This window comes from Bos grunniens, chromosome 16 (genome assembly GCF_055505025.1).
Source record: "Bos grunniens cultivar Pamir isolate PY7600 chromosome 16, Bosgru_T2T1.0, whole genome shotgun sequence".
Classification (NCBI taxonomy): Eukaryota; Metazoa; Chordata; class Mammalia; order Artiodactyla; family Bovidae; genus Bos; species Bos grunniens.
In genome coordinates, this window is record NC_141180.1 from 41917058 (window position 1) to 41978005 (window position 60948).

General features: G+C 43.4%; 2 protein-coding genes and 2 long non-coding RNA genes across 30 annotated transcripts in view; 2 read left to right on the top strand and 2 right to left on the bottom strand.

Moving 5' to 3' along the window:
• VAMP4 (vesicle associated membrane protein 4) overlaps positions 1-1100 on the top strand; it is a 25695-nt gene extending 24595 nt beyond the window's left edge. For 18 of the 23 annotated variants that reach the window (XR_015143478.1, XR_015143482.1, XR_015143481.1 and 15 more), the window contains exon 8: positions 486-1100. Coding sequence is in view for 8 of the 23 variants with exons in the window: in XM_086344670.1 (XP_086200796.1) it covers positions 486-514 (29 nt within the window). In the remaining 15 variants the exon portion in view is untranslated. Of the gene's footprint in view, positions 225-485 lie in introns of those variants that run through there. The other 5 variants (XR_015143480.1, XM_086344679.1, XM_086344680.1 and 2 more) reach the window with 1 other exon arrangement.
• A 7915-nt stretch (positions 1101-9015) lies between these two features.
• Positions 9016-13764, bottom strand: LOC147356698 (uncharacterized). Its single transcript, XR_015142796.1, has 2 exons — positions 13216-13764; positions 9016-12214 (listed from the first exon to the last, which is right to left on the bottom strand). It is a non-coding gene; the product is annotated as an uncharacterized LOC147356698 (long non-coding RNA).
• Positions 13765-35254: 21490 nt separating this feature from the next.
• MYOC (myocilin) lies at positions 35255-49478 on the top strand. Of its 5 annotated transcripts, none has more exons than XM_086344721.1 (4): positions 35255-35933; positions 42423-42552; positions 45885-46010; positions 48096-49478. In XM_086344721.1, the coding sequence occupies exons 2-4, from the start codon at positions 42546-42548 to the stop codon at positions 48878-48880; spliced, it is 918 nt and encodes a 305-aa protein (XP_086200847.1). In that variant the 5' UTR covers positions 35255-35933; positions 42423-42545; the 3' UTR covers positions 48881-49478. The 5 variants fall into 5 exon arrangements, with proteins under 5 accessions (XP_086200847.1, XP_086200846.1, XP_086200844.1 ...); XM_086344723.1 differs by lacking the exon at positions 35255-35933 and adding an exon at positions 36292-36621; XM_086344720.1 differs by lacking the exon at positions 42423-42552 and having other exon boundaries at positions 45841-46010.
• On the bottom strand, positions 45553-60364 carry LOC147356700 (uncharacterized). Its single transcript, XR_015143489.1, has 3 exons — positions 60215-60364; positions 46234-46314; positions 45553-46111 (listed from the first exon to the last, which is right to left on the bottom strand). It is a non-coding gene; the product is annotated as an uncharacterized LOC147356700 (long non-coding RNA).
• Positions 60365-60948: the final 584 nt, after the last annotated feature.

Below are 60948 nucleotides of genomic sequence, written 5' to 3' on the forward strand. Positions count from 1 at the left end.
ACTTTATAGAAAATAACTACTGCCATTACCAAGAATCAACCAGTGGTATGTTGAATGGCATAAAGAAGAAAATAAAATCCAGCTATTCGCTTAGCACACAGAGATAGCTACTATTAATATAACTATTGTATATACTTCAAGTCTTTTCCTATTAATAATATATAAACATGTTTTTCAAAAACTAAGATTATATGTATACTTTCTAATAAATATTTTCTAAATTTTCCCGTGTTATTAAATATTTAAAAAATATTTTAGCCTCTTTATACTATGATTTTGTGTTAATCTATTTGATCAAAATGCTAATATTAGACATTTAGGTTGTCTCATTTTTGCTCCTCCATTCCCATGTGTTATCTATCATTTCAGATTAAAATTGTCCCCGTTACCTCTTTTCACAATGAAAACTACGTTTAGGAATATTGTTTATCACGTAATGTATGAATCTGATTTTGATGTTTCTTTTCCATTTTTGTCTCTTGCAGTTCTTATAGTTGTGAAATACCGTACTTGATTTGATGACAGATCTTCATTAAACAAAATCTGGGACAATAATAATAAAAGGTTGCTGCATAATTTAAATGAAACCCATGTATATAACTTTCACAGCTTCTTTTTCAAGAAATTATGAGGCAAGTATCACTTCAAATTGGAGCATTGAGAATGTCCAATTATCTTCCTCCCTTCCAACAAAATGTTGCTTTTAATAATTATGTTTGAGGCAAAGATAACCAGCCTTGATTTTGCCATATTCCAAGGGTCTAATTTGAAACTAGATACTTGCCAATTCACTATTGTATATATAGTTAAACACTGATAAGGATATTTCATACTGTTATTTTAATGGCATAAGGACTTGAATTTGGTGCATTGAGGTAGAGATCAAGCTGGTGGTCAGGGAGCCTCTGCAGAGTACCAAATTATCATGCTGAAAGATGTGTATAACCATTCCATCGATATTTGCAAGATTCCTCTCATATTAACAATTGCTTTGTAAGCAATGTTCACATGTTTATAGGTGTAACAAAAGCTAAATGTTGTAAATGTTGCTGCCTTCAGCTATAACTAAAAACATTCCAGTAAACCTATTTTTGATTGTATAAGGGAATGTGTAGTGATTTTTTGACATTTGGATTATGGAAATGGGAAATTTAAAGTGTGAAAAGCATAGTATGGCGTCATAAACTGGAGGTAATAAAATTATTGGAGAGCGTCATTGGAGTATTTGAAAATGCCGAACATACAGCTAAAAGTCATGGTCCAGTCTGTTTTCAGTTAGCCTCCAATAAGGAGGACCAGTCCTAATGTGAGTAAATGAAATCCACAGGTAACTTGTCCCTATAATTTTCTGTTTATTAGTAGCTTTCTTCTTTAACTTCAACTAGCTATTTTACCAGAAATGCTAAAAGTAGCAAAATCACCTGCTTAGGATTTTTGATTTTTGCATTCCCTGATTATCTCCTGGGAAATGCATATTATACATACAATCAAATGTGAAATTAGTAAATAATAATGAGTATAAGAAGTCAGGAGCCTAGCTCATCAGTCGGTAACCAAATGCTAGGGTCACCATTAATCTCAGTCTGTTTTAATAATGATAAAGAGTGTTAACTTTAAAGTGTGCCAACTTTCTTGGGTTGTTTAAACATGTGAAAATGAAAATACAGTTTGCTAGTGTGTGTGTGAGGAAGTTTTATAATAAAATTGGAGGTTCTGTAGAGACTTGTGTACATGGACGTCTTCAGAATGTATATATAACTCTAAATTTGAAATAGGGTTAATAGAAAGTAGCAGTATTTAAATAGGAAAAAAAAATAGTCCATATAGGGTTTATTTCTTTGGTCGTTTTCATTCAAAATGTATGAAACATAGGATCTTTTTTTTTTTTTTTTCAATTCTACAGGATTAGTACTAAGATACAAAAATGTTCTCTTTAGAATGAAAAGACATTTGAAGGGAGAAAGCAGATTAAGAGATATTCAATACACCCGCAAGTTAAGAAGGTCTAAATATATTTGCTTAGCATTATAGTCCACTAAGAACGTTTAAAAAGAGGTAAAGGTCTTACATACTATGGAGTGTGTTCTCTGGTTTCTCCGTCCTTTGTAAATGTCAGTTACTGTAAATAACATAATAAATACTAAACCCTTTGACAGAGGATACCCAGGAGAATGAGCATTTTTAGAATTTCAGTAGCTAATGTAGTTCAGGAATGGAAATGTTTTAACTGAGTGTACAGAATCAGTCCTAACATGTTTATTTTGTGTGTCCTTCATTCAGGATTGAAACTAGACTCACCAATGGTTAATTTTCTATTGGTTAGTATAGAAATTTGGCTTCTTCATATCATCTATCAGTGAAGATGATTATTTCTCAAAAAGAATCCACATTTCCAGTGTTTCTTTAATAAAGTATGCTTTTAAAGAAATAAAAACAATTTTTAAAACTTTTAAAAATGAAAAAATAAAAGGAAATATTTATATGATAATATCATATATATGTAGTTCTCTTTGTATTTAAATATATTGCTGCTGAGAATACTGGTGGTGGATATGTTACTCTGTTAGGGATCTGTTAGTGGTAGCCTGTTTAGTGGTAGGTCAGTTTATCATTTCATCCTCAGTCTTCATTAGTACTAAGACCCTTAAAGTGACTGACATGTTTATGATTTTATTATCATAACCTTGGAGACACGCACCTTAGGAACAAGAAAAATGTGTTCAAATTGATGCCAGGCCTGCCTTCCTTCCCTCCCTTAATCATTCTTTTTCTCATTCAGCTCAGATCATCCTACACTTGAAAAATGAAGTTTCCCCATCATCAAAACTCTCATTACTTAACAACAATGAAGAGGAACAGGAAAATTCCAAGTAGCTTTGTAAATACCAGTTGATACCCCAGTGAAATCAGGTCACCCCTTTTATAATGCCGGAAACAGACCCTTGTGGTTTATGTTTAACTACTGAAACCTGTTGCCCTACGGTAGTTTTGTGATAATGCTGATTAATTAGTTTTTCCTACAGATATGATCCAGTAATACCTGTGGTCTTTTTGCTCCTCTGTCCTGATAAAGCTCACTGGAAATCACCCTCAGGTTTTTATAAACGTAGGGATTTCTTGACTAAAGAAAAGTTCAGTATTGAGAATGGAACATTATAAAATGGAGGAGGATAGGTAGTAGTACACGTTAAATTCAGAAATACCTTCTGTTAGCACTCCTGTGGGTGGCTTCTATATAGTCTTTATGTGCAGTTACTCTGCATTAAAAAATTATAACTTCAGCATTTTCTTATAGCAGAATTGGGCATCTTTCAATTTTGTATGACATGTGGGTATCCTGGAAATGATTATACATACACAAACTGAGAAGGAAAAAAATTGAAATTTCTCATTATCAGTACACTCCTAAACATGCTTGATGGCCTGTCAGCATTTTTATCCATACTCTCTACACTTATGTGTATGCATACTATGATTAAAAAATATGCTAGAAATTGTTTTCTCATGTTGAGAATGAGTGCCATTAGAAGCTAACTGTATTGAGTCAGTATTCCTAAGTCTAGGAAAAGCAACTCTCCTCTTAGTCTGATTATATGTTTTCATGTGGAAATGTGATTGGAGTCATTGAAGTCAATTTTATTTTTCTGTGAGTGAGGAGTTAGAACATAAATCAGTCGAAAAGCATTTATACACTTTTGTTTTAGAATGCAGTATAGTACTCATATTTGTGTAGGAAGTTGCCACAAGGCTGTGTGAAGATACTGAATCAGAAGGAGCTGGAAGGTGCCCTGTTTCTCAATCCATCCACTGTTTTTCCCATATTGTAGACAAATGGAACCATAGGGGACACAATCTTTTTATTCTGGCTCCTGTTTTAAGAAGCTGCTTGGAACAGGTCAGTAGGAATTGAAGGGAAAGCATGACCAACTCAATTGAGGGGGATAAACATAAGCTTGGGAAAGCACAGATCACATCATACTTGTGTCCCCACAGCAGCCAGCCCAGTGCCGTGCACCTGGCTAGATGAATGTGCCTAGGAAATCACAGACACCCTGGTGTGCTTGTTCATAAAGCATCAGCGTCCATGGCCCTCCCTGCAGAGGTGACACGACTGACATAACTGTGGGTCTTTTGCCTTTACCAGGAGATAGTAGTGCTCTTTTATAATGGGTAAAGAAATATTTTGATTTTACGTTATTTCATTAGGTTCTTTTCATTTGAAAAGGTCTTGAAATCAGACCGTCTATTAAATATTTTAGGGCTACAAAGTAAATTGCATAAATCAGTCAAATGTCAGAAATCAGACTCGAAAACTCAAGCACTTGATCCTCTGCCTGGGGTATGTGTCATTGTTTTAAATTCCACACTCCTTTATTTAATCGTTTTGATAAGTGCCTTTGATGTTTTCAGATGTATGGTGGGAGATGAGCAATGTAAATGGCGTGCACCCTGTGCTGTAGACTCTCAAGTCTTCATATCCATTTTCACCAGTGTTGCAAATCTTAGTCCTCGGTGTTCCTGTCAGATACGTATTTGTAGCCCCTCCATAGTAAACAGTAAAATAAACTATTTCATAGAAAACAAAATTAAGCACTTTTTGGCTTATTCAGTCTGTTACCTGTTGCCTTAACTTCATAGCGTAACTTATTTGAAATACCATCTGGCTTACCTGATTTGGGCTTCCCTGGTGATTCAGCTGGTTAATAATCTACCTGCAATGTGGGAGGCTTGGGTTTGACCCCTGGGTTGGGAAGATCCCCTGGAGAAGGGAATGGCTACCCACTCCAGTATTCTGGTCTGGAGAATTCCATGGACTGTATAGTCCACGGGTCGCAAAGAGTCAGACACGACTGAGTGACTTTCACTTTCACCCTGGTTTAGTCCATCCCAGTTTTCCAATAAGGTACATGAAGGAAAAATAAATAGAAGATGTCCTGTCACCAAAAACCATGCCAGTCCCCAATCTATTGACAGAATCTGGTAAGAATGTCTTAGTGTAAAATTACTGAGTCTCAACTGCAGAAAGAACAATTGGAATACTCATGCTTTTGAAAGAGAGGACGGGGGACAAATTTCTCTTGCACTTACACTTAGGTGTTCCAATCAGAAAACCTGCACCCACCCCTCAGCTGCATAAGCTGCTTTTAGAGGCACCTGGAGCAGTGTTCATTCTCTTCAACCTCCCTCCACCCAGAAACTAAAGTTTGTTTCTTTAATACTCAAGAAAGGTGTGGGAGGGGGTGATATTGGGGGAACATTGTACCCAGAAATGTATAGTCTCTACTAAAAGAGGACTGTGCTCAGGAATGGAGATGGGAAGAACTCGGGTTTGTGCATTCTGAGAATGATGGTATTTAATGTAATCCAACCAGTCATTGTATGAGAGAACCAGGCAGGGAGGTCAGATCCTCCCTGAATCCAACAGTCACACTTTATGAATACCTATCCAATGCTGGAAACTTCTGTGGAGCAGTGAGCAGACTTTGCTTTTCAGCTGCAGGTGTAAGAAGAAGTTTGACTAGACGCCAGATGCATAACTGAGCAGGACCAGGCGCAGTGCACTCACCATGTGTATTGAGTAAAAAGACTGGATCTTGTCTAAGGATGTGTAAGAAGATGCACATGAAGCCTATGAACACATCCTCCGGGAATCCCCTGTAACATACAAAAACACCTCTCCTCCCCAGTTAGCCTCCACCGTCTAGCTTTGCTTCTCTTTCTAGCAATCATCCTTGAAAAAATATCTATGCTTGTGATTTCTAGTTCTTTTTCACTCATTCTCTTAAATACTTAAGTGGAGTTTTTGCCTCCTAACTTAAGCTCTTGTCAGGATCACCAGTGACCTCTGCATTGCTAAAGTCGAAGGTCCACTCTCAGCCCTCTTCCCTGCACGTCAGCAGGGTTGGAGGATGCAGCTGATTGCTCTTTTCTCATTAATGCTTGCTACCTGGGCTTGATTTGTTCTTACCTCACTGACTGCTCCTCTTCCCAACTTTTAACATTGGACTGCTCCGGGATTCATTCTTGGTCTGAACCACATATATGCCCTTAGGTAATCTTATCTAATCTCATAATTTGGATAACATTTATGTGCTGATGAATCCCAAGTTTATGTCTCCTGCTTGACTTCTGAATACAGACTTTATCCAGTATTCTAGAGGACCTCAGCTGAGATGGCAGAGTAGGAAAACCCTGAGCTCACCTCCACTTGTAGGCACATCAAAACCACAAGTATTTACAGAGTAACTGTTGATCTAGCAGAAAAGACCATCTCCAAGAAAAGTTATAAAGAAGGAACCACAACGAGATGGGTAGGAGGGGAAGAATTGCAGTAAGCTGAGACCCACACCCCTGGGTAGGCGACCCACAAACAGGATAATTACAACCGCAGAGGTTCCTCCCAAGGAGTGATGGGTCTGAGCCCCATATTGTGCTCCTCAGTCCATGAGTTCTGCACCAGGAAGATGAGCCTCCAGATGCTTGGCTTTGAGGGCCAGTAGGGTTGACATTTGGGAAAACCAGAGGCTTGTGGGAAATAAGGTCTCCACCCTTAAAGAACACAAACAAATCTCACATGCTTTGGGATCCAGGGCAGAAGTCATTTGATAGGAACCTGGGTCAGACCTCCCTGCTTATCTGGGTGAGCCTTCTGGAGAGGTGGGAGACACTACTTGAGCTCCCCTTGGGGACACAGACGTTGGCAGTACCCATTTTTGGCCGCCGGCTCTAACATGAGGACACTAGTGCTGGCAAGCGCCATTTTGGAGTCTTCCCTGTAGCCCATTGACACCGGGACCTGGCCTTGCCCACCAGCCTGCTGGCGCCAGTACCGGGAGACCTCAGGCCAAGCAATTAGCCAGGTGCGCACACAACTTCACCCACCAGCAGGAAACTACCTTAAGACTCCCTGAGCCCACAGCCTGTCTAGGACACAATGCTGCCCACCAGAGGGCAGAGGGCACAGGACCCAGTCCCCCACCCAAAATGCATTGGCAGGAGACCACAGGACATGGCTCTGCCCACCAGTGAGCCAGCAGTAGCCTCAGGAACAACATCATACACCAGTGGGCAGGAAGCAGACATCCTGGGCCCTAACCCCACCCACCAACAAGGGAACACCAGCCCCAAGACCACCATAGCCCTGCAGCTTGGCATGGCAGGACCCAGCTCACACCAGCAGGTCAGCACCCACCTGAGGGCTTCTCAGACTGCAGCCCCACCCACCATCAGGTCAAACCAGCTCTAAGACACCTTGGAGCCTTCAGCCAGCTGCCCCAGGATCCAGCCCTACTCATTAGTGGGCCAACGCCAGCTTTGAGACACCCCAAAACCCACAGCTAGCCATGTCAGGAACCAGCCCTAACCATTAGCAGGATGACACTAGATCCAGGAACACTGGCCTTGCACCTACATACTTAAGAACCCAGTTATCTCCACCAGCAGGGCAGCACTAGCCCCGTACCCACCCAAGATTCCACAGCCAGCCACCTTGTGACCTGGTCCTGCCAGTCAGTAGCTGCACCCTCTGCACAAGGCAGGGCCTGCAACCAACTGGTCTGGGAGCCAACCATGCCTACCAAATCACCCACAGTAGTCAGCCTGCCACAAGAGAAGGATCCATGCAGCCCACAGCAGGCACCTTTAGAGCATATAGCTCTGGTGACCAGAGCAGAGTAGAGTGCACATCAATGACTAGATCATCCAGACAAAAATAAAAGAATAAGGAAACTGGTCTTAAATGAGACATTACACCAAATGGACTTTATATATATATATATATATATATATATATAATATTGCATCCAAAAGCTGCAGAATACACATTCTTTTCAAAGCACATGGAACATTTTGCAGGATGAATCTTATGTTAGGCCACAAAACAAGTTTCAGTAACTTTCTGAAAATAGAAATCATTCATCTGTACCAACCACAACACAATGAGACTGGAAATCAACTACAAGGAAAGGACTGCCAAAAGCATAAACACACATAGGCTAAACAATATTCTACTAAACAACCAATGGATCACTGAAGAAAACAAATCAAAAAATACCAGAGACAAAAAGAATTAACACAATGGTCCAAAACCTATGGGACTCAACAAAAGCAGTTGTAAGAGGAAATTCTGTAATACTATACTCCTACTTCAGGAAACAAAATTCTGAAGACAACAACCTAATCTTACACCTAAGTGAACTAGGAATAGGACAAATGAAACCCAAAATTAGTAGAAGGAAAGAAATCATAAAAAGAGCAGAAATAAATTAGAAATTTTAAAAAGCAATAGAAAAGATCAATGAAACTAAGAGCTGGTTCTTTGAAAAGATAAAACTGATAAACCTTTAGCCATACTCATTAAGAAAAACAGTGAGAGGGCCCAAATCAATAAAACTAGAAACTAGAGATTTCCCTGGTGGTCCAGTGGTTAAGAATCTGCCTGCCAATGTAGGAAACCCAGGTTTGATCCCTGATCCGGAAAGATCTCACATGCTGCGGAACAACTAAGCCTGTGCCACAACTCCCAAGCCTGCACTTAGAGCCTGTGAGCGCAACTACTGAGCCCACGTGCCTCAGGCTCATGATCTTAAACGAGAGAAGCCACCACAGTGAGAAGACTGCACACCGCAACAAGGAGTAGGCGCCCACTCACCACGATTAGCGAAAGCCCGCGTGCAGTAATGAAGAACTACCCAGCACGGGCAAAAAATATAAATAAACGTTTTAAAAATAAATAAAATCAGAAATTAAAAAGTTACAGATACATCAGTGCCGGGGACCAGCCCCGGCTGATCCAGGGTATTCGAAGGAGAGACGGCGTAGGCGAAGATCAGGAAACACTTGCTTAATTAAATGTTAATTAAGGATATAAAGAGTAATAGAATGAGGATAGCTCAGTAAAATTCAGTGAAGAAAAGAGGCTGAAATAAGGATAGCTCAGTGAGGAAATTCAGTGGAGAAAAGAGGCTGAATAATTCAGCCAGAAGGTAAGAGAAAGAACGACATGGTGAGACCAAGTTTCGGTGAACAAGGCCCGCACTTTATTTTCCAAAGTAGTTTTTATACCTTAAGTTATGCATAGAGGATAATGGGGGAAGGGGTAGAGTCAGGCAGCAAGCCAGGCTTTCTTCCTGCAAACCTATCATATGCAAAAGCTTAGGTGATTTGCATCATCTTCTGGCCCGGAGGCCTGTTAACATTTTAAGACCCTTTCTTCAGAAAACTTATTTTTCTCTAAAGGTGATTGGTCAGGAGCCACCCTCCAAAAGCATTAGATAAAGTTGCATTCCTACAGAGCAAAGGTGTGGTGGGCTATAACAAGAAAAAGAATTAACAGGTTACAAACATTAAAGCTACTACTTACACCAATTATATTAATCAATACACTGCCAGGGACACAGCAGGTAAGGGATATGGAAACTTAGCAGCAAACATTGGCCCAACAAGTGAAAATCCCTCACCAATACAATTTCTAATCAATCTTTTAACTACTCAAAAGAATCTGTGTTTACACAGTTTAGAACATCTCCTGCCTCTCACAGTTGGGAGGCTCTGAGCAATCACATGTGGCCGGAAAAACCTATTCAGACAGGCTAGAGGATTTCCAAAGGAATTTGTAGGTTAAACACTGTCATACCCAGGAATTATTAACTGGGGCTGTAAGCTAACTCTTTTTTCAGAGAGGTATGGGGGACAGCCCCCCGTAAAGTCAGAGGTGTAGGTGAAAGCACAAAGCAGAAAGTAGGCAGACTCTGGTTTTAGGGGTAGATGCTCGAGAATTTCCAAGGGGACTCCTGAAGCTCGATCCCGCCTTTGCGTATGCCGAGCCTCCTTCCTCATGACCTTTGTCATAGGCGGAGTTCCTCACGCTGGCTACCGGCAGTGATAGAATTCCAGTTGAGCTATTCCAGATCCTGAAAGATGATGCTGTGGAAAGTGCTGCACTCAATATGCAATATGCACTCAATATGCAATATGCCGGCTCCCGGCACATCAGAAATGCAAGGGATCATAAGATTACTATGAACAATTATATGCCAGTAAAATGAACAACCTGAAAGAAATGGGCAAATTCTTAGAAAGGTACAATCTCCCAAGACTGAGCCAGGAAGAAATAGATATATGAACAAACCAATTACCATTAATAAAACTAAATTGTTAATTTAAACTCTCCCCAAAAGCAAAGTGCAGGGCCAGAGAGCTTCACAGCTGAATTCTATGAAATGTTTAGAGAGGCATTAATATCAGTTCTCAAACCATTTTAAAAAGTTGCAGAGGAAGGAACATTTCCATACTCACTCTATGAGGCCAGAATCACCCTGATACCAAAACGGGGCAAAGGTCTCACACTCACACTCACACACACACACACACACACACACACACACACACACACATTACAGTCCAGTATCACTGACGAACATAGACATAAGAATCCTGAAATATCAGCAAGTCAAATTCAACAATACATTAGAAGGATCATAATTGTAATCAAGTGGGATTTATTCCAAGGATGAGAAGATTTTTTAATATTCACAAATCAATCAATGTGATAAACCACATTGACAAATTGAATAAAAACCATATGGTCATCTCAATAGACACAGAAAGACTTTTGACAAAATTCAACATCCATTTATTGGATGTTGGATCCACTGTACTCAACAAGTGGGTACAGGGGAACATACCTCAACATAATAAGAAGCCATATATGTTAATCCTAGAGCTAACATTATACTCAGTGGTGAAAAGCTGAAAGGACTTCCTCTAAGATCAGGAACAAGACAAGGATGCCCACTCTTGCCACTTTTATTCAACATAGTCCTGGAAATTCTAGTCACAGCAGAGAACAAATAAAAGGAATCCAAATTAAAAAGGAAGAAGGAAAACTGTCATTTTTTGCATACATATAAAATCCTAAAGATGCCACCAAAAAAATACTAGAGTTCAATGAATTTGATAAGAGTTGCAGGATACAAAGTTAATGCACAGAAATTTGTCACATTTCCATACACTAACAACAAACTATCAGAAAGAAGAAAGTAAGGAAACAATGGCATTTACCATCACATTAAAAAGAGTAAAATATCTAGGAATAAGTCTGAGGAGGTGAAAGACCTCCTTGGAAAACAATAATACACTAATTAAAGAAATTGAAGATGACACAAATAGATGGAAAGATGTACTGTGTTCTTATATTGGAAGAATTAATCTTGTTAAAATAACCATAGTTCCCAAGGCAATCTACAGATTCAACGAAATCCCTGTCAAAATACCATTGGCATTTTCACAAAACAAGAACAAAAGTTTTTAATTTGTACAGAAACACAAAAGACTCTGAATAGCCAAAGCAATTCTGAGAAAAAAAGAACACAGCTGGAGGGAGATATCATGTTCCCTGACTTCAAATTATAGTACAAAGTTACAGTAATCAAAACAGATACATAACAATGGAACAGAATAGAAAGTCCTGAAATAAATCCATGAACTTATGGTCAATTAACCTATGACAAAGGAGGCAAGAGTTTACAATGGAGAAAAGACAGTTTCTTCAATAAGTGGTGCTGGGAAAACTGGACAGCTACATGTAAGAGTGAAATTAGAACATTTTCTCACACCATATACAAAGCTAAACTCAATATGAATTAAAGACCTAAATGTAATACCAGAAACCATATAACTTCTAGGAGAAAATATAAGCAGAATGATTTGGATAAATTATAGCAACATTTTTTCAGATTTGTCTGCTAAGGCCAAGGAAACAGAAGCAAAACAAGCAAGTAGGACCTAATTAAATTTAAAAGATTTTGTATAGCAGACCAAACAACCTGACTAAAAAATGAGCAGAAGACCTGAACAGACATTTTTCCAAAGAAGACATGCAGATGACCATCAGGCACATAAAAAGATGCTCAACATCTCTAATCAGTTCAGTTCAGTCGCTCAGTCGTGTCCGACTCTTTGTGACCCCATGAATTGCAGCACGCCAGGCCTCCCTGTCCATCACCAACTCCTGGAGTTCACTCAGACTCACGTCCATCGAATCAGTGATGCCATCCAACCATCTCATCCTCTGTCATCCCCTTCTCCTCCTGCCCCCAATCCCTCCCAGCATCAGAGTCTTTTCCAATGAGTCAACTCTTCGCATGAGGTGGCCAAAGTACTGGAGTTTCAGCTTCAGCATCATTCCCTCCAAAGAAATCCCAGGGCTGATCTCCTTCAGAATAATCAGAGATATGTAAATCAAAACCAAATGATACATCACCTTGCATCTGTCAGAATGGCTATTAAAATGACTACAAGTAAGAAATATTGGCAAGGATGTGGAGAAAAAGAATCCTTGTACAATGCTGGTTGGAATGTAAATTGGTGCAGCCAAGAAAATATGTCAACAATTTCAAATCAATCGAGTGGTACTCACAAACCACTGGCTATCCATTTTACATATAGTAATGTCTATGTTTCAATGTTACTCTTTCAATTCGTCCCTCCCTCTCTTTCCCCCACTATCTCCACAAGTCTATTCTCTATGTGCATTGCAAGTTTTAAATGCAAATTATAAGAGCTTTTCTCTTGTGTCCAGATTCACCAAAATTACAGTTTGATTTTAGTTCTGACATAGAGCAATTGCTTCACATTTGTTGCATGATAATCGATTAATTATCTTGTTTAACCCTCATAAAAGCAAATATCCTGAGGTGGTTCTTCTACTTGTCATGCAGTCCAGTATTCAGTCACAGATACATATTGAACACTAATCTGTGTAGCCAGGCACTCTCCTTTCTCATCTTTCCACTCACCTTGCCCTTTGGAGCACGGATGAGGAGTGGCAATGATCCTCATCAATGTCAAAGTGCAGAGAATTTACTGCCATATTTCTACCCCATTCCTCTGAAACTAATACCCATTAGTTACTAGCCGTTTATCCTACGTAACTGGAAAGTTTGTCTTAATATTCCACTCACCCTGGTGTGATCTGAAAAGCTCATGGAAATTTATTTTATTAGAACTTGGTCATTAGCTAAAAGAATTAAACACACTAGCCTGAGCAATATATTCAAAAAATTCAAAATATTTCAAAAAATTCAAAATGTTTTAAAATATTTGAGAGGACTGGGCCCAGGATCAGGGCGGGACCCTCAAAGGTTCAGGGCAATAGCTATTCACCAAGGAAAAGAAAATATGTCAACAATTTCAAATCAATAGAGTGGTACTCACATCTACAGCCTGGCAAGACGATAAGGTCCTGCTGCCATGCTGTGAGTCCCTTTTCTTCTCTTTGGATGATGCAAAACCAAGATGGAGTCACCTTGCTTAGACCTCTCCAAAGGGTTGTACCTCAGAACCTCGGTGACTCAAGTGGAAGTCCACGTGAACTCTTGACCTCTGATAAGCGAGCAGCAGGATGCTACTGAGAGGCTTCAGGGACTGAAAAGGAGGGATAGAGGAAAAGAGAGACCAGAGAGGTGTGAGGAGAAATTTTGCTGTCTGCCATCTCTCAGGAGCTGTGGTTCGCCTGTGCTGAGTTTTAAGCACACAGTTCATGAGGAGCAGCTGTGGGATGGCAGGAAGCCCTGTGCTCACATGTGAGGATAATCCCAGACTCACCTACTCATTTAACTAGCTGAACTTGTGCATGCGTGCGCAGTCACTTGCTGCTGCTGCTACTGCTAAGTCACTTCAGTCGTGTCCAGCTCCGTGTGACCCCATAGACGGCAGCCCACCAGGCTCCCCCGTCCCTGGAATTCTCCAGGCAAGAACACTGGAGTGGGTTGCCATTTCCTTTTCCAATGCATGAAAGTGAAAGTGAAAGTGAAGTTGCTCAGTCGTGTCCGACTCTTAGAGACCCCATGGACTACAGCCTACCAGACTCCTCCGTCCATGGGATTTTCCAGGCAAGAGTACTGGAGTGGGGTGCTCAGTCGCTTAGTCGTGTCCAATTCTTTGCAACCCCATGAACTGTAGCCAGCCAGGCTCCTCTGTGCATGGGATTTCCCAGGCAAGAATACTGGAATGGGTTTCCATTTCCTTCTCCAGGGTATCTTCCAACCTAGGGATTGAACCCGGGTATCCTGCATTCCAGGCAGATTCTTTACTGTCTAAGCCACCAGGGAAGCCCAACAGCTTAACTCACTTGGTTACATTTTCTGAGTCTCCTGTCTCTTCTTTAAATGCACAGGACAACATTCGCGTCAGAAGACTCTTCACTGCAGTAAAGTTCATAAACTGCATGCAACTACTGTTACTTCCTCAGTGGGACATAAACTTTGCTTTCCTTTTTAGTCAAAACAACAGATTTGTTATGAGTTATTCATTTTCTTCACCCAAACCCTGTGTCTTTCATATATTTATGAAACCAACTGGGTTACCAGTTAAGTCTATTACTTTGCAACAAAGTAAAACAAATAGCTTTATCTATAAGGCTATCAAAATGTTGTCATTTTTAATCTCATTCTTTAGTCTGCTAAACTGCACACACGCTTCAGTGCAAACTGTAGTTAATTTTCTGAATGTATTCTGCATTTGATTCATGACATATGTGTGTCATACTAACTGAATTTGGTTTTACTTTGTAGTCATCAAAAACTTTGTATGATCACTGGCATTTTCAAAGAAAGAATACTAAAATATTATAATAACATGGAAAGATAGCCTATGCAGAAACTGTAATATGGTGGTTCAATGTACTGGCTCTGTAGGCAGACAGATCTGACTTAGGGTTAAATCTCAACTTCATTACTTGATAACTTTGTGATCTTTACAAATTATTTCATTTCTCTGTGCCTCACTGTCCTCACCAGTAAAATAAAAATTTAAAAAGTACATGCAGTTAACATTTATTGAGTGTCTTACATCCAATAAATATTTTTTGAATCCATATACAAAATGGGTGTGGACACCAAGAGAATCTAAATATACTAAGAGGAAGTGTAAAGCATTAACTGAATCAGTGAATAATTAGATCTACTTTCAATCTGCCCTGGAAATAAATCCAACATGTCTGATAAGTATTTTTCTTTCCCCCTACAAAGCCAAGTCATTATTAATTGGGACCAGATAATGCCCTGTGTGTAAAGGAATTAAACCTTAGAGATCATTGTAACAAAGAACACCAATATTTTGAAGAAATACCCACCAAATTATTTTATGCCCACCTGACTGCCCTATTTCCTGCTGTCTTCTTCCTGGTCACGGGCTCTGACCCAGGGTCACTCAAGTGTCACACATTTCTGAGCATGAGAAATACAGCATATGCTCTGTCTTAATCATCCCCTCACTCTATCTTTTCTCCTTCCTTTCCTCTCACCCTCCTCCCATCCCTTCTCTCTTTCTGTCATCTTCAGGGCCATTGTTATCATTGCTAATATTTTTTAAGTACTCAAGCCATGCCAGGAATAGTCCAGATGCTTTATATGCAACATCTCAATACTCGTCACTTTGTCACAAACACTCTATTCTTGAGAAGGTCAACCAAGAAAATAAACTTACCTGTATTTCTACTGTAATTAGAAGGCAAATCTTAAAGACCTCCCTGACGGTCCAGTGGTTCCACCTTCTGGAACCTTCCTACACTGTTGGTGGGAATTTAAATTGGTAGTCACTATGGAGAACAGTATGGAGGTTCCTTAAGAAATAAAAAGAGAGCTACCATATGACCTTGTAATCCCATTCCTGGGCATATATCCAGAGAAAAACATGATCCAAAAGGATACATGCACCCCAATGTTCATTGCAGCACTGTTTACAGCAACCAAAATATGGAAGCAAACTAAATGTTCATCCACAGAGGACTAGATAAAGAAGTTGTAGTACATATATACATTATTCAGCCATTATTCAGCCATTAAAAAGGAAATAATGCCATTTGCAGCATCATGGATGGACCTAGAGGTTGCCAAAAAGTAGATTTTTCAGCATTATAAAAAATATAATTTTGTTAATTAAAAAACAGTAGCTCAATGAACAATGGCTTCTTTTATTTTAAAAAGCTGGTGAAAATATCACGGTTTTGTAACTTTGTCCTTTTAACCTTCAATTTTACTGATAAGCACTAAACTGAACCTGTTAACTTTTTTTAAGATGAAATGCTTATTGCTTATCTTCCATTGAATCAAGGGGCCTTTCCATCATTGTAAAGGCAGAATTAAAAGAAAAATTTTAAAATCCTCTATTTCAAGCAAATATTAGCCAACAACAACGAAAAATGCCCGTCGTTTTCTTTCTTCTCTTTCATTGCTGGGACTTAACCTCCTACTCTTCTATCTGATTTATTCAATGGAACATTTTTCTTATTCTGTATCTTAAGTAGTGTAAGTTTTCCTATGCCTTTCCTAAAGAGATTACATTTCCCCAAAAGAATATATTATCCTGCTTTCCCCAAAGTATATATTATCCCACTTTCCCTAAAAGCTTATGCTCTTGTCTAAAACTCTTCTCTGTACCCTCAGCCGTAGTCCCACTTCTTGATGGCTTTCAACTTGAGATTTCTTCAGATCTACAGCCAGGTCTGGGCTTAGCCAACTTGACTCAGATTTTATAACACATGTCCAAAATTGCCTGGAGAAATACTGGTGCCAGGAATGAAATCCAGGTATTATTAATTTTAAATTCCATATCCCTTTTCATTTAAGAACTCCTCTTCCTCTCCCTTTACCCCTGTTTCCAAACTAAGTCAGCTTTCGAGACAGGGCTCATTCTAGCACCACAAAGTCTTGTTTATCCTAGAAACTTGGCCAGCAGATTCGAATTCTGAACAGTATGCCCTACTTTAAGAGGGGAGGTGACGGGGAGAGAAAATAGCTTTTCCAGAAGCACGTTGCTAACATTTTTACCAATCTACTTTTAAGATTTGGAATGATTTCTTCCTTCCTTAGTTTCCAAGAAAGCTTGGTTGAAGGCCATTGTTGCTTGATGACTTCCAAAAGCAGCCCAGTCCTATGTCTGTAAATATGTTGTTTCTTACTAAAAGCCTTCACCCTAAGTATCTCCTGCCTTGGTCAAACCATCAGTAGTTTATATTATGTATGAAGGAAATTGTGATCAGATACTTGTTGTACTGTAATAACTGAAAATACAAGTCAGTTCTGAAAAGATTGATGACTTCCTTCTTGGCATTCTGCTTGTGATTATAGTTGATATTGCCAAGTAAACATTGGATCCCAGTGTTTGGCAGGGGTCCCTAATCGTAAACTTGCTCCAGATGTGACTGTAATAATCATGGTGATTTAATAACAAAAAGTACAAATATGAGCATAACTTTCCCATTTCCCTGTAACTATTTTGCTTAATATAAATGTAAATATTTGGAGTAAGACGAAGTTTATTCACCAAGGTACAGGTTAGGCTCTCTTCTCACATTAAACCCAAGCATTAAAGATCATCACTTAACTACCATTTCTCCCATTCTCCCATAAAATTTTTTTTAACTTTTTCCGTTTAGAGTTTGGATATCAAATGCCTAAATATAAATTCTGTCTGTCCTAATTATAGCAACTATATTCACAGCAACTATATTCTTCATTTAATCACCTATGTATGTATGGCTGAGTTCCTTTGCTGTCCACCTGAAACCATCACAACACTGTTCATCAGCTATGTGCTGTGCTTAGTCGCTCAGTCACGTCTGACTCTTTGCGACCTCATGGACTGAAGCCCGCCAGGCTCCCCCGTCCATGGAGATTCTCTAGGCAAGAATACTGGAGTGGGTTGCCATGCCCTCCTCCAGGGGATCTTCCCAACCCAGGTCTCCTGCATTTCAGGCAGATTCCTTATAGCTCAGCTACCTGGGAAGCCCATTCATCAGCTATACTCCAATACAAAATAAAAAGTTTAGTAAGTAAAACATTAAGATGCAGGAACTACATGTAAAGAAAAATCACCATGCTATTAATTCTAATTCTCTAATAAAAGGCCCTTTCATGGGGTTGCAATCTGATATTCTTAGTCCATATTTCTTTGGGAGACGTTTTCCCTAGGTTATTTTCTTTTTTTAGTTCCCCAAATAAAGAAAACTAAGGAAATTATTACCTTATAATAGTCTCTATTCTATCATGAAAAAACTGCTAAGAAGCCACATCTGGAGATCCTGGTTTGATTTCTGGGTTGGGAAGATCCGATAGAGAAGGGATAGGCTATCCCCTCCAGTATTTCTGGGTTTCCCTTGTGGCTCCTGGTAAAGAATCCGCCTGCAATGCAGGAGACCTGGGTTTGATCCCTGGTTTGGGAAGATCGCCTGGAGAAGGGAAAGACTACTCACTCCAATATTTTGGCCTGGAGAATTACACGGACTGTATAATCCTTGGGATCTCAAAGAGTCAGACACGACTGACAGACTTTCACTTTCATTTTCTATCTCTTTATTTCTCTGTGGTGCCCACCTTGGAATATCTTCCATTTTGCTTTCCAGCTCATCAGCTTTCTCTTCATCTATATCTGATTGCTATTTAACCTATATATTTCAGGTTTTAGTTTGACTGTATTTGTAATTTTTTTAGAGGTTATGTTTATTTTTCAAATCTGCCTCTTCTTTTTTGAAAAAGTAATAACTTGGTATTTTCTTAAGATCTCCAGTCTTTTGAGTTTTCAATTATTTTTACAATACCTGTTTTTTTAAGACATATTTTTAGTTAAGTCATATTTTTTTAAAACAATAGTATGAAGTTCTTGGGCTTTCTTCCCCCTGTTGCAGTGCCTGCTGGTTCTTGCTGATGATAGATGATTGCTAGGGCCACGACAACACACAGCTCCAAGAGCTTCATTCTCATCATTGCACACGTGCCCCTGCTGTGTGCAACACACAACCTGACAAGCATCTGCAGTGGACCTAGTGGGCTCTGACTACATGAGTTTGAGTAGGCTCCGGGAGTTGGTGACGGACAGGGAAGCCTGGCATGCTGCAGTATATGGGGTCGCAAAAGTTGGACACGACTGAGCGACTGGACTGAAAACTGATTGGTAAATTATCTTTAGGAGGGATATTTTTTCTTGTGGGAACCCCATAGAAATTGCTTTCTGGTTTTACATTTCTGCCAAGCATTCTAAGAATATTATGAGGGATCCATTTTTACATTATTTCTCACCTTTTGGGGTTTCTGGACCACTCAGGTAGTATCAATTCAACCCTCAAATCTGTACAAAGTGGAAGACAGTTTCAATTCCTCAAAAGTCTTCTCAGGAAACAAACTCAAGCTTCCTTTTATTTCCTTGAGTTGGCGAATTTCTTTTTCTTTTGTCATTCTTTCAGTGTTAAACAATACACTTTTGGTGTTTAAGCCACACAGTCTGTGGTACTTTTGTTATGGCAGTCTTTGTAAATTGCTGCTGCTGCTGCTAAGTCACTTCAGTCGTGTCCAACTCTGTGCGACCCCATAGACGGCAGCCCACCAGGCTCCCCCGTCCCTGGGATTCTCCAGGCAAGAACACTGGAGTGGGTTACCATTTCCCTCTCCAATGCATGAAAGTGGAAAGTGAAATTGAAGTCGCTCAGTCGTGTCCGACTCTTAGCGACCCCGTGGACTGCAGCCCACCAGGCTCCTCCATCCATGAGATTTTCCAGGCAAGAGTACTGGAGTGGGGTGCCATTGCCTTCTCCTCTTTGTAAATGAATACATTACTATTAGTCCAAGACTGAAAACAATCTAAGTGTCTGCTGCTGCTGCTGCTGCTAAGTCGCTTCAGACACGACTGAGTGACTTTCACTTCCACTTTGCAGCTGGGACGGCTGAGTGACACAGTTCTGGCCAACGAAAGGCCAGTGGGAAAGTTTATGCTTTTCTAATAAAGCAAAGATGCTCTTGGTACCTGCTCCTTCCCTTCCTCCTCCTTCTGGCCTTGAACTACTATGTGATGCCTGGAAGAACTGTCACATTGTGAGGGTGAGAGGCCAACAATTTTTTCAGGCTGGTAAAGTGGGAGGTAAAAGAAACATGGATCCTTGATGATACTGTTGGGCTCCACACCAGTTCCAGAATGCCACTTCCCAGATTCTTGTTGAGAAAAACAAGCTCCATCTATTCAAGCCAAGTTCCCTGTTATTTGTAGATGAAAGTATTCCTAACTGATAGGTCAGTTGTTGTGAAGGCCAAATGAGGTATATATGGGATTGTGCTTTGGAAAATGGGACCCAATATAAACATTTCAGATATTAGTTGCTGGTCAATTAAATATAAAGTTAATAGCATGCAGGCTGTTTTACTTGGGATCCTTTTTCTTTCACTAAGCTTCTCATTCTTCAAAAGTTTATATTACCTTTCTTATACTCTTTCAACTTTTTTTTGGTTATTTAGTACTTATTGATTATTCCCAGAAAATTTTTATGATTAAACCGAAATATACTGTGCATTGCAATTTTTAGAAAATAAATAAAATCAGTTGCCTTATTGTGGAGAGGGCAATGGCACCCCACTCCAGTCCTCTTGCCTGGGGAATCCCATGGACAGAAGAGTCTGGTAGGCTTTAGTCCATGGGGTCACTAAGAATCGGACACGACTGAGCGACTTCACTTTCACTTTTCACTTTCATGCATTGGAGAAGGAAATGGCAACCCACTCCAGTGTTCTTGCCTGGAGAATACCAGGGACGGGGGAGCCTGGTGGCCTGCCATCTATGGGGTCGCACAGAGTCAGACACGACTGAAGTGACTTAGCAGCAGCAGCAGCAGCAGTTGCCTTACTGAGTGAAATGAGTGCTATAAACAGTACCATACCTGTATCATTAAATGTAGATTATGAATTCCACCTACAGATGAATAGATAAAGAAGATGTGATATATATAAACAATGGAATACTACGCAGCCATAGAAGGGAATGAAATAATGTCATTTGCAGCAACCTAGATGGATGGATGTAGAGATTATCATACTAAGTGAAGTAAGCCAGAAAGAGAAAGACAAATGTCTTAGAATCACTTATATGTGGATACTAAAATATGATACAAATGAACAGAAACAGACTTACAGGCATAGAGAACAGACTGATTGCCAGAGGTGAGAGGAGGAGGGGTAGAGTGGGAGTTTGGGATTAGCAGAAGCAAACTATTATATATAGAGTGGATAAACAACAAGGTCTTACTGTATAGCTGGGCGAACTATACTCAATACCCTGTGATAAACCACATAGAAAGAATATTAGGAGAATATATATCTATATATAACTGAATCACTTTGCTGTATAGGAAAAATCAACACAACATTGTTATCTCAACAAAATAAATTTCAAATAAAGAATTCCACTGTCAAAAGCAAAGATACAGTTGCCAGGAACATCTCAATTCCAGCAGTTGAGTCAAACCTTCTTAAGAAGGTAGTACAGCCAAACTATCCTAAACTATTGCTCCAAGAACATCAGTTCCTGAGCTAGGAATTCTCATTCCCCTTCCCTGGATGAGAACTCTTGGAAATGAATACTGATAATGAAGTGAGGATGTAGAGGCCTACATTTATCATCACTCATGATAGTGTGTTTAAAGAGAAGAGATGAAGACTTGGAAAAAGTCACTAGCCACAGAGGTTCAAATTTCTCACTTTAAAATAAGGATTGGGATGGAGGTATTTATCTACCCACCCTGAGGGGTATCATTAAGTGTCAAAGTAATGTAAATAATGTCTTGGCATTTACCGTGTGCTTCTTAAACAGAAGCTTGGCTCCGGTACCAGGGAAGGTGTCTACCTCTTCATTCATGAGCCTCGTGGATCAGATCCCCTCTGTTTAAATCACCCTCATTGGGTGATCCTGGACAAAGTCTCTCTCTTCTCATCTGTAAAATATCATATTAACAGTACCTACTTTATAAGTATGTTATGAAAGATTAGTGATGTAATCCTGCTAAAGCGCTTAACCTGGCCCCTGGCACACGGCTGTGCTTAATAAGTGCCAGCTGTTATTATCGTCAGTACTTGCCCTTCTGCTCTGTTGGCGCTTTCCCGTTAGCATATAAACACATCAAGTTTTTTTCCATCCTAAAAAAAGTAATAGACCTTAGATATTACCTCTTTATTTTTTCGCCTGTTCAGTTAAGTCTATGTTCATGCCCTCTAGCTTGCCCCTAGCCACACACAGGGTGCAGTGCTCAGTTGCTCAGTAGTCTCTTTGCAACCCCACAGACTGTAGCCCACCAGGTTCCTCTGTTCCTGGGATTCTCCAGGCGAGAATACTGGAATGGGTTGCCATTTCCTCTTCCAGGGGCTCTTCCCACCTCAGGGATTGAACCCATGTCTCCTGTGTCTCCTGCATTGGTAGGCAGATTCTTTACCACTACACCACCAGAGAAGCCCATAGCTGCATACACAGAGCCTAGGTCAATGGCCTGTGGAGTCAATCCCACCCACCCGACCACAGCCCAGGGACAGAGCAAGCACATGACACAGGGGGTGAGCAGGAGGTTAAGAGCCAGAGGGTCATCTTTTCAAATCCTGGCTCCACAGCTTCAAATCACTTGTTTACCTTGGGCAAATTTCTTGTCATCTCTGAACCTCAGCTTCCTCATCAATAAGCTGGGGGTGAGAAGAGCTGCCTTACTGGATAGCATCAGTTCAGTTTAGTCGCTCAGTCGTGTCCGACTCTTTGCAACCCCATGAATTGCAGCACTCCAGGCCTCCCTGTCAGAGAAGGCAATGGCACCCCACTCCAGTACTCTTGCCTGGAAAATCCCATGGATGGAGGAGCCTGGTGGTCTGCAGTCCATGGGGTCGCCAGGAGTCGGACACGACTAAGCGACTTCACTTTCACTTTTCACTTTCATGCATTGGAGAAGGAAATGGCAACCCACTCCAGTGTTCTTGCCTGGAGAATCCCAGGGATAGGGGAGCCTGGTGGGCTGCCGTCTATGGGGTTGCACAGAGTCGGACACGACTGAAGTGACTTAGCAGCAGCAGCAGCAGCAGCAGCAGGCCTCCCTGTCCATCACCAACTCCCGGAGTTCACCCAAACTCATGTCCATCGAGTTGGTGATGCCATCCAGCCATCTCATCCTCTGTCGTCCCCTTCTCCTCCTGCCCACAGTCCCTCCCAGCATCAGGTTAAAACAGACAATGCCCATAAGGTACACAGCACTATGTCTGGAACATTGCAGAAACTCAATGCAGGTGAGATATAGTTACTACCTAAAATGTAAAGTGCATTATAACTTGCAGTCTATACCCACAGAAATGGAGCAAAGGAAGGAAAGAACTCGGCTAAAGCAGAGGAGGAACAATCACAGGGTCATGAGACCAAGGGAAAGTCAGCGTTAGTGCAACAAGAGTGAAGCAATATTTCAGAAAGACTGCAGAATCAACATCAAATGCTATAATGATAGAAAAGATTATAAACTCTTAAAAAAAAGAAAGAAAGCAAAGTTACATTTAACTTGGATGGTACTATGTTCTTGGTTTTATTGTTTAGTTTTGTTTTAGCAGATTTACCTTTTTATTCAGTCTTGCTGGTACTAATAGTAAAATCATTCTGAGTTCCCTGACCATGGGCTAGCTCGATTTTGTGGAAAAGACTCCTGAGAGATTGGGAGCTTGTTTAGGAAGCTTGCTGAATATGAAATACATCCACAGATAATCTGCAAGGCACAGCATTTCCAGAAGGGTACTCAGGAGTCACTGACATAAGGTCATTTCCTAATTTTCCATACTGGATGCTTGTTCACTTTCACAAAGGACAGAAAGCCACAAAGAAGACAGCTCTTTCTTTTGAGCTCCTTCCCCCTCCACTCAAACTTTGGATATACCCTACCAGCACTGAGCTTTTAAAGGACAAACTGTTCTCACTTAAACCCAGAGTGCCTACTGTAACTGAAAGTGGTGCCTGACTCTGTGGCATTCTCTCATCTCTCAGTTTTGCTGGTGGGAGATCATAGTTCCCTCTTTAAAAACAAAATAGATTGCAATAATTTCTTAATTAAAAACCCTTTGAATCATTACTGAAATCTGTTCCATGGATTTAACTGATTGGCAGGAAAGAGATTTTCTGTTCTCTGTGGACTAAAAGAATTCAGAAAGGAAACGAATGGCTGAAAATGTTCCAGGAATGAAATCCCCCTCTTTAGTACATTTAGTACACTGATGAATTATCGACTGGTAAATTTACTTAACTTCACTCAAATAAGGAATAAACCAGCCACTCAGGAAGCCCAGACCCTGAGGAAGAGTTGGGTGCACATACCAGCTCCTTTTAGCACCAAATGTGTTTTTCTTTGAAACTCAGAAACTGAATTTATTCAAAAGTTATGCGGGGAAATTACTAAGCATCTAATAGGGTGGTTGAAAGATGATTGTACCTAGTGTGTGATCAGGGCCATTTTAGTAGGAAATGATTCTTTTCTCCTGTATCATCCAGCAATGTCTCATGAAAAGAATTCAAGAGAAACTTCCATCCTTATGGGGTCTCCCTGCTCCACTAGAGGTACAGCTGAGTAATACCCAGCGTTAAAGATCCTAGTACTATTCTTTAAAGGCTTTCAGTCTAATCTGGCATATGATCTTCACAAGAACTTTCTGAAGCGTTTTAAATCCAGAGAAACTGAGGCACGGTCAGCTCACCACTGCCCCAGAGACACAGGAGTGACCAGTGTGGAGGTATCTAGGTCCCATCCTTCTTTTGCTACAATATACTGACTCCCAAGGCTTCCCTCGGAGAAGGCAATGGCACCCCACTCCAGTACTCTTGCCTGGAAAATTCCATGGACAGAGAAGCCTGGTGGGCTGCAGTCCATGGGGTCGCTAAGAGTTGGACACGACTGAGCGACTTCACTTTCACGTTTCACTTTCATGCATCGGAGAAGGAAATGGAAACCCACTCCAGTGTTCTTGCCTGGAGAATCCCAGGGGCAGGCGAGCCTGGTGGGCTGCCGTCTGTGGGGTTGCACAGAGTTGGACACGACTGAAGCGACTTAGCAGCAGCAAGGCTTCCCTGGTGGTGCAGTGGTAAAGAATCTCCCTACCAATGCCAGAGATGCAGGAGATGCAGATTTGACCTCTGGGTCAGGAAGATTCCCTGGAGAAGGAAATGGCAACCCACTCCAGTATTATTGCCTGGGAAATTCCATGAACAGAAGAGGCTGGAGGAGTACAAGCCATAGGGTCACAAGAGTCAGACACAACGGAGCATACATGCACTGACTCCTGAAGAGCAGAAATATGAGGAATAATAAAAAGATTGGAAGAAGCTAAATAAAATGTTAAGTTACTTAATAATCACTTAAAAACAGTTCAGGCTGATGATTAATCTTCCACTCTTAGACTAAAAGTAATACAATAGGAATATTTTAATAACATTTTATCATCGTCTATTGAAAATATTCTACTTTTCTGTGAAAACAAAGTTTATATTTATTAATTACCTGTTAGGAAAAATCAGTATAAACAATATAGATCAGGGCTAAAATTGTTTAATTTTTATATGATTTTGATGAAGTGGAACAGGGGGTGAGCAGTAACATAGGAGAGCATGGAAGATGCCCTAGTGGGGTGGTGGGTGGTGGTGCTAGACTCTGTAACCCATTCATGGATTGACTAGTTAATTTCCAGTTTCCTCCTTTGTAAGAGGGAGTTAATGGCACTTATCAGGATGATCATAAGGTTCAAGACAAAAATGAGCTGGTACATGTGAAAATATGTTTATGTACAAAGGTACTGTTTAGAGAGAAAAGGCAACATTTTATTTATTTGTAAATATTCTCAAAAGCCCACAGATTTGGTTCATGTATTTTTACACACCAAGCTCAGTCTGATGTGTTACTCTTGTGGCATGGGGCTCTCTGAGACTCTCATCCCCCCTCCACTGAGTACCGACCATTTATTTCATTAATAATAGACCCAAGAACCACCTTGACTCTACCCCAAAGATCACAAGTGGATTGTGCACCATTAGTAGTTTATAAACTTTTAGCATATATAACTGAATCTCTGTTATACACCTAAAACTAAGACGACATTGTAAATCAACTGTACTTCAATAAAATAAAAAATAAATAAAAGTAAAACAAAAAAGAAGCATGTTTTTCTCTTTGATGTGAGCCAGGAGAATTCAGCATTTTCCTACTATTCCTTATTAAATGTAAATATTAAGTAGAGTCCCCCGAAACTCATAAAAGTCTATTTTACCGATGCTCTTTCTATTGGCTATTGGGTACCCGATTTTTTTCCCCTCTTTGTGGGTGAGAAGGAAAGTCAAAGTCATCAGGAAGTTGTCTCTGTCTTCCCCTTAACTCCTAAATTTGAAATATCTGTCCCATGTCTAATACAGTGCTGGGCACACAGAAGGCCCTAGAATATTTATTAGATGAATGTCCCACCATTTTTCCTTCTCAAATAGGAGGGAGATGGGCCCCAGCTGGTGTTTGTCAAGTTGAGTAAAATTGAAGCTCTGTTCTCGTCCAGACATTCTAAGAACAAAGCTAGAGGCAGAAGCCAAGCTCTGCTGAAGTATAGATAAGATAACCACTCCTGAGGTCAAGAAAAACTTCCCTGTCTGCACATGTGCAGGGAGGCTCCTTGGGGGTCAAAACCTCCATACTAAGTGGGGACATACCCCACGTCTCTCCAAGATTGCTTCCATGGTAATAAATATCGCCTAAACACAGTGAGAAAGGTATTACCGAACAAGAACTGTTAGCTATCTCTTGCTAACACATCTCCACTAAGGAAATCTTTTTTGCTAGTAGGCTTTTCTATTCTAAATAGTCCCCTCATTCCCCTCTACAAAACATAATTAAATGGATTAAATTTGAGTTTCTGTCTCGAGGTCAGAACTTCAATAGGCTACTGGACAACCTCTGACTGATATGGTTGGCTTGAGAGAAACAGATCAAGCAGTCAAATCTCTCAAGAACATGGTCTGGGAAGCAGAGGCTGAGTCAGAGAGCAGAGCCGAAGGGCCCTATGCTAGGAGGTGGGCTCAGGCCTGGGCTGACCATGGGGGCCTGGATGAAAGCTGAGGTCAGCAGGAAGATGCTAACACAGAGAGAAGCTGAGCTGCCATGAATGAGATCTTGCAGGTCCTGAGAAGCAGGGAGAACAGCACACCTGATCACGTTTCAAAAGATCAGTGTCAGTTTCAGTTTAGGAGAACACACTCTATTCTGCTTCCCTACCCACTACTCCCATTGCACATATCCTTTCTTTTTCTTGGATTCTTCTTTTTTATTTTATTTTTTAATTGAAGGATAATTCCTTTACAGAATTTGGTTGTACACACATCCTTTTCTTTCTTTCAATGCACCGCCGCCCCCCAACCGCCACCCTGATGAAACTTGAACGGGAATCTGCACCTTGAAACTGAAATAGGAGAATTTCTGTGCTCAACCAAAGGATGAGTTACATCTGCAGCTTTCACACAGTCTCAGGATGAAACTTGGATTGCCCTCAGGGTTAGTCCAGGACTCCCCAGGAACATCACAGGCCACAGAACAACTGCTCATGTTTCTGCTTTGGCCCACATGGTGTAGGACACATAATCTCACTCTACAGAGCGAGCCCAGAGCAGCCATCCCCATATACGTTTGGGCAAATCTAGTCTTCAAGTTAGGCAATGGCACCCCACTCCAGTACTCTTGCCTGGAAAATCCCATAGATGGAGGAGCCTGGAAGGCTGCAGTCCATGGGGTCGCTGAGGGTCAGACACGACTAAGCGACTTCACTTTCACTTTTCACTTTCATGTATTGGAGAAAGAAATGGCAACCCACTCCAGTGTTCTTGCCTGGAGAATCCCAGGGACGGGGGAGCCTGGTGGGCTGCCGTCTATGGGGTCGCACAGAGTCGGACACGACTGAAGCGACTTAGCAGCAGCAGCAGCAGTCTTCAAGTTGCCAGTCGATAAAATGGGTGGAGAGGAAATATCTGAAGCACATTTGTTAAGTTCATTCTTGAGGGCTTCCCTGCAACACCATTAAATTTAAAAAATTGGATGGAGTAGGAAGGCTGATATCCAGGTCCTAGTCTCATCTGCCAGCTCTATGATCTTGAATGAATCAGCTAATGTACAGTTTAACTCTGATCTACAGTTTCTTCATTTGTAAAAGAGGAATTATGGCTTTTGCCCAACTTACTTCAGGGTTATTGTAAGAAGTTAGATAAGATGAGGATGTGAAAGTGTCCCATGAACTCTTCGGCCCATATTCAGATATATGTCTTTGGCTGAATGATAAAGAATTGAACAAGGAGTGTCCGCTCCAGGGAAGTGCTGGGCTGTGTCTGCTCTTGTTTTTTAGTGTCTGATGCTCGTCCTGACAGAAGCTGACCTTCAGGAAGCATGAGGGCCCATAAGGTAAGCCCATCAGGGAGAAGCTAAGAAACCAAACACGACTGCCTTATGGCACTTGTCCATGTGAAAATTCCAGGAGAGCAAATAAAAATGGAAAATAAACTTTTCCCTTGTTTTTAACTTCAGGAAAAAATGATGAGAACCAAAGGTTGGTGAATAAGGAAAACAGCTCAGGAAAAGACATTTCCAAATTGATAATTAAGTACCTGTTCCTTAGGAAGGGACTTCCATGGAAACTTAAAGGAAAATGAGAAAAACATAAAAAACATGATCTGATCAGATCCCAAAGTGGATCCTTATTTAAAAAACAAAACAAAAACAGACAGTGTCACAGTGGGGAGGCATGGTCAGGAATGTAAGGCAAGAGAAGGACATAAACATGAAAGCAACAGCAACATTCTCCAAATGCAGGAAGCAAATAGGGAGCGGGAGATTTTAATAGCAGAACGTGGTTAAATATGTTCATGATATCTCCTTGTATCAGGAGACACAAACAATTGGCTGGGTTTTAAGGAAAAGATGAAAAAGCATAGGGTAAAACATAGACTGTTCAAAAGTACCTACAACGCTGGATGTATTCAAATCAACGAGAGTCTGCTGGCCAGGGACCCATAGAACAGTCTTATGGACTCTGTGGGAGAGGGAGAGGGTGGGAAGATTTGGGAGAATGGCAATGAAACATGTAAAATATCATGTAGGAAACGAGTTGCCAGTCCAGGTTCGATGCATGATGCTGGATGCTTGGGGCTGGTGCACTGGGATGGCCCAGAGGGATGGTATGGGGAGGGAGGAGGGAGGAGGGTTCGGGATGGGGAACACATGTATACCTGTGGCGGATTCATTTTGATATTTGGCAAAACTAATACAATTATGTAAAGTTTAAAAATAAAATAAAATTGGAAGAATAAAAAAAATAAAATAAAATAAAATAAAAACAAACAAACAAAAAAAAGAAGTCCAGTTTTCTTAAGGAATCTCAAGAAACTCTTGAAAGAGAACTAATTTTAGTAATTTTAAATATAAATATGTGATACATAATCAATTTAGACAAGGCTAACAGTTTTGTAAAGTCAGGCATACATGAATGGTGTATCCCAGCTTCTGACTGGTGAGAAATCACTGTCCTCCCAAGCCTAGTTCTCCCACCCTGATCTACCGTGGCCTTTGTAACACAAGCCTGATGCTTTTTTCAAACTGGGCTATTGTTTGGTCTTTTGAAAGGGTCTCATTTTTTTCTTTCTGTACTTGCTTTCTTATATCCGTATTCCACCCCCACTTCAATACCCAATACCCTGTAGAAATCCTACCCATTAATTGCTGGAAGAAAATCAGCATAACAGGCCATATGATAAGGCTTTATGGGATGTTCATGGTACTAGTGGTTTAGAATCTGTAGGCTGAAAATTGCCAACAGTGTTATTGCAATCACTTAACTGTGATTTGACAGTATTAGATGCTAGCATGACATTTGGAGCTCTCAGAACTGCCAATAGGGCTGTCCCCACACACATTCAGCCCTCATAAAAGCCTTCTTCTGCAGGGAGGGACAAGCTCCTGGGCTATACTTTGTGGCTGCAGATACTGGGTCCTGCCTTTGAAAGTCTCTCTCTCTCCCGACAGGAAGAGCATCCCCAGTGCGCAGGACCAGCCCACCTGGACAGCACTAGACTCTCCTGGACAAGCACTGGATGAAAGAGAATGTGCAAGGTTCACTGGCTTAAGACCTCCCCTTCTTTTGTACTTTGGGCCAAAGGATGGTGGGAGGCAGTGCCAAAGAAAATAGACATGCTTAATCTGAACGTGATTCTGCCTGCCTCGTCATTAGACACAATGTACACGTGAAGAACTCAAGGCTGACCTGTAACCAAGCCACAACCAGAGTGCCTGAGCCATTGTTTACATGTCATCTCATTAAGTCCCATTACAAATGCATCTCCCCTGTGAAGCCCCTCCGTTCACGAGGGACATGAGCAGCCCCTAGGCTTCTCCAGTACTTAGGTTACTCCGCTAGCCAAACAGTGTTACAGCCTAAGAGATCCTTGAGGGTGAGGGCTGTTTCTTATACAGTTCTGTGTGCGACACAGCCTTTAATACATAATAGGTGCTTAATAATGAGTCATTTGAATGATGAACCCCCGGGGAAACAGATGAAAAGTGTTGGGTGGAGAAAGGTGCCTTGAGCTGGCCAGTCAAGACTGCTTCTCATCAGTCCCTTCCCTGGCCTCCTCATGCTAGTAAGTTACAGTTTTAGTTCACTGTGTTTTGTAATAAGCCTCCTTAACTGTAGTGAAATAAAGGCATACAAAAAATAATCCCAATTAAGGCTATGTGTGTCCGTTTAGGGGAGAGGAGTGTGCCCCCAGCAAACACTTCTTCTCCAGCTGGGAGAGCCCTGCACTCAGACTCCAGGGTTGTGCCCAGAGGGTCCTGAGCAGCCCAGAAGATGGCACCACCTGTGGGTTTGCTCTGAGGGCTCTCTTGCTTTCTCTTTCTGCTTGAATGATGTACCCATCCACAAATCCATTGAAATTTTATTGAGTACTTGATGCTACTCTTATGGCAGAAAGTGAAGAAGAACTGAAGAGCCTCTTGATGAGTGTGAAAGAGGAGAGTGAAAAAGGTGGCTTAAAACTCAACATTCAAAAAACAAAGATCTTGGCATCTAGTCCCATCACTTCACGGTGAACAGATGGGGAAAGAGTGGAAGCAGTGACAGATTTTATTTTCTTGGGCTCCAAAATCACTGCGGATGATGACTGCAGCCATGAAATTAAAAGATTCTTGCTCCTTGGAAGAAAAACTATGACAAACCTAGACAATGTATTAATCACTTTGCCAACAAAGGTCCATCTAGTCAAAGCTATGGTTTTTCCAGTAGTCATGTACGGATATAAAAGTTGGACTGTAAAGAAAGCTGAGCTCCAAAGAATTGATGCTTTCACACTTTGGTGCTAGAAAAGACTCTTGAGAGTCCCTTGGACTGCAAGATCAAACCAGTCAATCCTAAAGGGAATCAGTCCTGAATATTCACTGAAAGGACTGATGCCAAAGATGAAGCTCCAATACTTTACCTGATTTGAAGTGCTGACTCACTGGAAAAGACCCTGATGCTGGGAAAGATTGAGGGCAAGAGGAGAAGGGGACAACAGAGGACTAGATAGTTAGATAGCATCACAAACTCCATGGACATGAATCAGGGCAAACTCTGTGAGATAGTGAAGGACAGGGAAGCCTAGCGTGCTTCAGTCCATGGAGTCACAAAGAGTCTGATAGAACTTACCAACTGAACAACAACAATTTGCCAGACCCTGGGGACAAAATGGTAAGCCAAGTAGTCCCAGCCCTACCCTCACGAAGGTTCCAGTTTTTCCTGGAAGAACTGCAGAAGAAAACCAGTAGGCAGTCAGCTTAAACCCAGGTTGTGCTTAGTCACTCAGTCCTGTCCACTCTTTGCGACCCCACAGGCTATAGCCCACCAGGCTTCTCTGTCCATGGGATTCTCCAGGCAAGAATACTGAAGTGGGTTGCTATGCCGTCCTCCAGCGGATCTTCCCAACCCAGGGACAGAACCCAGGTCTCCCGCATTGCAGGCAGATTCTTTACCATCTGACCCACCAAGGAAGCCCAGACTCCAGGCTACAAGGACAGAAATAAACACAACCTTGAATCCAATTGCATTAATGGATACGCCTTAAGAATGCTGCTCCCTAGCTCCCGCTGCTGGCCTCATCTTGCATGAGAGGCCCCAGGCCAGCACCTTCCGTGCCTGCTCCAGCCACAAGCTTAGCTCTGTGGTTGGCTGCCGGACACACGCCTTCCTGGCTACAAGCATCTGAGCTGGAGACACCCTGGCTGCAGGTCCTAGGAGCTGGGGCACACAGTTTAACGGCGAATCTGGAGTGGACTAGGTTTCCTCAGAGAGAAAGGGGTTTGCACGTCCAGAGTTCCCGAAGGTGGGGACTCAGGGAGTCAGGGTCCTGGCCGCAGTGGGTAGTGAAAGGCAGAACGGTGAAAAGGGCAGAAGGAGGCAGCCAACCAGATGTTTGCTGCTGTTCAGGGGGCTGGAAAGTTTCCTGTGTCTTCTAGTGAGTCCTTTTCTCTGCTATTAGGAAAAGATTTCATGAAAGGATGTAGTTTTCTAAAATCAGCTGTGAAAACTCAAGGGTATGCATGAGGCCTTCACTGAAGGCCTTTGTTTAATGGGATTATAGGAAGCTAATTCCTCTATGGCTCAACCGGTAAAGAATCCGCCTGCAATGCAGGAGAAATAGGAGACACGGGTTTAATCCCTGGGTTGGGAAGATCTCCTGGAGGAGGAAATGGCAACCCACTCCAGTATTCTGGAAAACTCCATAAACAGAGGTGTCTGGCAGGCTACAGTCCCTGGGGTCGCAGTATCAAACATGACTGAAGTGACTTAGCACACATAGCAAGGCAGCTTATTTTCTTCCTAGAGCAGTGATTCCTGGAAGAAGTGTTTGGAGTCTTTCATGTATTCTGGGCAATTAGTGTGCTCTTGGGTGGACTTGGCTTATGTGAGAAGATGGAAAACCTTGGAATCTGGAGACCTCCGTTTTCTTTCTGGTTCTGCCACTCATTGGCTGTGTGACCTTGAGCAAGTTCCTCTCATTCTCTGGGCCTTAATTTCTCATCTGGAAGTACCCTTGTGACTCTAGTGTTCCCTGAAGGCTTTGAGAGGGAGATGCTGGGAGCAAGCAGCGAGCAGAGCTCCAGTGGAGGTGGTGGTTGCAGGTCAGGGGAGGCAGGATGTGGGGTCCTGGTCAGTCCTTATCACATCAGGCTCCAGGGGAAGACAGAACAGTGAACCACAGTGATATAAAAAAAGGTCAACAACCCAACAGTCACATTTCTTTCCCTAAGCACAGTGACTTTTGCTAGGAACCATGAAGAACATTGAGAATGATTGCTTTCGCCTGGCATTCAAAAACTGGGTTGGTTCAAGTGAAAATGCCAGGGATTGTTAAACTCTTCACCCCTGACTGGCACCCACACAGCATAACAGTGACTGGCCTGAAGCTTAGGGGAGATAAAGCGAAAGAGAGATGAAGTGTGGGTAAAAAAATACAAAAATTCACTAAAGGGCAGTGGGAACCGACTGGTAAAGCCCTGAGAAATACAGATTGTGTGTTTCTGGATTATCCAAGGCAGAGCTGTATTGCAAAAAGGAAATCAATATAAGGGATGTTCAGAAGACCTGATTTCTAGTCCTACATTTGAAGTACAGGGAAGGCTGGTGTGCTGCGGTCCACGGGGTCACAAAGAGTTGGATATGACTTAGTGACTGAACATCAACAACAGTCCTGTGTTCTTCATTTACAAGTACTGATACTGAGCAGACTGAAGGCAGTAAAATTATTTACATTTCTCTTTATCCATAACTCTTTTTCTTCCATGAAGCTGGCAGCCCAAGAATGATCTTAGTCCTTCCAACAGAAAGAAAGCATACATAAGAGTAAAGCCAAACAGATTTGAATCGATTCTTGCTGACTATAAGGTATTAAAAAAATCATTTTGGTAATGTTTATTATCTGATTCAGGAACTGAGAATAGTAGCCTTTAGTCAGCAGTAAACAGACACCTACTTGTAAGAATCTCAAGTTCAAGGCTAACTTTAGAACCAATCAAATAAGAATAGACTCTTTAGAGCAAAATGTATTTTTTCAGACTTGAGGTGAGTCTGCCCTAGGGCACATCTGAAATATTTATTTCACTAATACTGGAGATGTTATCAGTATCAAACAACATCAATTGCTTCAATACAAACATTATTTTAAAAGTTACTGATAAGGCTGTTACACATGTTCTGATTTGTATACTTGATGGATTTTGTTGTATTGGGGGGGATTTTTCTCTTTAGGTTTATTAATATAAAGCAAGGATTATTAACCGAGGGTCCAGAAAGCCGGTGAAATTAAATGGAAAAAAAATTACATCTTTATTTTTTTACCACTTTTAAACTAAAATTGGACTTGAACATTTCCTTCCATAAATCCAAAATTGTATCAGCAGTATCTGTGACTTTGTCATCACCAATAGAGATCATAGACATTTTATATTTCAAATTACAGTTGTTGCAGACAGCATACAATAGCATTTACACTCAAAACTACTTTGAAATTAGACACCCCCCCCCCAGATCTTGTTTTAAATATGTTAATGAAAGGACATGAATATTTCAATTTTTAAAATCTTTCAGTAGTAGTATTTCAATATCATATGTTTTCTTTACAATCCTATATACATTTAAAAACATCTTCCTGGGAAGGGGCCCACAGATGTCATCAGCAAGACTGATGGCATTTGCACACGCACGAGTGCACACTAAGAGAACTAAGAGAACTCATAGTAAGAGAACTAGTCTAGAGGTGATCATTGACTTTGGTGCCTGAGATGCAAGACTGAAGTCAGAAAGTCCTTCCGGAGACACACCTGCTCTTATTTTATAGTGAGGGACAGGGGAAGAATTCTGCTTCCAACTGCTTCTAGAGGATGGCTACTCCCCGAAACCTGGTGGCATTCTGCCCTTGTACCCTGTCCAGCTGCTTTCATCTCTGTCACTGCGACAGGGACAGAGGGGCTTGTCTTAGCTATGGATGTATCCTCATTTTCTAGGACAGGGCCTGATACACAGTGGGTTCTCGAGAAAGTTTGCAGAGTACATGGAAATATGAACTAGAAGTAAATCCTTGTTGAAACAGACACACAAGTAGTGATGCTGGACGAGGTGGGCACGTGTGAGGGTGTGTAAGAAAACAGGCCAGGGATACAGGGACTGTGTTGGGGGTGTGGGCTCCGGAAAGTGGGGCATTCTTTTTTAAAAGAAATTCAAAACAGACTTCTGGAAGGTCATTTTTTAAGAATCTTGCTGGCAGTGTGAAAACACCCACCCCCCGCCTGTGCATGGCCCCACCCAGCCTCACGTGGCCACCTCACTCTCCCCCCACGCAGGGCTGGCTCCCGGCATATATGAGTCTCTGTGGAGCTGGGGCAGAAACCAGCAAGGCCACCCATCCAGACACCTCTCAGCGAGGGGAGAGTGTCTGAGGAACCTCACCCAGGCTCTGCACTGAGGGCCTCCGAACACATTGCTGCCACCACAGTCCCAAGATGCCAGCGGTCCAGCTGCTACTGCTGGCCTGTCTGCTAGGGGGTGTGGGGGCCAGGACAGCCCAGTTCCAGAAGGCCAACGACCGGAGTGGCCGATGCCAGTACACCTTCAGCGTGGCTAGCCCCAGTGAGTCCAGCTGCCCTGAGCAGGGCCAGGCCATGTTGGCCATCCAGGATCTGCAGAGAGACAGCAGCGAACAACGCGCGACCCTGGAGTCCACCAAGGCCCGCCTCAGCTCCCTGGAGGCCCTCCTCCACCGCCTGACCTCAGGCCAGCCCGCTGGGCCCTTGGAGACCCAGCAGGGGCTGCAGAGGGAGCTGGAAGCCCTGAGAAGAGAGCGAGAACAGCTGGAAACCCAAACCCAGGAGCTGGAGTCAGCCTACAGCAACCTCGTCCGTGACAAGTCGGCTCTGGAGGAGGAGAAGAGGCGGCTGCAGGCGGAGAACGAGGATCTGGCCAGGAGGCTGGAAAGCAGCAGCCAGGAGGTAGCAAGCCTGAGGAGGGGCCAGTGTCCACAGGCCCACAGCAGCTCTCAGGACGTGCCATCAGGCTCCAGGGAAGGTAAAGACGTGGGGTGAAGGTGACAGGATTCATGGTGATCTGTTGTAGGTGGCCCAGGCCTATCCTTCCCACCCTGTTCTTTCTCCCGGAGACCACACACACAGCATGAGGCAGACAAATGAAGGAGGGCAAAGCAACCACTTGCACATATTCCTAGTACATTAACTCCTGAAAATTCTGTCAAGGTTACTGGTTCTGAGTTCTTGTACTCACCCATGACAGTTTTCACCATTCACAGCAAAATGAGAAATGGAAGGACCAGATGAGATGCCTATATATACAATCAGTAGGAAGTTGCCAACTCTCCTTTTAGAAAACTATCCTTTTGTGAATCTTTGTTCAGAGGTTGTTGATTCTTGCCTTTTGTTGTTAACATGTCCTCTATTTATGAAATGATTATAGGTGATAGGGGTTTTTTTTATGTCCTTCCTTAGCCAAATAAAGAGGCAGCAACCCTTTTGTGTGTTCCCTCACTATGTTGTTTTGGAGGTTTTCCTGCTCTCTGGGTAATCTGATAGGGATTGACTTAAATCTGTAGATTGCTTTGGGTGGTATTGCGATTTTAACAGGATTGATGCTGGAAGTTTTCCTGCTCTTGATTCAGTCTGAGAACCTCTGCCTTTAAGTCACTTTGAGGTGGCTTTTGCTGCCTCAGATGCTGTTCTGTTCATCCTGCCCGTGCCAGAAGGTGAGTCCCTGAGTGTCTGGGCTGGGGGTGGGGGCACTCTTCGAGCAGCTGGGAAGACAGTATCGTTGTCACTTTTTGTGAAATTGTGCTCCCAAATATTTGCTGTTTAATAAGTTTTCCAGTCATGAGGAAATAAACAAGCAAATCCAGTTATGGGACAACTACCCCAGAGTCTTCAAAGATGTTGATATCAAGAAAGAAAAAAAGGGAGGTGGGGGACCTTGTTTTCAATTAAAGGGGACCATAGAGATGTAGTGACCAAGTGCAGTGCGTGACCCTGGAGTGGCTCCTGCATCCAGGGGCACAAAGCTGCAGAGAAAAGGTTTGGGATCCTTGAAGAAATTTGAATATAGACTGCTTGTTAGATTACGTTATTGGGTTAATGTTCAGTTTCTTGGATGAGAGATGGTAGTGTGGTTATGAAGAATAGCCCTGTTCTAAGGAGATACATACTCAAGTACTGAAGGGTGAGGTGTCAGAAAGTCTACAGTTTACTTTAAAATAGTCTGACAAAGATTATGAATATATAAAGAGAGAAAGAAAAAGAATACAAATTAACAAAGTCTGAACAGTTGGTAAATCTAAGTGAACAGCACATGGGGATTTATTGTATTAATGCTATTCTTTCAACTTTTCTAAAGGTTTGAAAATATTCAAAATAAGATGATGGGAAACTTTTCTAAAGAGAGGCAGGTGTGAGATCAGAAAACCCAAGAGCTGATGCCTGGGTATGACCTCAGGCAAGTCATCTAGTCTCTGCATCTTGATTTCTCACCTGTAACATGGCAATGAAAATTCCTACGATGAATAAAGATTTCTGTGGGGTTCAAGTGAAATGACTCTAAGATATAAAGTATTTTTAAAAATTTTATATTGCTAGAGTTGGAAGATATTCAGTTTAAAATTTTCTTTTTAAAAATGTATATTTATTTGGCTGCTTTGGGTCTTGTTTGCAGTGCACAGGATCTTTAGTTGTGGCATATGGGATCTAGTTCCCTGACCAGGGATCAAACCCAGACACCCTGCACTGGGAGCATGGAGTCTTAGCCAGTGGACCATCAAGGACGTCCCCTAAATTTTACAGTGAAGGAAAGTAAGATGCCAAGGGACCCCAGGTGGAAGAGCTGATCAGTGACAGAGCTAAGATTTGTTGAACTTAAGTCTTTGAGCGCTAATGAAAGAATCATTATTAATACAAGTGTTAATGAGGCATTATGTATTTCAGACTGTTTACTGAATGAAAAGCAGTGTGCGTTTATGAAAATGAGGCAACTTTTTTTTATTGTCTTGTGGTCATTTAACAAATCTTTGGAAATTTATTCTATGTGTTTTCTGATTTTATATTTCTTTTTGTCCTTTCCAGCTGCTCTACTTTTGAAATAAAGACAACAGCCTATTAGAGTGAAGTCCAGACTTGGAAGCTCTTTTCTAGCAGTGGGATTTTCCTGAGCAGGATATTACATTAGTACAAGAATGTAGAGCTGGAAAGGGGGCCTTGAGAGCATCTGGCATCTCTGGCTCATTTGGGCAGACCTGGAAACTGAGGCCCACAGAGGTTACTCAGTGCTCCCCAGTTGCCAGTCCACTGCTGGCAGAGCTGGGACTAGAATTCAGCTCTACCTAGAGGTTCAGTGGCTCCTAGGACCCTGGTGGGACCTCTAGTTTGTAGAACCTAAACATGAAAGACAAAAGGGTTACATTGAAGTGACGAGGAAAGGCATGCTTGGAACAAAAGATGTGCTTCTGAGAGTAAAGGGCTTGGGTGCTGGGCCTCAGGTGTGGGTGTACATATGCAGGGGAGGCAATACCTGGGGAATGGAGGCTGGGCGGTGAGAGCTTACTGAGTGAGCAGAGGAAAGGACTAAGAAGGGGGACATTTTCTTACTCCACCTGTAATTCAAATTGTCACCACTACTTTATTGGGTAATTGTTGCTGCTGCTAAGTCGCTTCAGTCGTGTCTGACTCTGTGCAACCCCATAGATGGCAGCCCACAAGGCTCCCCCGTCCCTGGGATTCTCCAGGCAAGAACACTGGAGTGGGTTGCCATTTCCTTCTCCAATGCATTAAAGTGAAAAGTGAAAGTGAAGTCGCTCAGTCATGTCTGACTCTTAGCGACCCCATGGACTACAGCCCACCAGGTTCCTTCATCCATGGGACTTTCCAGGCAAGAGTACTGGAGTAGGGTGCCATTGCCATAGGGAAAAAAGTCTCTATAGAATTACGAAAGACACTTGCTTTTGCACGTGTGTGTGTGTGTGTGTGTGTGTGAGTTGAAATAAAATACACATATAAAGTGTTGTATTAATAGTTTTGTAGTGAGATGTCTGGAGGGACTTCCCAAGTCGTCCGGTAGTTGAGACTCCCTGCTTCCTACTTCAGGGGGCACGGGTTCGATCCCTGGTCGGGAAATTAGATCCCACATGCCTCACAGCCCAGCCCAAAAGTTAAAAAAGAAATGTCTGGAAATCTTTTAAATAACCCCTAAATAGAAAACACAGATTACCAGAGAAAAATTAGAGTTGCTTGTAGAGTCACAAGAGAAGCCCCACTTCCCCCTTTATTTCTCCTCTGCTTTGGACTGGTCATCTCAGAGAACAGAATCCAGCATGTGGGCTTGTGGCAGCATTTGTATGACCACATCCCAGGGAGGAGAATCAGGGATGGGGGGAATGTGACAGGGAAGGAAAGAGAACCAACAAGGGGTGGCGGTGAGGGGCATTCTCCAGTGGGTCCCCATGGTGGGCAGCAAAGGCTTGACCCCACAAGACTTCTGAGGAGTGGAATGCAGCAGAGGAAGGGAGCACTCCTCCCTGGATCCTGTGCTCTGTTGGCCAAGGATCATCCCATGGGATGTATTGCACTTCCCTGATCCACAGATGGGGGCACCAAGCTGGTTCTTGCAGAGCCTGCCAGGCTCCTCTGTCCATGGAATTCTCCAGGCAAGAACACTGGAGTGGGGTGCCATGCCCTCCTTCAGGGGATCTTCCCGACCCAGGGATCGAACCCGGATCTCCTGCACTGCAGGATGCAGAGAATGACCTGCAACTGGAGGTCAAGTGGAAAGCACGCACTGAGGTGTCTGGCACACAGTGACCAGCCAGGGGATGGACTCTAACTACGAAGGGCTTCTTTTGCCTGAGTTCCACCGTGGTTTAAAAATGTCACTTACAGATCAAAACGTCAACACGTATGTATCGTTTCTGTAACACGCATTGATTCCAGAGACAATAGGTGTTGGAGCAGCACTCAGGATAGTAGTCTGCTAGCAAATCTTCAGTTTCCTGGAGTATTCATGACAGCCTGTAACTTCGTCAGCACCCTTCTTTTTTTTCATCTTCTTCATGTATATAATACTGACCTAACTTTTTAGGCAGATAGAAAATAGCTACATTAATCATTATAATGTCATTTGCATATAGATATATATGTTATGGAGAAGGCAATGGCACCCCAGGAGGGCCGCAGTCCATGGGGTCGCACAGAGTCGGACATGACTGAAGCGACTTAGCAGCAGCAGCAGCATATATGTTATGCGACCTTATGTACCTTATATATATATATTGCCTCTGTGTATGTGTGTGCATGTGTGTGTGTGTGCATGGTATGCAAGCAAGTTAATCAGCTCAGGTTAAGCTCTCTAGCATGTGTCCATCAAGCAGCGGTGAAAGAGTCAGGACAGAGCATGAAGAAAATATTTCCAAAATTTTGTAACCGATATGAACTTTTCAACCATAGAAAGACTGGATTTTCAAAGAAACAACTCCCTAAAACTTTTTAGCTGTCCGATACAATATAGTTCTTAATCTTTTCAAAACCTCTTTTTGTTTCCCCCCACACATATTCAGAATGAAATTTGAGTGATTCTAAAACATTCCAGAGAAACTTTAGCTTTCTGTTACATTTTTTATTGAAGACCATTTCATTTTCAGTTTGAGCTAAAACTTCTGAGGGTCAAAGAGTTTGAGGAACTTGTCCAAAGTCACACAGCTGGTACATGGCTGGACTGAATTAGGAAAGTATGACTTCTGGCCTTGCCAGGCCCCTTCACACAACAGCTCCCCTGCCTTTTGGGCTCTGTATCCTCTCCCACAGGCTTCAGTTCTCATGCCCGCTCTGCTCTGGGAATAGGACCATTGCCAGGTGCTGCTGGCTGACACAGCCACGCAGCAGCCAGCAGGCTTGCAAGCCAGCCATCCCACCTGCCAAATGAGAACTGGCCTTGCAGTCATTCTGGAAGCGATTCCCTGATATTATGTTTTATTGTGATTCTTGTTTATTCCAAAGAAAGCCATGAGGCGTGGTTCCTGCAAAAAGTGATTAAAGGGGATGGATGCAGGGGAAGGCAGGGAGAAAGGCCCCTGGTCAGAGCCCTGAGGGCCTTGGTGGGACCAGGAAAGGAACTGGGAACCAGTTAGGCACGGGTAGGGGGAGAAGAGTTGATGGCAAGATAGCTCTTTGGGTGCACCGTCTGGGAGCTGTGCGTGTGTGAGTCACCCACTGGAATCTGAGTCAGCTCCAGGAGTGGGTCACCGCCCCAAAGAGCTAAGCAGCATCTTCCAGGCTCTTGTAGAGCTTCTGGTAGCAGTCTGGGTTCATACTGGAGTCAGAAACCACATAGCAGACTAAGTCAGGAATGCTTCACATGAAGAATAACTGATGAAGGAGGACCAACTATGAGATAAAGTAAACTCTGCATGGCACCCTAGGTCTGAGTGAGGGGAACCAGAGGGAGCACAGACTTGGAATGGTCCCGGCTTCATGGAGGAAGGCGGTTTCAACCCATGAGACAGCAGAGAGGCTGGCCGGTTAGCCTGAGCTGGAGCTGGTATGGCCACCTCTTGAGTCTGAACCAGGCTGCAGGCATCTGCAGAACCAGCGTGGGGGCTTGCAGAGGTCCATAGAGTAGGGGGGGTCCCTGTGCAGGGACTCGGGGTGCCATGTAGCGAGGGCTGTGGAAGGGTTATGGCCAATCTGAGGTGGCAAGGTCACAGAGGAACCAGGTCCTGGACTCGTGCCTAGGCAGGGCTCCACCAGGTGTCCTCACACTGGTGCCCACCAGCCCAGCCCCTGCAGGAGACCCACCTGCTTCCCCTGCAGTGTCCCTGCAGCACCCTCTACTGAGAAAGCTCAGCATTGTGCTCACTTTAGAAGAGAAATACCTTGTGTTTTAGAGAGCATCCATGAAAGGGTGTGTCATCTATGCATTCAGCACTGACAGGCAATACATTTGTAACTGACACTCAACCCCACCATAGGGTGGAAAGGTTCACAGCTGCCATGACCATGATAGATATGGGTTCAAGTCCCAGTCCCACCACTTACCAGCTGTGTGATCTTGGGCAAGTAACTTAACCTCTCTGAGCCTGTTTCCTCTTCTGCAAAGTGAGGATCATAAGGTTCCCTTTTAGGACTGCTATGTGGAATAGAAGAGCCTAGCATGGTACCTGGCTCATAGGAAGCACTGAGAAAGTGGCCATAGTTAATTAGGTGCAGACTGCAGTTCTAAAGCCTTACTCTATTTCTCTAAAACTTGTGAAGGCAACAGATCACATAAATAATGTATATAAAACTGCTTTGAAATGTGGAAGGAGCCATAAATACCTCTTAATCATCTCTTTTCACAAATAAACTGTTTTTCAGTATTTCAGTGCCAGTACTTTAGCTGGCTTCAAGGAAGTTACCTGGGGAAATGCCTGTAACTTTGGGTTCCTCCCCCTTCACATTTCTTTATTCCCTGTGGCTAAAGATGAGGTTTTTCTTTTTTATTTCTCTCTCTCTCTTTTTTGGCTGAACTACACAGCTTGCAGAATCTTAGTTCCTCAACCAGGGATTGAACCTGAGTCCCCCTGCATTGAAAGCACAGAGTCTTAACCACTGGACCACCAGGAAAGCCCCCCATTTTTCTTAACTTTCTTCTCACCGAATGGCAGGTATATGCCTCTACTTTTCTCACTATACATCTTTTTTTTCAGTAAAATTTCTCACTGAATTATATGACCATCCTAGTTACATTCAGAGAGTGAAATAATTTGTATCAGATGCACAGAGGAAGAAGCTGGGTGCAGGGGAGGGCGGGTCACAGTGACCCTCGATGGATGGCAACTTTGAGTCATGGAGCGGACAAGCAGGGAGCTAGAGAGAAGCAAGGGAACTCTCTAGCTTTGCACAGATGCCACTGTGATGATATTTCTTGCTCACCTGAAACCTCATCTCCACAGCTCTGCAGACAGGAAGGCAATTCAGGGAACCGAATTAATGTCCCAAGACTCCCCAGGAACCATTTGGATTGAATGTTTCTGAATCCCAAAATGAACCCATGTTACTTCTCGGCCAAGAGGACTTGCCAGACTGAATTCCTCTGGGAATTCTGAAGGGAACCAGGGAACCAACTGTACCCCTTTTCTCTATATCTAGCCTTGCACGTCTGGAGAAGGAAATAGCAACCCACTCCAGTATTTTTACCTGGAGAATCCCAGGGACAGCGGAGCCTAGTGGGCTGCCGTCTATGGGGGTCTCACAGAGTCGGACACACCTGAAGCGACTTAGCAGCAGCAGCAGCCTCGCACCTCACAGGTGCTCCAGAGGGGCTGGCTGACGGGATGGATCAACAGCTTGCCAAGGCTGCAGACAATGAAGACCTTCCACACCCCTAAGGGTACTCCCAGTTAACCCTGGAGTTTGGGTGCATAACCAGGATGACCTCAGTTGGTTACACATTTTGATTTAGAGCTTTTAACCCCTCAGGCAGCCCAGTCTAGGAACATCCCCGGGTGTGAGGATGGTGCCCCCCAACCCCCACCCCCAGGGCAGTCACACTCTCCAGGAGGCCAGCTGAACAGCTGCACTAAAGGCAGGGTGGAGACTGTGTTGGGATCAGGGATTGGGGATCAGGATGGGTCAGGGCTCGCTGTGCTGCTGGGCCACACAAAAATACCACCACCAGCACCCTGGCCCAGCCCAAGCCTCAGGGCTTCTTTCCCTGCCTCCTTCCAGGGAGAAACATTTCTAGTATTGTAGTTCACTGAAGCTAAACTCCATGGACTATAGCCCACAAAACTCCTCTGTCCATGGGATTCTCCAGGCAAGAACACTGGAGTAGGTTTTCATTTCCTTTTCCAGGGGATCTTTCCAACCCAGGTATCGAACTTGGGTCACCTGCATTGAGGGCAGATTCTTTACCATCAGAGCCACCAGGGAAGCGCTTCACTGAAGCTAAATACCAGCAACCATGAGAGGGAGCCTGGATTTCAGACATGAGAAAATGTGAAAGAATGTGTGGCTTAAGATTACTGAAATGTGGGCACATCCAGGAGGGTTGATTTCCATTACCTGAGAGGTCAATTTAAAAGGGTTAAGCTAACAAGTGATGAAAGACAGAGAATGTCTTCCTGACTTTCTGGGCTGTAGCCTCAGGCATTGCACTGACCACCCTCCTCTACCGTCCTGCACACCTGGGAACGCTGGGCTGGGAGCCAGGTCAGACTGCCTGAGATGGTCGGCAAGAGAAAAGGCCGATGATTGGAGCATATCTTTTTTATTCCAATACTTTGACATCTTGGCCTTGCCGCTACAGAAGGGACTGCCCCTCACAGGGTAGTATTCCTAAAGATAGTAAATGACTCAACTGGAAGCACATTTTTCATATTCATACCAACCAATCCAGAGCCCATAACCTACTCTCTCTTCCTTTGAACTCACACTCGGGGCCACTATTCCTCCACCCTGATCAATGGGGGCCAGGTACCAGACACCTGTGGACAGCTCCCACACTTCAAAACCTTTCAGAAATTATCCAAAGTAACCAATCCTAAACCTGCTTATCCTGCCTCACTCATTCCTTCTCCTGGAAATCACAGTAAGTGCTCGCCCATGTTCCCCCTCCCTCCTGACCAATCCTGGTGCTACCCTGGGAGGTCACCCTTTGGTGACCTGTGGTACTCCCTTTGGAGTGGTGTACCCCCTCCTCTAGAGATCAGTGAGTATAACAACTATCTTTTCAATGGCAATGTCTCTTGATCTGTTGGCCTCACCATTGCTATTGTTTAGTCTGAGTCATGGACTGTAACTGACCCCATGGACTGTAATCTGCCAGGCTCCTCTGTCCATGGGATTTCCCAGGCAAGAATACTGCAGTGAGTTGCCATTTCCTTCTCCAGGGAATCTTCCCAACCCAAGGATTGAACTCACTTCTCTGGTATTGCAGGTGGATTCTTTACCACTGAGCCACCCGGGAAGCCTGTTGGCCTCACCATACCTGAATGACAATCCATCTTACATTTTAAAACAGCTGCTCCTGTTATATTCAAGGGCTGCTATATGCCATAATGCTAATCAAAGTAATAATAGCAGTAACTTAATATCTAACCAATGTCATCCACACCTCTCCCCTTCTCCATGGTTCAAACCCTCCACCAAATTCCTATAGGAATCCTTCCTTGTCCACAACTAGCTTTGGAAAGGGATCTGACAGAATATTGCAGCTGAGTATGTAAAGCTTAACATGTTACTTCTTACAGACACATTGGTATTATGACAAGGGAAAAAAAAAAAGTCTTGCAGGGAATTTGTTCATTGTTGAATTTCAGGCATCCCAGTTGATGCTAAGGATCTTCCCAATATCCCAGCATCAGACCTCACCTACTCATAAATCAGACCTTCTAGTGGGAACCATTTTAACTGTGTACAAGCTTACTTTATTTTGAATACTATACTCTGTGCTAGGCATGTTTCTATCCAATTTATTATTTGTGAGCTTTCTATTATGGGCTTCCTAGGAGGTACAGGGAATAAGGGTTCAATCCTGAGTCAGGAAGATTCCCTGGAGAAGGAAATGGCAACCCACTGCAGTATTCCTCTCTGGAAAATCCCATGGACAGAAGAACCTGGTGGGCTACAGTCCATGGGGTCACAAGAAGTCGGACATGACTTAGTGACTGAGTACACATGCACAAGTTTTTTATTATGGAATTTTTCAAACATTCACAAAAGTAGAGAGAATAACACAAACCCTAACATACCGATCACTTGGCTGTGACAGCTGTCAGCACAGCCCAGTCTTGTTTCATTGTCCTTCCCCTTCCACAACCCCACTTATTATCTTAGAACAAATCTCAAACATGGTCATATCTTTGAAACCCTATTTAAATCCCATCCTCAATATAGTCTAGCCTTAGACCTTCTTCCTCATGGTATAATCTTGCCTCTTTCTTTTAATATAGTTGCTAAATGGAATTTGGAGAACGTGCTCTTTCTTTTAATATAGTTGCTAAATGGAATTTGGAGAACGTGGACTTCCAGGAACTGAAGTCAGAGTTAACAGAGGTTCCTGCTTCCCAAATCTTGAAGGAGAGCCCATCTGGTCATCCCAGGAATGAAGAAGGAGGCACTGGTATGGAGTGAAGTTTCTCCTCTTCTGTACCCACATGGTCTAGTTCTGTGCTCAAAGTTGGTCAGTTCACTATGCGGGAGGCAGGTGGACAAGTAACCTCCCTGGGAGCAGAGGCAGGAAAGAAGAAAAAGAACAGAATCCCTTTTCTGCTCCCTTTCCAGGGTACACTGGCAGGGAGTCGGTCTTTCCTGGCAAAGCTCTGTATTTTGTCACTTACACTTACCATGGAGACTGCACTGCCCCAGGGGAAGATGAGAGATGTATCCATTTTTCCCACTTGGTTGTCATATAGAATGGATTGCATCTGAAAAATGACATTTTTCAAGTAGATCCTTAATATCTTTATCTTGGGGCCAGACAGACACCATGTACCATCCCAGCATATTATTAACTAAAGGTATCTTTCTTTAATTTTGGGTACTAAGGAAAAGTAGCATTGCCCCTCTCCAAGGTGTTCCCTGAAAGCCTGACTTTAAGATGATGAAGACCGTGTCTTTTAGAAACAGGGACTATCCGTAATATCGACAGTTATTGCTAGCACAGAGAGGCATGTAGGAGGATGGGGAGTTTTAAAATATTCAAAATAAGATTCTTTGAGATATGGGCAACACAGAGCTTCCACTTTCTCTAAGGAGATTGAGATATCCATTATAATACAGAGATGTGATTCAAATAGTTCTCAACCATCTCTTCATTTTAAAAATCATATTCAGATTTTATTGTATTAAAATAAAGGCTGAAGTATGTGGTCCATTGGGAAAGGGCTTGAAAAACTTTGTTTTATTGAGATTATTGTAATGACTTGATTTTAATCTCACTGTTTAAAATAATGAAATAAACCAGACATAAAAATCATAAACAGTAATATAATGAACACCATGAGAACTTGCCCAGGTTTAGAAAAATATACAAATATAGTGTGAAAAGCTCTGTGCAGCCTTTATCTTTACAACCAATACCAAGTTGAAGTATTTATTCAAAACAATCCATGTATAAGTGGACTCATATAATTCAAACCTGTGTTGTTCAAAGGTCAGATGTACTTGAATTCATATTACATGGTGATCAAATAATATTTCCTGGGCATTTACTCCATACCAAGCACTTAACATGTATAATTACATGTAAAACTTACAACCCTATTACCCAAAACTACTCTTATCTCCCTTCACAAAGGAGAATACTGAATCTTAGAGAGTAAAGTAACTTACTGAAAGTCACACAAGTGGCAGGTGGCAAAGTCCAGGGTTTTTTTTTTTTTTTTTGGTTGCTTTGTTTTTTGGCGTTTTATTTACTAGGGTTGGGGCTTCCCTAGTAGCTCAGATGGTAAAGAATCTGCCTGCAGTGCAGGAGACCTGGGTTTGATCCCTGGGTCAGGAAGATCCCCTGGAGGAGGGAATGGCAACCCACTCCAGTATTCTTGCCTGAAGAATTCCATGGACAGAGGACCCTGGTAGGCTACAGCCCATGGGGTTGCAGAGAGTCAGACAAGACTGAGCGACTAACAATTTCACTAAGACTTTACTAGTGTTAGCTTTTAATGTCATTCACTAGCCAGGATAAAGTTTGAGGAGAACTTTTGAGGACACTTTGGAGTATTGTGGAAAATGATTTTTCATAATCTGAAACCACCCATTTGTGCTTCTCTGGACTGGCAAATAGAGGCCTGGGGTAGGGGGGTCGTGTGTCTTAGTTTCCTCAACAACTGAATTTTTATAATACCTGAAAATTGAGGGGGCTTCCCTAGTGGCTCAGACAGTAAAGAATCTGCCTGCAATGCAGGAGATGTGGGTTCGATTCCTGGAGATCCCCAGGAAGATCCCCTGGAGAAGGAAATGGCAACCCACTCCAGTAGGCTTGCCTCGAGAATCCCTTGGACAGAGGAGCCTGGCGGGCTACAGTCCATGGGGCCACAGAGTTGGACACGACTGAACCACTGACACACACACACACACAGAGGGGAAAAAAAGCTTAGGTTTAAACCTGGACCGTTTGCCTCTGGGGTTCTCACTTCTGCGAGCTCTGCCATGCTCCACATCCTGGAACGATGGTGAACACAGTTTTTGTTTTGTTTTCGTTCACCAGGATGCGGAGAACTCGTTTGGGTAGGAGAACCCATCACTCTGAGAACAGCCGAAACAATCACCGGCAAGTACGGAGTGTGGATGAGAGACCCCCAGGCCGCCTTCCCCTATACCGGGGAGACCACCTGGAGAATCGACACCGTGGGCACAGACATCCGCCAGGTGTTTGAGTACGACCACATCAGGCAGTTCATGCAGGGCTACCCGTCCAAGGTGCACGTGCTGCCCAGGCCGCTGGAGAGCACGGGCGCCGTGGTCTACCGGGGCAGCCTCTACTTCCAGGCGGCCGAGTCCAGGACAGTGCTCCGGTACGACCTGCGCACCGAGACGCTGAAGGCGGAGAAGGAGATCCCCGGAGCCGGCTACCACGGGCAGTTCCCCTATTCCTGGGGCGGCTACACCGACATCGACCTGGCCGTGGACGAGATAGGCCTCTGGGTCATCTACAGCACCGAGGCGGCCAAAGGCGCCATCGTCCTCTCCAAGCTGAACCCCGAGACACTGGAGCTCGAACAGACTTGGGAGACCAACATCCGTAAGCAGTCCGTCGCCAACGCCTTCATCATCTGTGGCACCTTGTACACGGTCAGCAGCTACTCCTTGCCCGACGCCACTGTCAACTTCGCCTATGACACAGGCACCGGGAGCAGCAAGGCCCTGACCGTCCCGTTCAAGAACCGCTACAAGTACAGCAGCATGGTCGACTACAACCCCCTGGAGAGGAAGCTCTTTGCCTGGGACAACTTCAACATGGTCTCCTATGACATCAAGCTCTCCCGGCTGTGAAAAGCTGCCAAGCTGTCAGAAAAGGCAGAAGGAGATAATGTTCAGGGCTCTTGAAGGGAGAGCCCGTCAGCCAAGCCCCACACAGCTTTCCTCTGCTCTCCAAGCTTGCATTAACCCAGAAGAATGTGCATGGTCACCGGGTCCGACTGGGCAGGAAGAGCCGTCTGGGGATTGAGACGATTCCATGTTATAATAGATATTCTTTCCCTCTGTCTGCTCTTAAATGGATATTTAGCCAAAATAGTGTAAGTTTTCTGGTGATTTGAGGCAAAAGCTATAATGTGTAGGGGGTTTCTTCATGAAAAGCACAAGACTTTTGATAAATGGGCCTCACTAGCTAAAGAATGTATGTTTGGAGAGGAGGGTGGGAAAAACAGGTTGCCCCACAGGGAACCCAGAGCCAGCACCTGCCCTTGCATGTTGCTTGGTTACCATGAGCTACAATAACAAGCAGCGCTTCTAAAGGAAAAGGGATGGTTCTTGTGGCAGCATGAACATGCATAAGATGTGTCTACTATAGTTGGCTTCTAATGCTTCAGGTGGATCCAGTTGTGTATGACAGAATCTTTGCCCCATGAAATAAAATAATCTTACACAATGTTCTCCTTGAACTTTGTGTGATAGTTTGTAGAAGAGAAGAGTACAGATTCTAACCATCAGATAACTCCTTTGGGTTGGGAGCAGTGATTGCAGGATGCTAAAGTTATGTTTTGTGTGTGTGTGTGTGTGTGTGTGTGTGTAACTTAAAGGTTTGTGCCTGGTTTTGAGGTCTTGCCCATGATGACCCCAGGCAAACTGCGGAGTTCATTCCTTCCCACCCCCATCTCCTTTTGCTTTTGGTCCTTCTCAAACAATCTTTCCAGCTTTTCTCCAACTTACCCTCTTTCACCCTAGCTGTATTTTGGTTTTTATTTGCTGTCATGGGTATAACTTTCAAAAGCCAAGACCTCAGGTGAGCAGACCTAAGGAATTCAGTGACTTCTTTACCTAAATTTAATTCTCTTTTTAAAGGTCTGTCTCCACAGACATCACAATATGAGGTACTGGGGGCTAAGACTTTAACATATGAATAGGTGGGAAAGACCATTGAACCCATATCAACTGTGTATTACCACTCTACTCCACTGGTAGCAAACTCTTGAAGACTAGAAAATCCAGAAGTCAGTGCATGAACTCATTCACTTCTAAGCACCTTTTAGCTGGCAAGTGTTGAATAAAAAGTGGAAGGTGAGGAGACACCTTTGGTGGTGAGTAAGTGGTCACAGCACACGCACAGGTGAGGCAAACCCTGCTAGCACAGCCCTGTCCACGTTTCTTTCCTTCCACGAGCTACTGCTTCCAGCTTTGGGATGGAAGACGAGAGTGAAGAAAGGAGAAACAGAAAGGAGAAGGAAGCTCTTAGCTTAGCTTCCAGGGCATTAGATACTCCTCCACTGTGGACTGTTCCTTCTGGGGTTGTGTTTGTTTTGCTAGTTCCTCTTTTTAGTCTGTATTAGTCAGGGTTCTCCAAAGACATAGAACCAATAGGAGATATATAGGTATAAGTATAAATGTAACACCAGGTCTTCCCTGGTGGCTCAGAGGTTAAAGCATCTGCCTGCAATGCGGGAGACCTGGGTTTGATCCCTGGGTTGGGAAGATCCCCTGGACAAGGAAATGGCAACCCACTCCAGTTATGCCTGGAGAATCCCATGGACAGAGGAGCCTGGTGAGCTACAGTCCATGGGATCGCAAAGAGTTGGACACGACTAAGTGACTTCACTCACTCACTCACTCATAAATGTAAAAAACAGAGATTTATTATGAGGAATTGGCTCATGCAATTGTAGAGAAGTCCCACGGTCCGCCACTTGCAAGCTGGAGACCCAGAAAAGTTGGTGGTATAATTCAGTCCGAGTTCAAAAACCTGGAAATTAGGGGAACTAATGGGATAAGTCCCAGAGCAGTTGCAGAAGACCAATGGGAGGCCAGCAGGGAGCAAAACGGGTGAATTCCTCCTTCCTCCACCTTTTTGTCCTTTTCAGGCCCTAAATGGATTGTAAATGCTCACCCTCCCTGGGAAAGGAGATTTACTTTAGTGAATCCACTAATTCAAATGCTAATCTCATCCAGAAACACCCACTCACAAACATACTCAGAAAGGTTTAATTTGGCCACCCCCTGGTCCAGTCAAGTTACATGAAATTGACCATCATGAAGTCCCAACCTCCCCAGGGCTTACTTTAGGGTTTATCTACTCATTCCTCTGGTGATCTTACCCAGCACCATGGTTTTAAATGCCACCTCTATGATGATAATCCTTTAAATTTATATCCTCAGCCCAGACTGCCCCTGAAATCAAGATTCATGTATTAATAATTTAATAACTAATTATTAATCTTTAATTAACACATGAATCTGGATTTCAGGAGCAGTCTGGGCTGAGGATATGAATTTGAAGAATCTACCTGCAATGCAGGAGACCCAGGCTCAATCCCTGGGTTGGGAAGATCCCCAGGGGAAGGAAATAGAAACTCACTCCAGTATTCTTGCCTGGAAAATTCCATGGACAGAGGAGCCTAGTGGGCTACAGTGCATGGAATCACAAAAAGTAGGATATGACTGAGTGATTAGCACACACTCAAACCACCATATTTAAAATTGCAACTCACCTGGTGCTTCCCCTGCCACTTCTATTATGACTCTTATTATTTTTAAATTTTTAATTGGAGAATAATTGCTTTACAATGTTGTGTTGGTTTCTGCCATACAACAATGCGAATCAGCCAGAGGTATACATATATCCAGGAACCTCTCTCCCTCCCCACCCCATCCCACCCCTCCAGGTTGCACAGGGTGCTGGGTCTCACTTCCTGTGTTATACAGCAGCTTCCCACTAGCTAGCTATTTTACACGTGGTAGTGTTTATGTTTCAATGCTACTCTCTAAATTCACCCCACCCTCTTCTTCCTCCACTGTGTCCACAAGTCTGTTTTCTATGTCTGCATGTCTATTCCTACCCTGCAAATAGGTTCATCAGCACTATTTTTTTAGATTCCATATATATGCTTTAATATGTGATGTTTGCTTTTCTCTTGTTGACTTACTTCACTCTATATAACAGGCTCTGGTTCATCCACCTCACTAGAACAGACTCAATTTTTTTCCTTTTTATGGCTGAGGGACATTCCATTGAGTATATGTACCACAACTTCTCTACCCATTCATCCATCAGTGAACATCGAAGTTGCTTCCAGGTTCTGGTGATTATAAATAGTGCTGCAATCAACACTGGGATACATGCATTTTTTGAATTATGAGTGTCTCAGAGTATATGCCCAGTAGTAATTGCCCTTATTATTTTTAAATGTCTAGAGATCTCTTCAAGAAAATCAGAGATACCAAGGAACATTTCATGCAAAGATGGGCTCGATAAAGGACAGAAATGGTATGGACCTAACAGAAGCAGAAGATATTAAGAAGAGATGGCAAGAATACACAGAAGAATTGCACAAAAAGATCTTCATGACCCAGATAATCACGATGGTGTGATCACTGACCTACAGCCAGACATCCTGGAATGTGAAGTCAAGTGGGCCTTAGAAAGCATCACTAAGAACAAAGCTAGTGGAGGTGATGGAATTCCAGTTGAGCTATTTCAAATCCTGAAAGATGATGCTGTGAAAGTGCTGCACTCAATATGCCAGCAAATTTGGAAAACTCAGCAGTGGCCACAGGACTGGAAAAGGTCAGTTTTCATTCCAATCCCAAAGAAAGGCAATGCCAAAGAATGCTCAAACTACCGCACAATTGCACTCATCTCACATGCTAGTAGAGTAATACTCAAAATTCTCCAAGCCAGGCTTCAGCAATATGTGAACCGTGAACTTCCTGATGTTCAAGCTGGTTTTAGAAAAGGCAGAGGAACCAGAGATCAAATTGCCAACATCCACTGGATCATTGAAAAAGCAAGAGAGTTCCAGAAAAGCATCTATTTCTGCTTAATTGACTATGCCAAAGCCTTTGTGTGGATCACAATAAACTGTGGACAATTCTGAAAGAGATGGGAATACCAGACCACCTGATCTGCCTCTTGAGAAATTTGTATCCAGGTCAGGAAGCAACAGTTAGAACTGGACATGGAACAACAGACTGGTTCCAAATAGGAAACGGAGTACGTCAAGGCTGTATATTGTCACCCTGTTTATTTAACTTATATGCAGAGTACATCATGAGAAACACTGGGCTGGAAGAAACACAAGCTGGAATCAAGATTGCTGGGAGAAATATCAATAACCTCAGATATGCAGATGACACCACCCTTACGGCAGAAAGTGAAGAGGAACTAAAAAGCCTCTTGATGAAAGTGAAAGTGGAGAGTGAAAAAGTTGGCTTAAAGCTGAACATTCAGAAAACGAAGATCATGGCATCCAGTCCCATCACTTCATGGGAAATAGATGGGGAAACAGTGGAAACAATGTCAGACTTTATTTTTCTGGGCTCCAAAATCACTACAGATGGTGACTGCAGCCATGAAATTAAAAGACGCTTACTCCTTGGAAGTAAAGTTATGGCCAACATAGATAGCATATTGAAAAGCAGAGACATTACTTTGCCAACAAAGGTTCATCTAGTCAAGGCTATGGTTTTTCCAGTAGTCATGTATGGATGTGAGAGTTGGACTGTGAAGAAGGCTGAGCGCCGAAGAATTGATGCTTTTGAGCTGTGGTGTTGGAGAAGACTCTTGAGAGTCCCTTGGACTGCAAGGAGATCCGACCAGTCCATTCTGAAGGAGATCAGCCCTGGTATTTCTTTGGAAGGAATGATGCTAAAGCTGAAACTCCAGTACTTTGGCCACCTCATGTGAAGAGTTGACTCATTGGAAAAGACTCTGATGCTGGGAGGGATTGGGGGCAGGAGGAGAAGGGGACGACAGGGATGAGATGGCTGGATGGCATCACTGACCCAATGGATGTGAATTTGAGTGAACTCTGGGAGTTGGTGATGGACAGGGAGGCCTGGAGTGCTGCAATTCATGGGGTTGCAAAGAGTCAGACACGACTGAGCGCCTGAACTGAACTGAGAGCAGGGCTCAGCTCAGATAGTAGGTGCTTGATATTTTTTGAACAAAGAAACAAACAGAAAAAAATATCCTGGAACTTGCTCAGAATAAACTGGAAATAAAGCTGCCACAAAGGGTACCCCTTCCCAACATTTCCCCTCCTTGATTCTACTCTTAACTGGTTGTATGACCTTAGGCAAGTCACTTAATCCTTGTTCCAGAGCCAACAGAACTTTCTGTAATGGTAGTCATGCTATCTTAACACCCAATATGGTAGCCACCAGTCACATGAAGCTATTGAATGCCTAAAATATGACTAGTCCAAGGAACGGAATTTTATATTTTATGTAATTTTGATGAATTTAAGTAGCCACGTGTGGCTAGAGGCTACCCTATTGGAGTGTCTAAGTGTCTTCTCTCATCTGACTGAGGATGAGGTGATGTGTGTTGAGTCCCCCAGCTGGCAAGGACGGGTGCTCCAGGCATGCTCCCCCCACCCCACGCTGCTGCAGCGGACACAAGGGGAGGAAGCTGACTTCCACATCAATAGCAGAGCCCTCTGACTAGGTGGGGAGGGGGACATGGGCACACTTACAAGGGTGGACTTGGAGAGAGAACACCCACAGGGGCTCTATAAAGAAGTGAATGCAATAAAAGATGACCTCGTTGGGGCCCAGGGCAGTTTTCCCCAAAATGTGCCTCAATAGCATATGGATTATCTTGAATTAAAGTTACTTAAGGGGCCAGAGCAAGAGGAATACTCTGACCCTCCTTTCTGTCTGACCCTAAAAGCAGGAAATAAACCTCTCCTGTAAAAGGACATCCTTATTGTCAGAGAGAGAATTCAAGCTGAGAAGCCTATATAAACAAATCTTGGTGTTTTTTTAAATTTACTACTCGGAACCCAAACTCTGTTTAGATTCTTTAATTGAGCACCCAAAACCTAAATTTATTTGTCCTATCCACTCCTCACAAATGTATTGTTTCTTGGTCTAAAAAGTATAAAAACTTCCTGCTTTGGTCCCATTTCCATGACAACTTCACACGCATGAATCAAAATTTGTTTTTCTTTTCCTGTTCATCTGTCTGGCATTAATTTTATTATTAATCCAGTCACCAAAACTCAAGAGGGATAGAGGAGGAAAATAGCACCTGAGGACATTTCTCAGATGTGGACTTGGATGATCACCTCTTTGATGCTTTCAGATTCTTCACAAGAGCCCTTGGGAGTCCTTAGAGGTGCTTTAGGGTGTCTTGAGCATGGGATCTGAGCAGAATTCTTCTCCTCCCTAACTAGGTCACTTTGCACTTGGCTGCTTTTCCAGTTAAGTATCTTCTGTTAGAGTTTGAAGTTCACTTAAACCTCTGAGAAGAAAAATTTGAAAATGTTGTCCATAAATGTGAAATACAGCCCAGTCCCAGCCCAGAAGACAGGACGCAGCTACAAAAGAACATAAAACTACTGTGCCCCAGGCTGAGCTTTGAAAACCCAAACCCCTCAGAGTTCTCTGGAACTCAGATCTTTAAATTCACAGAGGCCTGGACTTTTCACTCATCCAGATTTATTAACAAACATTGGAGGCCTGGTCACTTTTTTTTTTTAATTCAAATACAACTGACTACCATAACTGTTCTCTAGCACAACAAAAATTGACTACTGAATATGAACATCATTTGGCTTGAGACCAAAGATTAAGTGCACGAGGAAGGGTAAACAGTGTTCAATGGTGGTTGAAGAAAACTGGGAAAGAAAGAATAAAGATTTGCCAAGACATTCTTCAAAACCAACCCCAATGACTTCGCAGAAACAGTTTTCTGGAGTTTTCTGTCAAAGTCCAGTTCAAAATGACGGATGTTTTAGGTGCTTAGGAAGTCTTCAGCTGGAGAGGGAGGTGGGGCTGGGGGTACTTTGGGGCTAGCTGCACTCGGGAGGGCTTGTCTGGATTCCACATCTGAGGGTATTTCCCCAGCGTCATCACTTTGCTTGGTAAATCTTTCTTCTCTGGGAGGAAAGGCACACTGAATGTCATTTAAATAAAACCGGGATTTTTAAAAAGAAGGAAAAAAGAACACCCAGGTCCCAGCCCCTAAAGAGAACATTCAGCATTTTAGATGACATCCTGCCTTACCTAAAATGACATACTCTCTATTTACACTTTGCATGTCATTTCTTCTCAAAGAGAATTGAACCATCTCCTCTGGTCCCACGGAACCAACGTAGCTGGGGTTCACCTCTACCAGCCAGCTCTCTGTAGTTTCTCTAGGGTAGGCTCTCTCTCTCAAGATTTTATTTGCATCTGGCTACCTGAGTTTGGTCCCTGGGTTGGGAAGATCCCCTGGAGGAGGACATGGCAACCCACTCCAGTATTCTTGCCTGGAGAATTCCATGGACAGAGGAGCCTGGCGGGCTACAGTCCACGAGATCTCAAAGAGTCGGACACGACTGAATGACTTCCACTTTCATTCTCTGGCCAGTTCAGCCTAGGCTCACTTCAGCTCTCCTTTATGCCCAGGCCTCACTCCACCCTGTATACACCCCTTCCCTGCCCCACACCCAGTCTGCTGGGTTCTCCTCCCCTTCTGCTAGAATGCACCATGCATCTCCGTTCTACTCAGGGCTTGGCAAACCCTGCCTTCAAGGGAATAGCCAGTCAAGTGATTCAAGATTCAGATTTAACAGTTCTGTACCTGCTATGGTTTAGGACTTGGAAATTAACTAGAAACTAACTACATTTAGATTCTCAGTGGCAGCTCACTCCTACTAGTTTTTTTTTGCTGAGGAAGCTGAGACAGGTGATTCACTCAGGTCATGTGGCCAGTATAAGACAGAACTGGAATCCAAACTCAGATCTCTCTTGACCACAAGCTCAGTGCTGCATCTCCTAGTCAGAGCTGATCCCTAATGTTGCTGAGGGGGTGTGGGGTAATGGGGGAGGGGGTAACAGGGAAGGAAGCCAGGAGAGGCCCCAGAACTGTGAAACCTCTTTATTCTTGAGTGGATGTTAACGTACAGTGACCACAACCCCCTGGAGACAATGCCCACTCTCACAGTCTAATCAGTCAGGTCAAATTTGCCATGTAACCCCATCAGTAAAATGTAACACCTCCATGATAGGGGGTATTGCTCAGTCGTGTCTGACTCTTCGTGACCCCATGGACCATAGCCCACCAGGCTCCTCTGTCCATGGGATTTCCCAGGCAAGAATACTAGAGTGGGTTGCCATTTCCTTCTTCAGGGGATCTTCCCAACCCAGAGATTGAACCTGCATCTCCTGCTTGGCAGGTGGATTCCTTACCACTGTACCATCTGAGAAGCCCTTAACACTTCCATATCTATGATAACTAAGAAATTGTATATGATTTTTAAAATCAATTCACTAAAATCTTACATTCCAATAAACACTGAAGTCAAGAAACACTGTGAACAAACTGGATGGAGATCCCTATTTCAAATTTTTTACTTTTGGCCAATTTTTTCAGGTTTTATAAAATCACCATTTTAAAGCTCATACTATATCCAAAGAACTCAAAAGTGTCAGCCCTGCTGATTGTTGTTTACCCATATTTGAATTATTAGAATTATTTCAACCCAGGTTTCTTGGCAGAAATTTATGTTAGGCCACTTGTCTCTACTGAGGGTTACATTCATTGAGACTAGATGCTATAACTTTAAAATCACAGAAACACCCAAATTGCAACATGCTAGCATGTGCTGCAAGTGAGTGAAGCAGGCCAATAGCGCTGGACTTCCTCCAGCTTTTTATCTCCCATCCTTCCATGGGGATAGTCCCAGAATCTACACATGACCTCCTGACACACAGCGAAGGTACAGCATCAAGTCAAGTCAAACATTAACTTCAAAAGAGCTCAGTTTTCATAGAAATTGGAGTCCTAATGTTTTTGTTATAAACCTTTATATATGAGATGTCTTGGGCATCCTACTGGATCTGGGGATTTCAGACCAGAGAGGAGACAGAACAGCCTACTGTGGATATTGTAGGCTTGCCAGATTTAGCAAAGTAAAATGTAGGTTGTCCAAGTAAATTTCAAATAAACAACTAACATTTTTTACTGTATTTATGTGTGTGCTCAGTTGTGTCCAACTCTTTGTGACCCCATGGACTGTAGCCCACCAGGCTTCTCCGTCCGCGAGATTTCCCAGGCAAGAATACTGGAGTGGGTTGCCATTTCCTCCTCCAGGGGATCTTTCTAACCCAGGAATCAAACCTGTGTCTCCTCCATTGGCAGGAGGATTCTTTACCACTGAGTCACCTGGGAGTTCTCTTTTACTGTAAATATATCACAAATCACACAGATTAAGTTAGACCCAAAAAACTCCTTCTGTTGTTCACCTAAAATTCAAATTTAACTAGGCATCCTGTATTTTATCCACTGACCATACCATCCAGGGAAGGTTGTCAGATGGTGGACTTTTTGAGAACTCCAACATGCAGCTCAGGCAGCTAGCTACTTCAAGGCAGGCAAACTCTCTTCTGTGGGCCAGACAACCTGCTGAGGTCTCTCCTATCTAAGGGCGTGCTAGGCCAGTCCTGAGCATCAGGCATAGAGTGGCGAAGGAGACAAATAGTTCTTGCCTTACAGGGAGCTGACCATCTACTTGGGAGAGAGAAAGAGCTTCTTGGCATCCATGCTGTCCCCAAATCTTGCAGCAACATACATTTTTATATTGGGAGGGCACATCAAAACTTCAAAGTTGTTGTCAAAGTGATCCTCACCCCTCAGTCAAGAGCCACTGATCTGAAGTCAATCCCAGTACCCTTATCATTGTCTACTGAAGGACCACGTGACACAGGTCTGCTTCCCACTGTGGGTGACAAAGTGTTTTCTCATCCATAAATTCTGCCCTGCTGCAATAGATGGATGCCTTTACATAAACCTGAATCTAGAGGCAGTCCTTGGCCTTTGGCGTGCATCAGCATGTGTGCCCCATCCCAGCCCCCACCACAGATCCCAGGAGTACCTCCTGGTCATGGTGATCCTGCGCCTCATCACCTCGGAGGCCAGGTCTCTGTAGGGGAGGTTAATGCTGTAGCCCGTGGAGCCTTTCCCAGCCATGGCTTTGCACTCAGAGGGTTGAGATTCACTGACACCTGTGAATCTAAAACAAAAGCACCAGCAAACCTGCTTCAGGGATCAAAACAGCTGTGTCTGGGTCCAGCATGGCAGGGTTTGCAGAGGACTCTCCCTGCCTGTTTTCTCAGTGGGTTCCTCCACAGCCCACCCCTCTCCCACTCCCTGCCCCACCCCTGTCCTGAGGCAGCCATCTTCTCATTTCAATGCCTGCCCTGGGGAAGAGCCAGGCCTCCCCACAATTAGATACAGCCGGTATTATTACCCCAACCTGGTGATATGGAAACCGAGGGCAGCTATGGCTCCCCCAAGGGAACAGCTGAGGAAACAGAGGCCCAGAGAGGTAAACTGTCTTTCCCGGGGTTGCACAGCTGGGCCCTGTCCTGGCTGCTTCCCCTGTAGCGAGCACCACTCCCTCACAGCCCTTCCTTCACAGGGCTGTTTGGCATCACTGAGGCACACAGAGCCCTCTTCCTGGAACACTTCTAAAGAACAGGAAGAGGGGGCTTCTCTGGGACTCAGTGGCAAAGAATCCGCCTGCCAATGCAGGAGACACGGGTTTGATCCCTGATCCGGGAACATCCCACATACCACGGAGCAACTAAGTTTGTGCACCACAGCTACTGAAGCCGTCGAACCCTAGAGGCGGTGCCCCGCAACGAGAGAAGCCACTGCAACGAGCAGCCCACTCAGCGACGAAGGCCCAGCACAGCCGGAAAAACAGGGGACACGGGGTTGACAAGGCTACTTGTTCAAAGGCACTGGAGGCTTGATATTGAGAAGAGAAGCAGCAGCAGTGGGAGCTCTTAACAGTCAGACATTGTGGGATATCCTTTTACAGTATCTCATTTGATAACCACAGTAACTGCAATGTAAGTTATTATGATCCCTACTGAAGAGCTTGATGAGGAAACAGCAACAGAGCAGTTAGGCAGCTTCCCCCAGGGCACAGAGCTACAGTCCGAACCTCAGGTCAGTCTGGCTTCAAAGACGCCACTGCAGAGCCCGGCGACTCTCCAGTTCTGCCTCGGTGCCAAGTCATTTCCAAAGGAATAAGAAGTGAATCTCCATTCCTGGACACCCGGTCACACTCTTGAGGTGACATGGCTGTTCTCAGAAGAGGAGTTGCAAGGGCCTGAACTCACCAGCCTGACGTTCCGTCTGCAAAAGTCTGTTCTCAGGAGGAAGCCCAAGAGACTCACCTTTGATGTCAGATCAGCTTAGGATATGACCCCTTCCACACCTCAGCTCGTGGTCTTTAAAGAAACACCCTTATTCTGCACAGACTGTTCATCCATCAGTTACTCCACAGCCTCCATGAAGGAAAAGGCCCAAACCAGCTCACTGCTGCCAACTGCCTCCTGGGCTTTTATCCTCTTGTAGTCAATCTTTCTCAGCTTGTGTTGGTAGATTGATTCGTGCCCTTCGAAGGTAACAGCTGACACAGGTGTTCCCTGTGACCTTGATGAGAAATCCCCAAGATGTTGCAGGGAGGAGACGGGTCTTGAATGCAGAACAGGGGAAGGGACTTCAGCCACATGTGCAATGAGGAAGCACAGAGGCCAGAAAGCAAGACATCTCAACCTGTTACCTATTGACATTCTAAAAACTAATTCATGTCCTCCCCTCCTCCCAGCAGCATGATGACTGATTTCCCCTCCTTCCTGATGACTCAGCACTTCTGCTGAGGAGGCAGGTGCTTTGGCTTTCAAATAAAAGTGGTTGATTGATTTCATGACTCTCAGTTTTGAGCCAAATGATACTGAGCAAGTAATTTTAGCTTTTATGAGGCTAGGTTTTTCTACCTGTAAGAGGAGTAATATTCATAGCACCACTATTCATAATAACCAAGACATGGAAGCAACCTAAAGGCCCACCGACAGGGGAAGGATAAAGATGGGTGCGTGTGTGCACGTGTACACACACACACAATGGA

Bases quoted from the DNA above. Each gene is read 5' to 3' on its own strand.
- MYOC (XM_086344718.1), top strand. From the start codon at position 35,372: ATGCCAGCGGTCCAGCTGCTACTGCTGGCCTGTCTGCTAGGGGGTGTG. The intron at 35,934-45,884 runs GTAAAGACGTGG...CTTTTAATATAG, and splicing joins GCCATCAGGCTCCAGGGAAG to TTGCTAAATGGAATTTGGAG. The intron at 46,011-48,095 runs GTATGGAGTGAA...TTCGTTCACCAG, and splicing joins GAATGAAGAAGGAGGCACTG to GATGCGGAGAACTCGTTTGG.